Source organism: Lissotriton vulgaris, chromosome 3_1, assembly GCF_964263255.1.
Source record: "Lissotriton vulgaris chromosome 3_1, aLisVul1.2, whole genome shotgun sequence".
NCBI lineage: Eukaryota > Metazoa > Chordata > Amphibia > Caudata > Salamandridae > Lissotriton > Lissotriton vulgaris.
The window spans coordinates 1,069,790,277-1,069,862,365 of NC_141689.1; positions in this window are offsets into that span (position 1 = coordinate 1,069,790,277).

Genomic DNA, 72,089 nt, shown 5'->3' on the forward strand with positions numbered 1-72,089 from the left:
TCGGGTGATTAGTGCGCTATACAAATCAACATAGCATAACATAACATGACATGACATAACATTGTATAGCCCAATTTATGGACAACTTCCCACATGCTACACTGTATCCTTTTCTCAATGCCATGCGCACTATCTTGAAAACCTTGGTAATGTCTTCTGAACCATTCTGGGTCATGCACCAAGGGCAGACAGGCAGCTTGTGATTCTGGACAGAGGGCACTTCATCAAGGCTCTGTATAATGGCACCTTAGAGACTAGAAGTCGAGTCGAGAGTCGAGTGCACATGCCAGTGCATGCCATGGGGCACGTGCTCCAAATCTGCTCCACCCTTCTCTACCATGCAACCCTGAGCCCCCTCCCCCTAGTTTCCCAGGTTTCTTATTGTCCCTGCTCAAAATAACCCCAGCAACTGTCTGAGCCATAGAAATAGCTGGGCAATGTGAGGGGCAAGCACAGTGGAGTGGTTTTATAGTGAGTTAATTGAGACATAGTCAGGCATAAACCCTGAGGAAAGCCCAGACCATATAACAACACACTAGGGGCTAGATGTAGGAAGCCCTTTACCGATCGGAATCGGCCGAAAATACCGATTTTCGGCTGTTTCCGACCGGTAAAGGGCTATGGAGATGTAGGGGCACCAAAAATGGACATATTCGGTAATTTTACCGAATCAGTATTTTTACCGAATCGGTAAAATTACAGAATCGGTAAATTTACCGATTCGGTAAATTTACCATTCGGTAAAAATACCGAATATGTCATTTGAGATGCAGGTAGCATGTCTAACAGTGCTACAGGGCCTTAAGAACTCGGTATTTACCATGCAATACAATTGCATGGTAAATTACGAATTCATGTGTACATGCACATCTGTGCATGTACACCTGTGCCATGTGGCACACAGACATGCCCTAAGGGCATGTCTGTGTGCCACATGGCGCAAAAGCCAGTTACAGGGGTGCAACAGGGTGTCAAAGTGACACCCTGTCCCCCTTAGCAATTCGGTATTTTTACCGATTCGGTAAATACCGAATCGGTATTTGCTATTGAATCCTATGGGCTTCAAGGCCCATAGGATTCAATAGCAAATACAGATTCAGTATTTACCGAATCGGTAAATACCGAATCTTACCGATTCAGTAAAAAATACCGAATTTTTCCCTATATGTCATTTACCGATTTTTGAATACCGAATCGGTAAAATTCGATATTTAAAAATCGGTAAATGACATTTACCTACATCTGGCCCCAGGAATCCAGTGCATGGTCTATGCACACTTTATTTGTGTCCAGGAGGGGTGGGAATCATGCTGTAGGAACAAAATATCTTGGTTATAAGGAAGAAGCTCCTGTATAGTGTACTTACAAATGGTGGCAGAGAGTGTACTTAAGGTTAATGTAAGAACAGTTTGCTCACACTTTATGACTAAGTGCGTTGTACTCAGGGACCGTAAGCGCAATGCTAGATCACTCACAACAAATGGAAGTGCAGTATTTTCACAAATAATATTAGAACACTGTACTTACAGATTGCACTGTACTTATAGATAATGTCATTGCTCTATACTAGGAGATAATGCCAGGTGGACTCACAAATAATGTAACTTTGGATACTATCTTGTCTTGTTTAGTCACATAATTGCTGCTATACTTGTGGTCTACCTTATCCTGAAACCGGTATGACACCACTTCATTCATTAATCAGCAGACTCTGCTGTTTCTTTAACATTTACAGTGTGCAATTCGTACATCAGTAATGTTACATTTCATTGCTATAATTTAATGTGTATGCAAACATTCTACTTCTTTGATGACATTTGCTGTTTAACATCTGTAAAAAAAGAAGCAAGTTCCTAGCATTGTAAATTCTAATGCTACAAACATATATTGACCTTTTTTCATCAGATCAGCACACCTTGTGGCAAAACAAAAATGCATTGAAAAAAGTTATATGGATCTGCCTGCCAGGAGCATTGAAAAAAGATTAATACAATCATCTGAGCAGCTCTGGTGAAATATGACAGCGTTAGTACAGTTTAGGTGAGAGAGAGAGAGAGAGAGAGCGAGAGAGAGAGAGAGAGAGAGAGTGAGAGAGTAAGAGAGCTTTGTATACATGGCACACACTTCCACTGCACTCCACTCCATGCCACACAATTCCACTCTACTCCAAGCCATACAATGCCACACAATTCACTTCCATGCCCCTCAATGCCACACAATGCCACAAAACGACACCCCATTCCACTCCACTCCACACAATTCTACTCCATTTCATTTTATTCCACTCCAATCCACTCCACCCAGTGCCACACAACTTCACTCCACACAATCCCACTGCACTCCACTCGACACTGTGCCGCACATTTTCACGCCATGCCACTCCACACCACACGTCAGTCCATGCCCCTGAGTACCACTCCACACTGTGCCACTGCACTGCACACAATGCCACTCCCCTCCATTGCATGCCACACAATGCCACTCCAATATACTCCACTTAATGCCATTCCATTCTACTGCATACAATGCCACTCCACTCAACTCCACAAAATTCTACTCCACTCCACACAGTGCCACACAATTCCACTCCATACCACATAACGCCACTCTACTTCACGCATTGCCACATAATTTCAATCCACACCACACAATGCCACACAATTCCACTTCATGCCACACAATGCAGCTCCTCTCCACATCACACAATGCTACTCCACTCCGAGCTTCACAATGCCACAGCACTCCACACAAATGCACTCCACACAATTCCACTCCTCTTCACTCCATGCCACACAATGCCACTCCAATATACTCCACTTAATGCCATTCCATTCTACTGCATACAATGCCACTCCACTCAACTCCACACAATTCTACTCCACTCCACACAGTGCCACACAATTCCACTCCATACCACATAACGCCACTCTACTTCACGCATTGCCACATAATTTCAATCCACACCACACAATGCCACACAATTCCACTTCATGCCACACAATGCAGCTCCTCTCCACATCACACAATGCTACTCCACTCCGAGCTTCACAATGCCACAGCTCTCCACACAAATGCACTCCACACAATTCCACTCCTCTTCACTCCATGCCATACAATGTCACTCCAGTCCACAACATACACAGTGCCACCCAATTCCACTCCACTCCATGCTACACAATTCCACTCCACACAGTGCCATATAATTCCACTCCACAGCACTCCAAGCTGCTTTTTGACAAACAGTGCCACACAATTGAACTCCACTGCATGCAACTCCATGCCACACAATGCCACTCCACACAGTGCTGCACAATTTCCCTCCATGCCACACACTGCCACACAATTCTATTGCACTCCATTCCACACAGTGCTGCACAGTTCCACTCCATGTCACACAATGCCACTCCACTCTGCATAATGACACACAATTCTACTCCACTCCATACAAATCCACTCCACTCTTCTCCACACAGTTCCACTCCATGCCCCACAATGCCAGTCCACTCTAGATAATGCCACCCAATTTCACTCCACACCACACAATGAAACTTCACTCCATGCCATAAAATGCCACTCGACTCAACTCCACGCCACTCAATGCCACTCCACTCCACACAAATCCACTCCCCTCCACACAATGCAACAACATTCCACTCCATTCCACACAATGTGACAAAATCCACTCCACACAACACAATGTCATGCAAATACACTGACACACTTACACTCCCCACAATTAGACTCTACACTACACAATTCCACTCCACTTCACCCCATTCGGCTTCACACAATCCCACTCCCTCCACACAGTGCCACTCCACTCCACGACACACAATTCTACTTCACTCCACTCATTTCTACTCCATGTGACACAATGCCTCTCCACTCCAAGCCACATAATGCTATTCCACTCCACACAATGCCTCACAAATTCACTCCACACCCCAAAGTGCCATGCAATTCCACTCCACACAATTTCACTACACTTCACACCACTCAATTCTACACAATTCTACTCCACTCCATACAATGCCACACAACTCCACTCAGTGACACAAAATTTCACTCCACTCCACAGATTGTTACTCAACTTCATGTTACACCATTTTGCTCTCGACAATGTCACTCCACTCATTTCATAAACTTTTATTCGATTATAAAATTTGCATAATCATAAAAAGTACAACATTATTTAAAAACCATCAATGTTAAGCTAGGGTTCACATGAAACGTTTTACAAAACAGTGTCCTGTCGTATTTCCATTACTTTTTTTAAAAAAGTCACTGTCATTTTGGCTTCATGAGGGTTTAACGGCGACTGGAGGTAGGCAAGCGCTGGATATGTGTTTCTAAGACCGCTAGAGCGTAAGAGGGGGAGAATCCATTTTTTCCTAGCCGCACTGTAATATTTGCAGAACAATGTGACATGGACCGTTGTTTGCTTGGAGGCCCCATCGCATGGACAACAAATCAAATTCCGTGACCAGTTATTCTGTTCTGGGAATGAGACCAGGCGAAAGAAGAGGTCAAACCGGAATCTTGTCAGTAAAAACTTTTCATAGTTCGATAGAAAGAACGTAAGGTAAGGCTGTATCAATTTCCCTATTTGCAATTGGGAGATTTTTTCATTTTGCGTTTTCACTATCTCCGCCTGGTTGCGGAGTTCTCTCAAGTGGCCTAGGCATAGATCTTTCAGCCGTTTTTTGGGTATGTCTTCAATTGAGGGTGGATCAAAAAAGTATTGTTCACAATTAAGGTCTTTAAAAAATTTGAAGACATAGTTAAGCCAGGGAATTTTTCTCCAATGTGCTAGGCTCAGGCAATCTGTGATGAGGGAGCGTGTTACGTGACTTTCGGGATTGCACCAAATACGATGCCATAGAATGAGAGGCTGGCAGCGTATGGTGTCTGTCACGAATTCCATCCCTAGCTCTCGATGTGATGCTAAGATCGGGGAGCTTTGGGGAAGGGCCAGGACATACTTAATGAAGGCGTTCTCGGTTGCCTGTATTTGTTTGATGTTTCCGTGACCCCAGATGCCTGCTCCGTAACTCGCCACACTATGGCATTTTGCGTAATATAGTGTTAGTAGTTCCGACGGGGCTGGTTTTCCTAGTTTCCTGGAGAAAGCGCAAAGCGCTGATGTTGCTCGGCGAAAGTTTAAATTTCTGGCTTCGATGGCTTTTCGCCAGGTCATTGAGTCGTCCACAAGTATACCCAGATACAGGTAAGCTGACGTTTTTTCCAACTTGGTGTTGTTTATATGTATGGATTTTGATTTTCCAGATTTGGGGCCTAAGGACATTGTGAATGTTTTCTTTGTGTTTACTTTTAATCCTAGGGAGTCCATGAACGTTACATATTTATTCAGTTGCCGTTGGAGTTGGTTGGCTGTTCGGGCCAGGATGACCGAGTCATCGGCGTAGAGTAGAATGGGTATAGGCCGCCGATCAATTTGCGGGAGGTCCTGGCTTCCTGCCAACATTGCTTTTTCAATCCCGTTGGTGTATAGATTGAATAGGAAGGGAGCCAATACGCACCCTTGCCTTACTCCTCGCGTGATTTTAAAAGGACGTGACAGGTCGCCGCCGATGCCATAGCGCACTCGGCCTTCTGCGTTGGTGTATAGGCCCCTGAGAAAAGCCAGTATCGCCGGTTCTACTCCAAGGTTCGACATGATTTCCCACAGCTTTGCGTGCTGAACGCAGTCGAAAGCTGCGCTCAAATCAATGTAGACCAGGTGAATTATCCCATCTTTTGCGTGGACATATTTGTCGGTCAAGAGGGTCAAATTTAGGGCTTGCTCCACTGTACCGAGCCCCTTCTGGAAGCCATATTGCAGGTCTGTAAAGATGTTGTTTTCCTGGGCCCAAGATTGTAATCGGTCCAGGAGTAGTCGACCTGCAATTTTTCCCGTGGCATCCAGAAGGGAGATCGGCCGGTAGCACGCTGGGTCGTTTCGGTCCCCTTTCTTGAATATTGGCAAGAGTGTAGATGATGACCATGATGGAAGGAGACCGATCTCAGCAACTGCGGCCATTACCCGAGTTATTATTAACGACCAATAGTCACTGTTGTGTAGGAATATGTCCATGGGCACCCCGTCTGGGCCGGGAGCCTTGCCAGTTTTTGATGCTGCAATTGCTTTTCTAACCTCAGTTACTGTGAAGCGTAGATTAATGGGTAAGTTGATAGGGCGAAGATGGTTCTCAGCTTCGGCCTCGTGTTCTGGTCGAGACGTGGCAGGTAGTGGGTCAAAAATTTTCGAAAAATGGCGAACCCATTCGCACTCTGTTACTGCTACGTCGAGTGGATTCGGATCGGTATCTTTGTCAAAAAAGGGTGATCTAATGGTCTGCCAAAAAGTTATGCTGTCCTTTTTTAGTGCGCTCTCATGTAATTGGCACCAAAGATCTCTCTTTATCTGGGACCTGCGGTTTTTCCTGGCTTCGTTGTACGCTTTCCTCCGAGATGAGATTAGTTGGACGTCTCTTGGCTCCTGCCGGAGGGCTTCTTTTAGCAGCGAGAGGGCCTTTCTGCAGTCTGAGTTAAACCATCTTTTAGTTTGGGATATTGGTTTGTTTGGCCTTTGTTTAACTAACTCATCTCTTATTGTCCCTTGAATGTTATGGAAGGAAGTAATAATTAATTCAGGCGAAGCCTCTGCGGAGAGACAGTCCCTTAACCAGGGGTACGTTTTTTCAAATATTCTTTGCGAGGTCACCTCAGGATCAACTTTGGCCCATTTGATTGTGAACCCATTTCTTTTCCTCAGTGATATTGCTTGTTGGTCAAGAGGACTGATTTTTGTTATAAAAGGACCTGGTTTCTCCAAAATAATCTCCATACTTAGGGGATAGTGATCGCTGATCGGGCAGGACCCTACTTTGTAGTTAATTAGCGAGTTCTTACTGGTGATGGAGGCTAAGATAAAGTCAATAGTGGATGTGCTACCTCGCCCATGGAAAGTGGGTCGGAATTCCTGGGCTGGGTGCACTAGCTCATTTACAAAGTCAAGGTCCAGGCTGAATACCATTTCATTTAGCTTGTTTCCACTTTGGGTATGAGCGAAATGGGGAATCGGGTTGCCAGTTTCGGATTGTAGGCCACAGGTCCCGTTTTTGTGATTTGGACATAAATGATGGTTAAAGTCACCACCCCAGATATATTTTATTGACTCGCTCAAATTCGAGTTTTGGAGTGTTGATATGTGGGCTGCCATTTCGTCCAGGTTTGTACAACAATCCTGTGTGCCTATGTTGTTGTAATAATTTATGAGTATGTGAACGTTCTTTGATGCGGTGTTATGGTGCGTGATCTGAATGACTTGAAAGGTTGGTGTTTCTTTCGTGGTTTTTACCTTAACTGCTAGGGTGTTGGAAATATAAATCAAGAGGCCGCCTTTTGGTCTCCCCATTGTGCTTGGCGTTGCTTGGGTAAAGAAGGTTTTGTATCCCGCTAGATGGAGGGGGGATAGGAGCCAAGTCTCTTGTAAGCACAAGATTTGGTGGCTTCGTGCGATTTCCAACCATTGAGGGCATGTTATTTTTCCGGTCAAGCCTGCAACGTTCCAGAAAACTATGCCTATGGTCGTGGCCTTGTTGACTGTCGAGGTTACATGTGCTGTTTTGCTGTTGTTCGAGATTTCAGTGGTTGGGGTTTGTACTGTAAGTGATCCATTGTTCGCGGCCAGATTCATTGGAGCCGGAAGGATAGGCAGATTGTTATATTGGATCATTCGGGTCTCTGATGCTTCAGACTGTTTGAAAGAAGTTATCTGGTGTGTGTCGGGAACTAACGATTGTAAGACGTCGGCTGGATGTGAGGAGGCAACTTTGGGTTGTTTAAGGTTAATGGTGGATGGTCAATCGACCATGTCGAGGCACTCGTAGCGGTTTTGGGTCGGAAAACCCTGCCACCCCTCATATGTTGGGTAAGATCTGTCCTGCCAGTATGGAATTTGGCTATCGACATACCTTTCTCTTGGCCCCCCCCTCTCAAGGTATTCAAGTGGGAAATCCCTCCGGGTCCATGGTGTTTGGCGCCATGGGTCCTGGTTCCGTTGGCCTTTGTGGTGATGATGCCATTCCCATGGTGGGGGGTTGTGTTGATGTTTCATTGGGGGATAAAAGAAGGAGAGGTGACGAGTGTCTATTCCCCCTTTTTTCTCAAGTTGTGGCCAGGCACATATATAGTCAACCGTTGCGGGATCTTTGCAAGTTACTATAATGCAGTCACCGCGTGTTGTTTTCCTGGTTTTGCCTATCCAGGCTACCCTACGTGCTGACGTAATTCCTCCTGATAGATGGGATTCAAGAGGTCTGTTTATGCTAAGCCACTGCATGGCCTTGTTTTTAAGTGACCAAGCAGTTTCTGGGGTGTCATCTACTAACTCGGGTACTCCTGTTAGCACTATTGTATATGGAGTAGCTTCGGGGGGCAAGTGGGCAGGGCGTCTCACTGCTGGGTATTTTTTCTGGGCTGTTTCCGTTACGTTCTTGAGTGTTTTTTGAGGGGGTGGGGAGTTCATGGGCTGGGAATCAGGATTCTCCTGGGGGACCCTACTAGGGTCTGAGGCTTGTGCTGGACATGGGGTTCGTACCGTGGCCTTCCCTTTATTATCTGCCTGCTGCACTTTTTGTGTTATCTTCTGTTGCGGTGGTTTGTCTTGCTGGGGGTGAAATGTATGTTCTGTTGATTTGGGTATAAGAGACAGTAAGTTGGGGTTCTTTTGTATTATAGCTGTTGCATTTGTAGGATTTGCTGGTTTCTGAGTATGTTTTTGGGTTTGCTTTTTTGGTGGGTGTATGGTGTTTCGCTGGCCCTTTACGTCTATCCTGGTGTTTGTATCTAAAAGAGTAGCTGATATTATTGTTAGTTGGGCCTCGAGGTTTCTTATGCTCAACTGGATGGGTTTAAGGTATTGGTAAAGTAAGTCTTTTGTTGTAGTTAGCACTTGTGACGTAATTCTGCAGGTCTTGCATTGCTCGGCTGCGTTGCTGTTGCTGGATATTGGCTTGTGCGGGAGGGTGCAGTCGGGAATGTGCAATATGCTGTTAGAGCATGAAGAATTTGGATTGGTCGTTGGTGCACTTTGTGTTTCACCTCTGGGTGTAGGTCGGGTTTCCAATGTTTCCTTTTCTTTCTCGCCATATTGGGATAGAGTATTGGAAATTTGGGTGCCTTCTTGCGTGTGACAACCAACTAGCTCTGGGGTTGCTTCCAAGTCATCTGATGACAATGAGGGGTCCAAATCAGAGTGCGTAACTGACAAATCTACCACTGATGGTACGGTGTTAAGTTCAGTGGTTGGAAGGAGCACTAGAAGTGAACTGTTTTGGGAGGTTGGATTAATTGGGGATGCAGCGTTCGCTATGGCGCCGAGAGATGAGCGCTTAGCTTTTGCGCTCATGAGGTCCATAGAGACTCTCTTTTCCATCAAGGCTATGCTTTGGTCTATTGTTTCATGTACCCGCGATATGAATAGGTCAATGGGGCCTGTTACCTGAGCTACCTCCTGCGCGTGTTTGGATTTCGATTTGGGTTTGGAGGTGCTTCTGGTTTTTGGCGGCATGTTGTTTATTGCCGGTTCGTTGATGTAAGAGGGATGGCCCGGTCCGGTCTCTATCGGGCACTAACGGGCAACAACGGGCCCGCCCTTGGCCCGGGCTTCGCCCCGGGCTCCGACCCGCGCGCGTCCCGCGATGCGCGTTGGTAATGCGGTTAAGTGGTTGTTAGGTGAGAGGGGGCGTGGCACTGGGAGGGGGCGCGGCTCGCACGGGAAGAGGCAACAGCTGATGTATCTGGTAGCTGAGCCTCGCAGTCCCGGAGCCGCGCCTCGCGCCTCCTCTGCGGCCACGCAGATGTTATTCCTCCTCACCTCCTCCTCTCAGGCTGGAAACGGGTTAGTCAACAAGCTACTCCTGTAGCGTCAGGGAATGCGATGCAGATGGCAGGAAACCTCACTGCGAGTGGCGCCCGCGTAGCGGGAGCCGCGAGAGGTTGTAGGCAATTTGGTGGGGGCGGGCACTGGGAGGGGGCGCGGCTCGCACGGGAAGAGGCAACAGCTGATGTAGCTGGTAGCTGAGCCTCGCAGTCCCGGAGCCGCGCCTCGCGCCTCCTCTGCGGCCACGCAGATGTTATTCCTCCTCACCTCCTCCTCTCAGGCTGGAAACGGGTTAGTCAACAAGCTACTCCTGTAGCGTCAGGGAATGCGATGCAGATGGCAGGAAACCTCACTTCGAGTGGCGCCCGCGTAGCGGGAGCCGCGAGAGGTTGTAGGCAATTTGGTGGGGGCGGGCACTGGGAGGGGGCGCGGCTCGCACGGGAAGAGGCAACAGCTGATGTATCTGGTAGCTGAGCCTCGCAGTCCCGGAGCCGCGCCTCGCGCCTCCTCTGCGGCCACGCAGATGTTATTCCTCCTCACCTCCTCCTCTCAGGCTGGAAACGGGTTAGTCAACAAGCTACTCCTGTAGCGTCAGGGAATGCGATGCAGATGGCAGGAAACCTCACTGCGAGTGGCGCCCGCGTAGCGGGAGCCGCGAGAGGTTGTAGGCAATTTGGTGGGGGCGGGCACTGGGAGGGGGCGCGGCTCGCACGGGAAGAGGCAACAGCTGATGTAGCTGGTAGCTGAGCCTCGCAGTCCCGGAGCCGCGCCTCGCGCCTCCTCTGCGGCCACGCAGATGTTATTCCTCCTCACCTCCTCCTCTCAGGCTGGAAACGGGTTAGTCAACAAGCTACTCCTGTAGCGTCAGGGAATGCGATGCAGATGGCAGGAAACCTCACTGCAAGTGGCGCCCGCGTAGCGGGAGCCGCGAGAGGTTGTAGGCAATTTGGTGGGGGCGGGCACTGGGAGGGGGCGCGGCTCGCACGGGAAGAGGCAACAGCTGATGTAGCTGGTAGCTGAGCCTCGCAGTCCCGGAGCCGCGCCTCGCGCCTCCTCTGCGGCCACGCAGATGTTATTCCTCCTCACCTCCTCCTCTCAGGCTGGAAACGGGTTAGTCAACAAGCTACTCCTGTAGCGTCAGGGAATGCGATGCAGATGGCAGGAAACCTCCACTCAACACACTCCACTGCACTGCATACAATGGCACTCCACTCCACACAGTTCCACTCCACTCTACCCCACACAATGTCACTCCACTGCATGCAATGCCACCACTGCATGCAGTGCCACTCTACTCAGTGGCCCCCCACCCCACTCAATGCAACTCCACTACACTCAATGACAAACCACTCCATGCCACACAATCCCACATGACTCCACACCACACAGTGCCACTCTATTCTACACAATGCTACTCCTTTCCACACAATGCCACTCTACTCAATTCCACTCCATGCCACTCCACTCTAATCAATGACACACAATTCCTCTCCATGTCATACAATGCAAATCCACTCCACACAATGCAACTACACTCAATGACACAAAATTTCACTCCACACAATGCCGCCCCCTTCCAACAATGCCACTCCACTCCACTCCCGTTCTCTTCACTCCACTCCACTCAATTCAACTCCACTCCACACAATGCCACACAATTCCACTCCACACCACACAATGAAACTCCACTCAATTTCACTCCTTGCCACTCAACCTCACAAAATACCACTCCACTTCACGCCATTCATTGACTCACACTTTCACTCCCCATCACACAATGCCTCTGCACTCCATACAGTGCCACTCCACTCCAGACAATGGCACTCCACTCAATACCACTCCACTTTACTCCACACAATTCACTCAAAGCCACACAGTGCCACTCAATGTCACACAATGCCACTCCAGTCTATAGCACACAATGCTACTACACTCCAAAGCCTCACAATGCCACTCTTTTCTGCAGTGCCACTCCACTCCACTCCCCTCCATTCAATCAATGCCACTCCAATCCACTCCACTGCACACAGTTCCACACAAATCCACACCACACAATTGCACTCCACACAGTGCCACAGTTCTACTCCACTCCACACCACACAATTTCACTACACTCAAGTTCACTCTATGTCATTCAAATCCACTGAAGTCCACACAGTTCCAAACCAATCCATACAGTGCCACAAAATGTCATTCCACGAAAATATAATGCCACTCCACTTTGCGCCACACAATGCCACTCCATACAATGCCACTTCACAGACCACACCAGGATATTGCGACATGGATTTGCAAATTTTTTGGTACAAACAAAAAATGAAATTTTACGGCATTATTGCGGGACTTTATTTTACTTAATCATTCATTTTCAGCGTTAAATCATGGAAACTGTTTTAGCAGATGTTGCAAAGTCATCCTGTGCCCTGGGCACCCACATTTTGTGTGCTGACAGGCACTGATAGTAACTGACTTTGACTGTCCCTGGGCTCTGCCTAAACAGGCCCAGTACCAGTAGTATGCTGAAAACACACTTAGAAAACAGTGAAAACACCTACATACACCAGGGTACACTATGGTTTAGAGAACCCCTATGATTGGCATGACCTCCTCTATAAGGCCCTAGTACATATTAGGACAAGGGGATCAAAACTACCTTTAAGTGCCTAGTATATAATAGGGCATGGAAGTTTAGAGACAGTGTGCACTGTTGAGGCCTGAGGTCAGTTTAAAAGCAGCCCTGTGTTGCAGGACTGCTTTTAACATGTACATGTTGCCCAAACCTGAATTTGGTGTTTGGGGCACTTACAAATTAATAAACAACAATATCTTGACATATTAGGTACCCCAGGGTCCCTCCTATGTGTTCCAGTAATTGTGATGAGTTACTTATAAGGAGGGCCCTTATTTAATAGGTTTTATATGCCTTGGATTTAGTGAAATTTACATTTCACTTCCCCCATTATTGCAAAGTGCTTCCCAAAATCGACTTTTGTGCTAGGAGCACTGAGGAGTGAGGATCTGCAATATTTTTACATATTCAAAACCCCTAAAGGCTCCCCTAGGTGTTCCAGGGTTTGGGGGTCCTGTAGATATAGGCAGGGTCCTTTTAAAGATGTTTTATAAGCCACGGCGTTGGAGAAATTTGTCCAGTTCATTTTCCCCACTGCAGATCCCCAGCCACATAGGTTAACATGGCAAGAAGTTATTAATTATTAATTCCCACCAGGAAAAGCCCAAAAATATAATTCATGGACTCACTAGAATGGTATTGATTAATCCAACAATATGCTATTGTTGAATTTATTCTAAAATGTACAGACAAGAAGTTATAAGACTTTCTTGTCTGTAAGGCAAAATACAGTCTTCCAGTGATCTGCCCTGATTGGTCAGCATTAAGTAGATCAGCCAGGCTGCTTTGATGAGGTGATAAGTAGCCCCTGGGGTGAAAGAGCCATTTTAGGATGAGACAGTTCTGCTGCATAGGAATCCCAGAGCAAGGGGGAGGGGTCGTAAACAATGATATTCAAATGAAGGAGGAGACAGGCAGAAGAAACCAGTATTATTTACGCACCTATCCTCTGAACCCAGCCAGATGGTAGTCTTAAGTAAGGAATATGCAGATGCCAGGGTGAAGGAGTCTATAAAGATGAGCCACCCTGGAGGTTGGTTTAGCCAGCTCTTGCCTCTCTGCTGAGACTTCAGCCATATTGAATTTTGGAGAAATAGTCCTTTCTGGGAGAGACCATTGCGCCACACTTTGGAGGAAATGGTCATGCTATGGGGTGTTGTCCTGAACCTCATTGGACAGGAGTGCCCTCCTGTATGACCATCCTGGGTGACCCGAGGGAACACTGTATAAGCATCTGAGAGGGGCAGTGTCTCTCATATCTGCTGCTTGAAACTAAAGGAAGAAGATGGGTCAATGCTGGAAGTTTGAATTGCACCAACCAAGCCCTGCACTCTGACTGACTGTGAATGCTACACAACCTGGAACTACAACCCTGTGAATCAAACTTGCTTCATAAAGACTAAAGAGTGGACTCTCTGCAAGCTACAGGTTAACATAACTCACCTGGACCATCACCACCAAGAATCACCAGTCTGGAGTACTACCAGTGGATTTGTAAGGGTTTTGTCCAAGGGGAGTGTGGGAATTAAAGTCACAACATTTCAAGGACCATCTTGGAGGATCCATACCCTTGGAGTAAGTTTTGGGCATTTTGGGACCCTCAAAGGAACTTCAGAAAGAAGTTCGAGAAGTTTGGAGCAACTTTGCGAAAAAGTTCTATAAGTGGACGGACTAGACCTGGCCAGGCAAGCCAGCGACCCTCAACTGCGGGCCAGCCTGCCCTTCAGGTTTGTCCTGCTAAAAAGTTCTGGCGGTTCAACTTCCAGAGCTTGACAGGGAGCTGGTCAAAATCCAGGCTGCCGAACCCTCACCAAATCTGGCCTGGTGAAGAGCAGCAAGGGACCCCGGGATAAAAATCTCCATAAAAGTTTCTATGTCTGAACGTAGAAAAGGTGACCGGGGGCAACCATGAGAGTCAAGCTGCCTAACTTCAATCGCGAGCTGGACTGGATCACTGGTTTGTCCCGCTGTAAAACTCCGGAGGTCTGACTTCCATAAGTTTGGCCTGGAACTGTTTGCAAGGCAAACCAGCAAACCCTCACCGAATCCAGACTGGCTGAGAGCTTCAAGAAACCCTGGGAAGAAAAGCTCCTGAAAAGTTTCTAAGTCAGAAGGTAACAACTTTGACCGAGACTTACGACGAGGGGTAACTGCACAGGGCTCCATTGTAATCAGCCTGAAACTTTGTCTTTGTCATGGTCTAGCACAACCAGACGTCCCAATAGGCGCTATAGGTGTATTTGTGCTATACAGTGCAAATTCTTTAAAAATGCATATCTCCAGTTCCCTACATTAGATTTTTTTCGTTTTGGTGTCATTTTAAAGATAAAAATATTTCCTGTTTCTATAAATTGGTGTTGGACTTTTAGTGTGTGTTGTGTCTTAATCATTTACTGAGTTTATATTTTTAAATGCTTTACATATCTGTCTTTGAAGTTAAGTCTGCCTGTTCACAGCCAAGCTACCAAGGGTAAGGCATGGGAACACTTTTCTAAGTCCTATTCTGAGCCCTATGTTGTGTTATGGCATTATTGTCAGTAGTAGATGCATATATACCACTACTAATAATCCACTTTCCAACAGCAGAGCATTACACTTTGAAATAGGCATGTTTAACCCCTTCGCTGCTGGCCCGTTTCCGCCGCTGTGCGGTAAACAAACGAACAGGGCGGGGCCGTGACGAACCCCAGCCGTCATCAGCACACGAGCACCGTGGAGCGTGACGGCTGGGGTTCGTCACCAGCATACAAGGGGTTAAAGTGTCTGAGAGTGTTTGTTTGCTATATTCTCCTTTGTGGTAACATTCTGGACCATAGGTTATGCCAAGCACAATAGCACAGGGTTGCTAGTCATCCTGTTTTCTATGGCACTGTGCTGACTTGGAGCAGATGGAAGGGACTCTTGACTTGGGAATGAGGGGCCTAGCAACGCCTGGTGCATGCAGAGCACGTCCACAGACTCGTCGAGGGGCAGCTGGAATAGGGCATGGGCTGTTGATGGTGGCAGTTGGAGGTAGGTGGAACTGTCATTGGAAGGGAAGGGACCCTTGACTTGTAATTGTAATTGCATTTATATAGTGCTTACTACCCCTGACAAGACGCCAAATCACTTTTCGGCGAGTAGCATGCTATTCCAAAACCCACAAAGGATGGGTGGTGAATTAGTATAGGGAAATATGAAATTAATTTGAGCTGTGGACATGTGAGTCTGTTAGTTGGATTGAAATGGATAGTGGAGGGATAGAAGAGGAATGGGTCTAAAAAGTGTTTATTTTGAGATCATGGCAGTAGGAGGAGATTTGGAATGAGTAAAGGAGAGATAGGGGGAAGAGTCTCTAAAAGTAGATTAGGGAGAAAGATGAGGTATCAGATGAGTCTAGAATGGATATATGAGGGAAGGTTATAGAAAGGCTTACTTTTATGGCATTAATACGTGTATAGCAGTACTTGAAAATTAGATCAGCACAACACAGTACCCGGAGAGCTTGAAAAACATCAGTTTTCATTTGATGAAAGACACTGGCAAGTTTGTAACAACTTTTGCATGTATAACTCATCTTGCAAATGTGTGATCCTTAATGGATCAAATTCTACCTCTCCAAACTCCTTCAATAAGGGCAAATTCTCAGCAAATAAACATCATACCCCTAAATATTATGTGACATTCTGTAAAGAAGTGCATGATTCGCAGTTCTCATTTAAAAAAGGGATGCCCACAAACAAATACAATAGAACATGCAAAAAAGATTAGCAGCTACCTTTGGAAAAACTCTAATAACCCTATTGAGCAAGAATAAAATTACCATCTGGGCAAATGTTTCCTTTCTAACAATTGCAAAAACAACAGTTGATGGACAGAATGCAGAACAATGTCATACATTCACCCCAGTACAGAGATCTGGGCCTAAATCCATCGTTTTTTTGCTCACCACACCACACCAGTTCAGACATGGCTATATGCAAATCAGCCTTGACCCTGTGCCTCATGGGAATAGTCCAGCCTGAACTGCCAAGCCATGTCTTCCCTGCACCGGAATCAAGCATCCTAGGACCGGTTTCTGACTGTCAGCCGTCTTCAGCCAGGATAACTTGACTCCAGTGGTGTGGAGAGCACGGGACTCACGTCTGAGCATACCCGTCCTACTCGGGGTGACAAATGCAAAAACAACAGTTGATGGACAGAATGCAGAACAATGTCATACATTCACCCCAGTACAGAGATCTGGGCCTAGATCCATTGTTTCTTTGCTCACCACACCACCCCAGTTCAGACATGGCCATATGCAAATCCGTCTTGACCCTGTGCCTCATGGGAACAGTCCGGCCCGAACTGCCAAGCCATGTCTTCCCTGGACCGGAATCAAGCATCCTGGGACCGGTTTCTGGCTATCAACCGTCTTCAGCCAGGAAAGCTTGACTCCAGTGGCGTGGAGAGCACGGTACTCACGTCTGAGCATACCCGTCCAACTCGGGGTGAAAATTGCAAAAACAACAATTGATGGACGGAATGTTGCACAATGGCAGAACATTCACCCCCAGTCACAGATCTCGGTTTAATCCATCGTTATTTTGCTCACCAGACCACCCCAGTTCAGACATGGCCATATGCAAATCATTCTTGACCCTGTGCCTCATGGAAACAGTCCAGCCCGAACTGCCAAGCCATGTCTTTCCTGGACCGGAACCAAGCATCCTAGGACCGGTTTCTGGTTATCAGCCGTCATCATTCCGTCCATCAATTGTTGTTTTTGCATTGGTCACCCCGAGTGGGATGGGTATGCTCAGACGTGAGTCCCGTGCTCTCCAGGCCACTGGAATCGAGCTATCCTGGCTGATAGCCAGAAACCGGTCCTAGGATGCTTGGTTCTGGTCCAGGAAAGACATGGCTTGACAGTTCGGGCTGGACTGTTCCCATGAGGCACAGAGTCAAGACTGATTTGCATATGGCCATGTCTGAACTGGGGTGGTCTGGTGAGCAAAATAACGATGGATTAAACCCAGATCTGTGATTGGGGGTGAATGTTCTGCAATTGTGCAACATTCCGTCCATCAATTGTTGTTTTTGTATTTGTCTCACGAGTGGGACGGGTATGCTCAGACGTGAGTCCCATGCTCTCCAGGCCACTGGAATCAAGCTATCCTGGCTGATGACGGCTGATAGCCAGAAACCGGTCCTACGATGCTTGGTTCCGGTCCAGGAAAGACATGGCTTGGCTGTTCCGGCTGGACTGTTCCCCTGAGGCACAGGGTCAAGACTGATTTGCATATGGCCATGTCTGAACTGGGGTGGTCTGGTGAGCAAAATAACAATGGATTAAACCCAGATCTGTGACTGGGGGTGAATGTTCTGCCATTGTGCAACATTCCGTCCATCAATTGTTGTTTTTGCATTGGTCACTCCAAGTGGGACGGGTATGCTCAGACGTGAGTCCCGTGCTCTCCAGGCCACTGGAATCAAGCTATCCTGGCTGATGACGGCTGATAGCCAGAAACCGGTCCTAGGATGCTTGGTTCCGGTCCAGGAAAGACATGGCTTGGCAGTTCAGGCTGGACTGTTCCCATGGGGCACAGGGTCAAGACTGATTTGCATATGGCCATGTCTGAACTGGTTTGGTCTGGTGAGCAAAATATGAAATGCGATACTTACCTGTAACTGCAGTTATCCAGTATTGGCGTCTTTCATAGATTCACATGCCTGAATCGTTCCCCGTCGTCTGGATGGGAGTCCCCGGTACATAAATAAAGTAATGTCCTATAGACATATAGAGAAATAGGCCTACAGGCCTTACATTAGTAACATATCCATGTCCTTTTGTAAAAAGGACCAAATTCTAGAAGAGAACCAATCAGCTGTCACCTCCCCCTAGAACCTTCCTGGAAGGAGCCTAAATCCCTCAGATTTTCGTACGCACAAATCTAAGTAGTCGTGCCACTGAGAGAATGAGGTGAGTCCTTCCAGGGGAGGCGGGAGGGTTGCACCAATACTGGATAACTGCAGTTACCGGTAAGTAACGCATTTCTTATCCAGTATTATGGGTGTCTTTCATAGATTCACATGCCTGAATCAGAGTAGCAAGCAATGCAGAGAGCACATTTCCTGAGGTACATTATATACAAGTCATTAGATAATAATATATCAAGCGACTAGCCAGAGCAAATATTTGCAAATAATAAGTACCAACAAATGACACAGTAGAGAAATGTGCGTACATGAAAAGGATGGAGGGATGATAGAAGGCTCACCTCTAGTGAAATAGATGGCGAAGTACTGCTTGTCCCACAACTGCGTCCTTCATAAGTTCTGTGTCCAGGCAGTAATGCCTAGTGAAGGTATGTGGCGACTTCCATGTTGCCGCTCTGCAAATGTCAATGACAGGCACACCTGAAAACAGTGCCATGGATGTGGGCATCGCCCTAGTAGAATTGGCTCGTACTCTGGAATGCAGCGGATGTCCTGCTTGTTCATGACAGAAAGAGATAGCCGCCGAGATCCAGCGGGAAATGCTCTGTTTAGTGAGTGGAAGACCTTTCCTGGGCGTGCTGTAAGCTACAAATAGCTGATTTGACTTTCTGAAAGCTTTTGTCTTGTCTATATAAAATTTTAAGCACCTTTTGAGATCCAATGAATGCAACGACCTTTCCTCTGTCGTAATGGGATTCAGGAAGAAAGAGCGTAAAACCACAGGCTCATTAAGATGGAAATCCGATGGGACTTTTGGAATAAACTTCGGATTTGTCCGCAAGATCACTCTGTCTTGTTTAAATTGTAGGAAAGGATCTTGAATCGAGAATGCCTGCAGCTCACTCACCCTCCTTGCGGAGATGAGCGCAAGAAGGAGAGCTGTCTTCCAAGATAAGTATTTCAGGTCAGCCTTGTGCACTGGCTCAAAGGGATGCTTCATGAGTTGATTGAGGACTATATTAAGGTGCCAGGTAGGTGGCAACATTTTCACCGGAGGGAAAGTCCTGTGCAATCCTTTTTAAAATTGTTTGATTAGTCTATGAGACCAGAGAGAAGGACCCGCTGAAGATCTCTTGAAACAGGATATTGCAGTCAAGTGGACCCTGATGGAGGAGTGAGCAAGGCCCGACTTTGCCAAGTGTAAAAGATAAGGGAAAACCTGCTCTGGAGAGGAAGAGAAAGGGTGTATTCCTTGATCTCTACACCATATACAAAACCTCTTCCATTTCAGAGAGTATGTTTTATTGGTGCTATACGCTCGTGCCCGAGCTAGGATGGCTCTACAGTCAGCTGAAATATAAACATTTTGAAGCTCTCGGAACTCACGAGCCAGGGGGCTACCCTGAGAGATGGTAGATTTGGATGTTGGACTTGCCGGTTGCTCATTGTGAGTAGAGACGGACACTGCTTCAACCGGATCGGTGGCTCCAGAAATAGGCGGTGGAGTTCCGTGAACCAATGCTGTTGTGGCCAAGTTGGGGCTGTTAAAATGAGAGTACAAGGTTCCGCTTTCATTTTTCTGAGGACTCTGGGAAGCATCGGGAATGGCGGAAAGGCGTAGACAAAGACGTTGCGCCATGCGATCGAAAATGCATTCCCTAGAGACCCTGACAGGGGATGCCAACTTGCGAAGTATGGGCATTTGGTGTTGTCTCTTGTTGCGAATAGGTCGATTTGTGGAGTGCCCTATTTTGAGAAGATGTGGTCAAGTATCTTCTGATCCAGTTCCCACACGTGAGATGCTACTTTCTGTCTGCTCAAGGAGTCGGCGAGTACATTGTCCATGCCTGGGACATACTCCGCCCGAAGGGATATCTTGTTTGAGATTAGCCAATTCCAGATTCTCTGTGACTAGTGAGAGAGTGTCAGCGAGCGTGTCCCTCCCTGTTTGTTGAGGTAGTGCATCGTCGTGGTGTTGTCTGTCCGGATGAGCACAAGGGAATGTTTGATTCTTGGCATGAAAGCTTGTAGGGCCAGGAAGACCACCCGTAGTTCGAGCAGATTGATATGTAGTTTCTTCTCCATAGGAGACCACTTCCATCTTAGCTGTAGCTCTTGCAGAAAAGCTCCCCAGCCTTCCAAGGAGGTGTCTGTTGTGATAACATGAGGAGCAGCCGGGAGCAGGAATGACAAGCCTTGAGACAGGTTTCGAGATGACATCCACCATTGCAGGGCTCTGACCATCTGAGGATTCACTTTTATGTGGTCGTCGAATGACCCTGTGCATTGGACCCACTACTTCCAGAGCGCCTCCTGTAGAGGTCTCATTCGTAGTCGACAGTGAGGAAGCAGGAGGATACACAATGACATCATCCCCAGGAGGGATTTGAAGAGGCGGACTGTCAAGACTTTCTTCGAAGCTACTATAGCAGCTAGTGCCAGGAGCTTGTTCATTCTCTCTCTGGATGGGAAAGCTTTTGCTGACCGTGTGTCCAGGGTTGCACCTAGGAAACTGATGTATTGAGAAGGTTGTAGGACCGATTTTCCTGATTGAGGGTGAGACCCAAGCAATCGAAAAGCCTTAAACAGGCGTTGGAAGACCTGGACGCGTCTTCTAAGGATGGAGCCTTGACCAGCCAGTCGTCCAGATACGGAAAGACTTGGTGATGGCACTGTCTGAGATATGCTGCCACCGGGGAAAGACATTTCGTGAATATGCGCGGTGCAGACCTGAGCCCAAAGGGCAGGATGCGAAACTGAAAGTGTCTGCCCGCTACTGCAAATCGCAAGTACTTTTTGTGATTCCTGTGAATTGGGATATGGAAGTAAGCGTCCTGTAGGTCTAGGGATGCCATAAAATCCTGCTCTTCCAGTAGTTGCAAGACCTCCTGGATCGTGACCATGCGAAACGACTGCTTCTTTAGGAATTTGTTGAGGGCCCTGAGGTCTAAGATTGGTCTCCACTTCTTTTCTTTTTTCTGGATCAAAAATAAGCAGGAATAAAACCCTTTTCCTTTCTGAGATGGAGGTACTCTCTCTATTGCTCCTTTCTGCAGCATAATCGAGATCTCCTGTAGAAGCAGCCGTAGGTTTTTGTGATGCATTGGGCGGGGCGGAGTTTGTGGAGGGATTTGTATGAATTCCATAGAGTGGCCGAATTGTACTAATTGAAGGACCCAACGGTCCGTAGTAATCTTTCTCCAATTTTGTAAAAAGTGGGAAATCTTTTCTCCAATTCTTAATGATTGAAATGAAGTCTGGACTGGCTGAATAAACATGTCATTGTCTGCGCCCGTTGTTTTTTCGTTGTCCTTTACCTCGAAAGGACGACTTCCCATAAGAGGATTGCTGGCTTTGTTGTTGTTGGCGCTGTTGGTATTGCGGTCTAATCTGGCCTGAAGAGTAGGAAGATTTGTATTGATAATTTCCTCTGTAGGAAGACTGTCCTCTTCCTCTATTTCCACGAAAGAACTGGTTCTTATACTGAAGAGTGCCTAAAGCTCTCGCAGTGTCTGTGTCCTTTTTTATAGTTTGTAATGCTTCGTCAATTTTTGTGCCAAATAGTAACTGGCCATCATATGGAATGTCCAAGATCTTTGTTTGCACCTCAGGATGGAAAGAGGTTGCCTTTAGCCATCCTTGGCGCCGCAAGACTGTTGCTCCAGCCAACTGACGGAACCCTGTTATAGCGATATCCATCGCGCAGTCTATAATTTCTGACGCCGATGCTTCACCATCTAGCAGAATCTTCTTCACTTCCTCTTTGGAGGAATCTGGCAATTCCGACAGGTATGGGGACATGTCTGGCCACAACTGTCTATTGTAGCGTCCCAAGAGCGCTAGAGCATTCGCGGCCTTTACTGTCATTGCTGAAATTGAGGAAATCCTTTTGCCAATGTTGTCCAATCTTCTTCCCTCCTTATCAGGAGGAGCCGACAACGGGGCTGAAGGATTCCTGGAGTTCTTCTGGGCCGCCTGTGTCACTACGGAGACCGGCTTAGGATGCCCTGTCAAGCACGCCGGTGCCGTATCTGGTGCCCTATACTTTTTATTCAGCCGAGGGATCACTGGTGACACAGAGGAGGGGTTCTGCATGACTTTTACCCCTTCTGACCAGATGTAGTCGATAATCGGTATTGACTTTACTGCCTTCTTGAGAGGTTCGTTGAAGTCGTACAAGAAGCAGTCCTGTTCTTGAGAGACCATTGAGATCTTAAAACGTTGAGCAGCCCTTTCCACCACATTATGAAACCCCGCAATGTCGCCCGGTGGTGAATCTGCGGTTGCGGGCACTGGAGATGCCGGAGAGGGGATTACATAGTCATCCCAATCATCATGCAAGGACTGATTGTCTTGCAGTTCACCCTCTTCCTGTTGGTCTTCTTCTTCTCTTTCTCCCTCTTCTTCCTCATCCGAAGATGGAGGATGGGGTAAAACCAACCTTTCCGTCTGAATATTCAAGGGTGGAGGCCGTGGTCTTGGCGACGGAGTGACCGTGGTAGTTGGAGGAGCTGGAGATTCTAGAAATCTCTGCTTATAATCCTGGATAAGGTATCGTAAATCCGTCACCAGAGATGCTGGAAGACAAACCATAGGAGTAGGATGTGGATGATATACCTGCTCCTGAACTTCCTCCTCATCTGAACTCTTGCATTTTACAAGCAGTTTTGAAGGGCTTGTCGCCTGGAACATGTCCTCCTCGTCAGAATCCTCGTCTTGGAGCAGACATGCCTGCGGAATTGATTGTACCCGGCTTGGTGATGTTAACTCAGGCGTCAGCGTCTTTCTTGTGATTTTTAGATGCACACATGTAGCTTGTAGATTAGAATCTATCATCGTCGACGAGCCCGTCGACGGTGTGATCGTCGACGGTGGAGTGTCGACAGTTGTAATAGCCGGTGATGATATCGTCGACGGGGCTGTCATCGACGGTAAAGTTATTCCGGAACCCTCGACAACGTCTTCGTCGACGGTTCCTTTGTCGATGGTGTTCTCGTCGACAAGCCCTTCGTCGACGAGGCTTTCGTCGACGGTTGCGACGTCGAAGGTATTGGTTTCGTCATCGAGGTCGTCGACGATGCTGTTGTCGACGATGCTAGCGTCGACGGGGTCTTCGACGTCGACGAGGTTCTCTTGATGGCTATTGTCGATGACAAAGCCTTACCCACTGTCAACGATGGGTTCGTCGTCGACGACGATGACAATGACGACGATGTCATCGACGTAGATACTGTCGTCGTCGATGTAGGCACATAAGAAGCTGTAGACACTGTCTTCGACGATGAAGAAGTCGTCGACAATATCGTTGTCGACGATGTCGAAACTGGCTTCTTGAAGGTGTGAAATTCCTTCTCAGAAGTTGGTTTAGCCAGAACCTGTGAAGACTTCTTAGGTGACTTCTTTTGAGGAGGAGCCGTAGGGCTAGGAGAGGCCACCCTTGGTCTCTTCAGAGATAATTTTGATGAGACTGAAGAACCTATACTCTCCTCAGAGGAATCCAGGTTATGTCTGTACTTCAGCCTCTCGAGCCAAATGAAAAGGCGTCCCTCACGGTCCTTAAGGGTTTTAGTCAAAAAGGTACGACATACCTTGAAGTCATTTGCAGAATGATCTGGATACAGGCAATACAGGCAGTCCTTATGCTGGTCATCAATGTGCAGCCTTTTCTTTCCACAAGAACCACAGGATCTAAAAAGAACCTTTTTAGGTGTGTCAGCCATAGTACACCTCAGTCACTGAAGAGATATGAAGAAATGTCCCAAAACACTGTAAAAACAGCTGTGAAGAAACAAAACTGAGCAGAGCTCAGAGGAGACTCCCTTAGCACAACGTGCGGTAGAAAATCTGAGGGACTAAGGCTCCTTCCAGGAAGGTTCTAGAGGGAGGTGACAGCTGATTGGTTCTCTTATAGAGTTTGGTCCTTTTTACAAAAGGACATGGATATGTTACTAATGTAAGGCCTGTAGGCCTATTTCTCTATATGTCTATAGGACATTACTTTATTTATGTACCGGGGACTCCCATCCCGACGACGGGGAATGATTCAGGCATGTGAATCTATGAAAGACACCCATAATACGGGATAACGATGGATTAAACCAGATCTGTGACTGGGGGTGAATGTTCTGCCTTTGTGCAACATTCCGTCCATAAATTGTTGTTTTTCCTTTCTAGCAACGACTTACAAACTGCTAATTTATTGCAGACAAACCAACCCATCAACAGATTAAATAGAACAATGGCAAGCAAAAGTATGTAACCACTGTAATCAAACTCGCATTGTGGCAGAATTACAATTACTGAGCTAGTCTGTACACGATTCAAGAGGCCATGCACTCGCGGAAATTTGAAATGCAAATACTGCCCTGGGAAACGCAATTGCGTCTTTGCTAAGATAACTCCTAAAATTCCAAAATAGAAAGATGGATTTCCATGATAAGAGGCAAGAGATAAACCCCTTTTACCGAAAAATTGATATTTTGACTAAAGTCTTGCTTGCTCCTTTCTAAAATATTGGAACACAATTCTCCCTCTTCTGCCTCCAAATCTCACCCCTAAATGTGTACACATAGATCCCACAGTTCCACAGCTTCATCTCTAGTCAACCTGTAGGGGCAAATAGTTTTATTTTGAATAAAAAAAACATTTTCAAACACTGTGAAAGTGATGTAGGAACCTAGAGATCAAATCGTCAGTAATAAGAGCAGTTAATCAGGAAGAGTAGGTGCTGGACTTGCAAACACAGTTGAGAAAAAGGCGTGAGGCACTTGTTGCTTTTAAGTGAAATCACTGTCATAACAAAAACAAAATATAATCTGTGCCCGGTGCACTCATTTTAAATGTTATTTTATATTATTTTATTTGCGATGTATGAATGCCGAAGGTGGCACAGTTTCACGGAGTAACGCAGCTCTCAGCTAAAATGACTCCTAACGTTACTCATGTGTATTTTGGTGCTTGCTTGATGTCTGCCCGTGCCAATCAATTTAAACTGAGTCGTAATATCGCCCTCGGAAGGATGAAAGAGTGAGTTGTCACAGCCCGCAGTAAAATCTGATCACATACAGACCTGTTTCCCCTGAACTGGCTTGACCTGTGACTTGCTCACCCCTACTATACACATTGAAATGTGTTTGTGGAGCCTTTAAAGACACGTTTTGTGTGCAGAAGAGAAGCTTTCTTGGATACCAGTGGCTCGGATTGTTGATGTGATGCATTTGTTTTAGCTGTGCTACCTGTGTGGTATTTTTAACAGCTAACATGGTATGTCAGGAGAGAGATGGACGCCCCTAAATGTAGAATATTTACATATTACTAGAGCACAAGGACCTCATTGAAACCAGAACGAGAGGAGTTACAAACGAGTCACACTTTGCACAGAAAGGAGAGCTGCCTGCAAAGAGTGTGCAAGCTTCTGCAGTCAATCTTTGGGTCTGACTCCGCCTTTCATCTTTTCAATTGTGCGCGTTGAATACAGCGCCATGTAGCTGAAAGACTGATGTAAGTGCTATACTGTTAGTTAGTTGCACATTGTTAGTTGTTATTGCTGTAATGCAGCAATACAAAAGCGTGTGCTGTGAGCCCAGGGCCTCCACTCAATAGGTTGGTGTTTAGTCCTACCCAGTTTGGGATGGCAAAATGAGTTAACGCTGTCAGCCCCGGTGTCAGGAGCCCCCTTTATCAATGCCCCCACTCACAGGTGAAAGTCTTGTCTGAGCCATGAGCTGTCATGAGACTCCTGACATCTCTAATCCATAAGGCTTGTTCAGTTACTCACCACCTATAAATTAGTTAGTACGACTGTACGGCACCATGTTCTGATGTGTGTGCGTACAGCCAATCAGATGTCACCATTTTGTTTGCTGTCCGTCGAAACCTTTTTTGCAGCAAAAAACCTAAATATCTCCATCATTGCGCTCCTCAGTTGAGTTAACGATTATTGTGCGAATCGCGAAATTGTGAAACACTGAAGGGTCTGACTTCACCCCACTGCACAATGCCACGCCACTCCATGCCACTCCACTGCATACAATGCCAGTCCATTCCACACAATGCTACTCCACTGCACACAATGTGACTCTACTTATTGCTACTCCACCCCATTCAGTTCCACTCCACTCAATACCACTGCACTCCACACAATGCCACTCCACTTCACTCCACACAGAGTACTGCACAATTTGACGGTACACACTGTCACACAATTCCATTCCACTCCACTCCACATAATTCCAATCCACCACACAATTCCACACAATGCCATAAAATGCCACTCCATTTTACTCAATGAAACACAATTCTACTCCATGCCACAGACTTCCGCTCCACGCAATGCAACACTATTTGACCCCAGTCCACTCTACTTCGCTCTACTCTACTCCACAAAATGCCACTTATTCACTCCACACCACACAATGCCATGCAATTCCACTCCACTCCCCACAATGTCATACAATTCCACTTCACACAATTCCCTTCCACACCAGTCCACTCCACACAGCACAGTGCCACAAAATTCACCTCCAATCCATTCCACTCTAGACAATTCCACTCCACTCCACACAATGCCATGCAATTCCACTCCACTCCAAGCCACATAATGCCACACAATTCCACTCCACGGCACACAATAAAACTCCTCTCCACGCCACATAATGCAGCTCTACTCCACACAATGCTACTCCACACAATACCACACAAATCCAGTGTACAACACTGTGCCATGCAATTTCACTCCACTCAATGCCACACAATTCCACTCTTCACAATTCCACTCCACACACTGCCACACAATTTTACTCCACGTCACACAATGTTATTTAACTCCATGCTAGACAGTGCCACACCATTCTATTTTAAACAATGCCACTCCACTTGACACCATGCTGCTCCACTGCACTGCACACAGGTTCACTTCACCCCACACAATGCCATTCTACACAATTCCACTCCACTGCACACAATGCCATTCCACTCAGTGCCATCAGTGTCTTAAACTGCTATTAAAGTCACTGAAAGTCTCACTTTTTTTTGTTGCCTCATTTAACACTGGCTAGGAGCAGCGCAAACCTGCTGATATCTGTCTAGATCAATAAACTACAAATGTCACATCCTGGATTTTGTCTTTTTGGCATCACTAACTACCCAATGCAAGGGGCTGTGGCCTGGAGCAAATGGTGGCACTTGGCAGAGATGGAGAAGACATGTCTTCAGCTCCCCAAACTGGGGCTCCCAAATCAGTGAAGAGAAGTGCTGTGCCTTGCGAGAAACCTGGTGTCTGAAGAGGTAAAGATTCAGAAAAGGGGGTGGTGATGGACAGAGTATCTGAATTAAACAGAACACTCGTACCCAGTCAACAGATCAGGGCTTGATCCATCACCGTTTTTTAGCTCACTGCACCATCCCAGCTCAGAACCTGGCTACATGCAAATTAGTCTGTCCCTGGCCCAGTGCATCATGGGAACAGGGCAGACCAAACTACCAAGCCAATTCTTATGCTGGAAAGGAAACAAGCTTCCGGGGACCGGTTTCTGGCATTACAGCCGTCTTCGGCCCGGCTTGCTTGAATTCTGATGGTGCAGTGAGCAAGGGACTCACATCTGAGTAACCCTTACACGCTTATGGTGGACAAAACGATTCAGAAAAGGGGGGGGTGATGGACAGAGTATCTGAATTAAACAGAACACTCGTACCCAGTCAACAGATCAGGGCTTGATCCATCACCGTTTTTTAGCTCACTGCACCATCAGGATTCAAGCAAGCCGGGCCGAAGACGGCTTTAATGCCAGAAACCGGTCCCCGGAAGCTTGTTTCCTTTCCAGTAAAAGAATTGGCTTGGTAGTTTGGTCTGCCCTGTTGTAAGTCAAACAAAGTACATGGTGCATCGTCACGCATCAATATCAAGCCACACTGCTTTAAAGTGATTAGCTCACTAATCAATAGCCAAGCCAGTGGTCTCATCAGTAATCATCTTCATCCATTTGTTTCGCTCTTCCATTCAAAATTCAGATGGAGGCAAAATGTTTTGAAAACCTTTTAATGCTCCCAGAGTGGTGCCCATCCAGGCTTCTTCCAACAGCTCAGTAAAACATATTTCAAATTGAGTAAACAGATGTAATAACCACCCAATGCATTTCGGGCAACATGCCCTTCGTCTGGGGTAACTGGAATATAAAAACGGCCCATCAGACACCATATATACGTTATTGAACCTTTCAAAGTTCATTGCATATGCTCTGCATGCAGGAATCCGACACTTGTTGTGCCGAAAGTATGCGTGCCTCCTGCCAAGTTATAACATTAACTGTGCTGTGAATATGTGCCTCAACACTGTCAAATAAATAAAAAGTGAATGAAAAACATGCATGAAAAAAAAGTGGATAAAAAAAACTTGAAGAAACGAGCAACTGAGGCCCGTGCTGGGAACAAACACTGTGTGTGCAAAAACATGCATCAAACAGCCATCTCAGTGCTATTACAAGCATATGCTCTACTTTTCCTCTACTTCAACCCTGCAACCTTCAGTGAAGCCACTTGTGAGTGAAAAGAGTCGTCCTTCTTAGTGCACAATATCAAACAAATGAGGGAATGTCTTTAGTGAGCACCACGCGTGCAACCTTTTGAAACCTGCCGTACATATCTCGAACAACGTAAAAACCATGTGGCCCAAATAAATGCCCTTGGACAAACTTAAAGGGATATCGTACTAAAAATGAATCACGCTATCTATACATACAGAACAAACAATGTCTCAAAATACTAATCACAAAATAGGTTGAATTAAAACAATTCGATAATATCAGCATTATGTTTTGCAAATAGAAATAAAGCGCATATGATATAAGAAACATGGTGAGTATTAGGCTTAATAAAATCAGGTTATCTCAAATGGCCTCCGTGATTGTAATATTTGTTTTTAAACTCGTGGGTTGCGGTCATCCAAAAGGGATAGCCATATGTAAAAACCATAAACAAAGATAGGTAGTCCGCACTCCTTCCCTTCTATTTTCAACAAATCTAGAACAATTTTATATCATACTCAAGGCAAATCTTTGTGTTCGTGCTTGAAATGTTTTCTGTCCCATCAGCACTTTCTAAAAGTGGCATTTTCAGAATTGTGACTTAAACACTGATTTTACCATTAAAGAGGGCTTTTAATTACAATTCGTTAGACACCAAACTTGATCTGTCCACCTGCTCCCAAATTAAATTTACCACTTATTAAATGTAAAAAGGGAACTACATTTTAGTCTAAGGTAGAGGTAGGCCTTGCGGTAATGAAAAAAAAATGTAATCGCTCGTTTTTCACTACCAGGACGAGACAAACATAAACGTACATGTCCAACTTTTAAAATACACTGCACCCTGCATTATGGGCTATATAGGGCCCACCGTAGGGGTGACTGTTAAACCTGGTATCTTTTGTCATGGTTTCTCCTGACTTTTTGCCTTATGAACTCCTGTTTTTGACTGTGTGCTGGACTTCGTTTCTGCTGGCTTTAGGACTCTTTTTTACATTGCTGACCAGATCTAAAGAGCAGATGCTATATGTTTAAAATATAATTGGCATTTGGTTTCTCCATGATTGGCACCACATCTGCTGATGCCTGTAAATAAAATGCTACTAGTGGGCCTGTAGCACTGATTGTGCCACCCACATGAGTAGCCTTCAAACATGTGTCAGGCCTTCCACTGCAGAGCATTTGTTTGCAGTTTTAAACTGCCATTTCGATCTGATAAGTTAACCTACTTGTCAAGCCTAACCATTCCTTTTTATTACACAGAGGTCACCCCTAGAGCAGGCTCTGGACAGCCCATGGGCAGGATGTAGTGTACTTAAAAGGCAGGAGATATACTTCTAATTGTTACATGTCTTGGTAGATAATATAATTTTAAATTCGCATTTCACTACTGCAAGGCCTACCTCTCCCATAAGTTAGCATTAGAGCTGGCTTGTACCATTTTCAAATGTAACTTCCAATTGGGTAAAGATAGGAAGAGTAAATTTGGTGTCTCTGGACTCACAATTTAAAAATACATCTTCTAGAGAAATTGGTTTTTAAATTGCAGGCCTCAATATGCCACATTTAGAAAGTGACATTGTTATTTGTTTTACATTGCAGCTACCGCTAATGAAGGACAATTAACAGGCCGAAATGCATTGAGTAATTTTAAACTTGACTGCCATGGTGCGCTTATTTCCCAGGTCTTGTCGAAAAGGACCGGATAGGCATTTCTGAAAAATGTAAACAATATGCGAGATGTAAAGTCCTAAATTGAACGAACAAACATGAGTAAATGATGGATTATAGCATGGACAAAGTTTTTGAATAAAATTGAATACGGAATCAACTAAAGTTCTACAGAAATCTTTTTTGTTGTGCGTGGCCCATGTGGAATGTTACGTATGCTTCACCAGCTTGGTTCATTTAGAAAGTTGGCATTTTCTTACTTTAACCATTCTGTGCCTACCACCTGTCCCTGGAATATACGTCTGGGTTGGGTGACAGCTGGACGTTATGCCTTCCCTCCAGGCAGTCTCACACAAAGGGAGCTGAGATGTGTCACTCACATCTTAATGGCCCATTCCCAGGCTGATGGGTCTTCCTGAGCTAAAGTAAGAGGCAAGAGTTGACACTTGCACCTGAATAGGGCTGTGCAGTCTCCAGAAAAAGGTTTACATAACCACCTGTAGTGAGTCTGGAACAGGGAAGGAAAGGACAGGGTCTTGTGCACTACACAGACCTTTCTTTGAAGTCTCCCTTTAAAGGCTAAAATGGGTATAAGTACTGGGCTTCTAACACCATATACTCAGACTGGGCAGAGTTCGCAGAGTTCCGCTATGTGTAACTCCACGAAGTGACCAAAAAACTCTGCCTTGCTACGTGGAGGTTCGCAAGCAGCGGAGTATGTTAGGCTGTGCCATCTGCACTGAAATTTAGCGCCGGGTGTTTGGCCTGCGCTGAAAAATCAGAGCGAATGGCACCATACGGAGCGGAAGAAGGCACTGCTTCTTTCTGCTGCTCTAGTAGATGTTCTACTTAAGCGGCAGCTTCCTCAACGCGAACAGAAGGTTTCTCAACACGAGCGGTCTCGACCATCCGCGACCGCCCTCGTTGAGAGATCCTGCTAGAATTTTTGGTCTAGCATTGGATTTCCCTTGCTTGTGCATGCCAACTTAAAGTTGGCGAGCAAGAGAAAAACTTTTAGAAATCCTCGTGCTTTGCAGATTGCAGAGCGCGGAAAACTCTGCAAACTCCTTTAATAGAGCAGTGTTCACTGCCAAGGCCTACTCATAGCCCTTCTGGAACTGGAACTGAGGACATTCTACCAGGAAGAATAGCTGCTGTGCTGCTAGGGGGACTACCACTTTGCTACTTGCTTTGCTGTGTTGGCCTGCTGTCTGATGCTTCTTTCCTGGGAGTGAAAGAACTGGACTTGACTATCTACATCCTGCATCTCTAAAGGTTATCCAAGGGCTTGTTTGGCTTTCCTCTTGTGTCTGATTCCTCAGGGGTATCAAATAATTCCACTGCAACTTGCTACCAGCACTTGGGATCATCTGCTGTGAGTCCTGCTCTGCCAAGTGGTGCCAAATCCAGTCCTGGGCCCTTTAAAGTGAGTGTTTGCTCCTGCAACCCAAGAAACCAACGCATCAATACTGACGCGTCGATGAGGACTGTTGCATTCCCATGTGATATCGATGTATCACTGCTGCCTGCACCAATGCCAAGGCCAACCTTGCCGACTGCGAGACGCAACAATCTCAACTTACAACGCAGCCCAGACTTTACCAATGCAGCACCTCTGTCTCACCGCTGTCTTCAAGTCTCAGGCGCTACATCGCCGACAGCTGCGGCACACCATCCCCGACTCCTATGCATTCCTGGCCCTGGTGGCTTTGCTCCAAGGTATCACCTACAGCCCAGAGTTTCAACATTGATGCATCGGCCTGACACCCAGTGCTTTTGACATTGGTGCATCAATGGCATTGCCCGACGTAGGAAACAACTCATCACCATCGACAGCAACACATCCCCTCCTTTGCTCAATGCATCGTCCCGATCTTTGATGCATCCAAGGTTCTGTCAGGGGGTCTGAGTGACTTGTATCCGTCCCGCGCTCCATCGCAGTTGGACTGAACTTTTGGATTTGCCCCGGTCAAGCGCGACCAGATAGCCCCAGTTAGAGATATTTGATTTCTAAGCTCTGCATTTTTATTTAAGCTTGCAGAATTCATAACTTACGTTGTGCATGTTGGATCTTTATCGTTTTGGTCTTTTTTCACTCAGATAAATACTGGCTATTTTGTTAAACTGGTGTTGAGTACTTTTGTAGTGTTTTTACTGTGTTACTATGGGTGTGTGTTCACGAATACTTTACACATTGCCTCTTTAGTTTAGCCTGCTATGTGCAACGCTACCATAGGGTGAGCACAGGTAAACTTTTAGTTTATTTTACACTTACCCTGACTAGGATTGTGGTTCCTGCTTGGAATGGGTGCATACCTCTGCCAACCAGAAACCCAATTTCTAACAGTGACTTATCTGTATTAAAAGGATAGATTTAGGCCTAGCAAAAGGTTCATCCTGCCAGGTCGAACTGGCAGTTTAAAACGGTACACACTGGCTACAATTGCTGGCCTCAGACATGATTTACAAGCCTAATTACGTGGGTGGCACAATCAGTGTTGCAGGCCCACTAGTAGCTTTTAATGGACAAGCCCTGTGTACAAGAGGGTTCCACTCTATTTGGGACTTTCAAGTAAATTAAATGGGTCGATTGGGTACAAGCCAATTCTACCAGGTTTAGGGGAGAACACAATAAGCACTTTAGCACCAGTTAGCATTTGTAAAATGCACAGAGTCCTATGGCCAAGTAAAATTAGATCAGCAAAAACAGGAGGGGTAAAGGCAAAAAATGTGAGAGAAGACCACCCTAAGGCTGACAGCTCTAACAACTGGATAGCGACTCTCCATCTGGAGCTTTGCAAATAGTGGAGGCCCCCAACAGCATGCCTCAGTTATTTGCTTAGTTTAAGGGTAACAGTACCTGACTGCCTACCTTCTTGCTAAGTTTGGGGACGTTTTGGAGATCCCGAACACTTCAATAAGTGCTGCTTAACTCTATCCACGACACAGGAAGCAAGCGAGGAATTTCTGAGGAAGTACCCCTGTATGATGTAAAGCTGTTCGGAAGAGGAGAGAATAGCCCAGCAACCTGCTGTCTCCTAAAGCTGTGTATAAGGATTCCAGAACCGCCTCTACCCTGCATCTTCAAGAGAACACACACAGGTAAAACCAGCAGACATGAACCCTTGTAGAAAGTGTGACTGCAGGGTCCTCCCACCAATTTAACCCTATAGGGCATTAAGAAATATGTAATGAATATATAATGATGAGGGAAGTTCCCTATGGATGGTTTGTATAGGCATGCACAGTGTTTCACAGGTGCGAAAATCATGAAAGACAGGGCCACACAAATAGTCTACTGTCTTTGAAAAAGTCATTAGGGATCTTAGAAAACAGTCCTGAAGATAGCCAGACAACCTTTTTAGCCAACTCCTATTGGCTTAAACATGCCAATCCCAGATGACAGAGTACATTGTACACCCTTTGGCTATCTGCCATTGTTTTTAACTTTGCCCAAAACACCCTGAATAAAGAAGTGTACAACAAGTATAGTGGTAATCTACGGGCAATTTGTATCTGAGATCCTGTTGCACCCACTGATACAAGAGTTCTGCTAATCAGTGTTGAGCCCACCCAAACACACAAGGTTTTATTGGGTGAGGACCCGAGGATGAAACATGCCCCCAGTAGTACTGGTCAGTGAGAGTCCTTTTATAAAACCAATTAGGTTCCCCCCTCCTTCCCTATTGAAAAGAGGATCTGAGGAGGAACAGTAATAAGAGTTGTATACGTTTATTATATTGCTTGCTATGCTGGAAGCTGAGGCAACTATTAACCCTTTAAGTGCTGCCGTCGGCCAACGGTCGTCGCTAGCACTACCTTGCCAGTGCTGCGCATGACCGTTGGCCGACGGGCCAGCACCCGTTAACCAAACGTTCAGCACTGGGCGCTGAACGTTCGACGCTGCGAAGGTGTTAAATTGTGCTTCTGACTCCACATCTTACCTTGATATGGCATCCAATCATCCCAGACACAGCCATTGATCTGTAGAATCAGCAGGAAGATGTGATGCTGTTGTGTGTATCCTGACTGGAGATGTGAAACAAAAACACAAAAGAGGAAGACCCATTCCTATCCAACCAACGGCTCTACAAACTGTCTGCGATGACACAACCGGAGGAAGAGGGAGCATGAAGAGACCAGGGGTTGCCTTTCTAAAAGTTCAAGTTCAAAATTACTTTATTAGGATAAGACTGTATCCATAAAAGCACAATCACATTACAACAAATTAAAAATGCACAACTTCATGTTCAGAATAAAAAATGTCAATAACATTGGTCACAGGTGCAAAATATGTTAAATACGCATACAGCAAGTTTCTAACAGGAGCCCACACATTTCAAAGTAACCATTTAAAAAACAAAAACGTATTCTTCATAAGTTACACATCGTTTTGCGAGCCCGTACAGCAGTTCACAAAAAAGTGCCAACACGAAAAACGAATTCATCATCTTCCAGTTTAAGTATGTTCCCATAGGCATCTTCTAAATGAAAAGCCAACGTTTTTTTTTAAACCGTATTAAGAGCCATTTGCGAATTTTATATAAAACTTACAAAAGAATAAAAAATGTAAAATTGTTTGACCACTCTGACCGTCGTACAGACATGGCAAAGAGTCTAGGTTTGCAATGCACCCAAGGGGAAAACAGAGCAGGAATTTTACAGTACCAGCCCTTAAACAGAAACATATAGGTATCATAAGATAACTAGCCGGCAAGTACGAGGTGTGCTCGATGGTCATAAAGTTTGCAACGGTTGGCGTCTTAGACTCCCTCTCCAGTCTTGCCTTGCTATAAAGTGTTTATAATGCCATCCTAAGGGCTTTTTTATGTACAGTCTCACTTTCGTTTGCACTTAAAAAGAGCTGGCCATAATTAACACTACTTTGACTCTGGCTCACAGCGGCAAGCCATGGAATATCCATCCCCTTCTCACAATTGAGGCAGTCTCTTATTATCTCTCTTGTGAGGGACGCTGCTGGAGTTTTCCATATAGCTAGCCAAAATAAAGCGGGCGAGCCCTTGTAAAATCCTCAATGCAGCGTAGTTTCAATTCACTATGGCAAACTTACTGAGAAGTGGAAATCTGTTTTCCTCGCAATGGATACTATAGCTTTTTGCGGTACCGCAAACCTCTGCACCATAAGTAGCTGTAGATACACTGGGATTGAAAAGAAAATGCTAAAATGGCCCCTGTCCTCTTTGGCCGGGAAAGGCTAAGAATTTGATTGGTGGCCTTTGAGAACTTGTTCTTACGAAACACCACATGTTCAGACCAGGTGCCGTTCCCAGCAAAGACTAACCCAAGATATGGAAAAGGGCTAGTACATTGTAACATTTGGTGACCCACAGATATGGAATTTAGGGAATGATTTCTTGGCCCACAAGACATTATGAATTATTTTTTTTAATTGGTGCACAAGTCTAGACTGCTCATAAAATCAACAAACCCCCACACTAGGGTGTGTAGGGCATTGGGTGTGCGGCCCATTAAGACTGCGTTATCAGAGTATAATAACAAGGGGAGTATGTTGCCATTAACTCTAGGAACATCATTAGTGAGTGCAGTCAATGATTTATGCAAATTATTAATATAACATAAATAATAAAAAGGAGAGGCACAGGACGCATCCCTGCCCTCTACAAACTTTGTCATTGGAAACCTCGCCTCCACTGTTGATCCTAAACTGGGGCTTCAGAGCTTTATGTAAATAGGCCAAATAATGCCCTAACGCATCGTCTAAACCATATTCTAAAAGAATGGACCATAAACATGACCGGTTAACAAAATCAAAAGCAGAGGTCAGGTCCATAAAGGCCAGGTATATTGGGGGTCGTTGTGCTATGGTATATTTCTCAATTATTAAATTAAGATTGAAGCATTGTTCATTTGTACCTATTTTGCTCCTAAACCCCAGTTGACATGATTCTAAAATGCGGTTTTCCTTGGTCCATATTTTGATCTTATTATACAAAACTCTGCCTAAGATTTTCAGGGTGTTGTCTATCAAGGAAATTAGTCTATAGCAGCTGGGTTGGGAGCGATCGTCCTTTTTTAAAATAGGGACAATAATACTTGTTGACCGTGAGCTTGGTAGCGGACCATTGGTTAGATTATTAAAAACATTTAACAAAAGTGGCACCTTTACACTTCTAAGGAAGGTCGTCCCCATCATTCAGCTACGGGGGCCTGGTTCATTCCAAAGAGAATGCTGTGAAATGTTCCATGACATTCCATCAATCAAGAACGAACCTGAACCGGCTCACCTCTCATCTCTATTTTATCAGTTGCTCACACACACAATTATCCAAGATGGATTCTTTCAATTAAGGTGAGGCACAACACACATACTCCACGCTAACCCTACCTCATAGTTCCAACGAAAACATGCACTCTCCATGTAAATTCTGTACAGATGGAGCGAAGCACCTCCTTGAGGGATCTGGGCTGACATTTTAGTGAGAGGCCAGTATGCATTACTCACTTGAAGGCAACGGGAAACAGCCACTACAACAAAGCCTTTTCCACGAATGCACTAACCACGCATGCTTTACAACGCATGCATGGTTACCACTATAACCTTTACCACGCATTCCATTACTACGAAAAACGTAGTAAAGGAATGTGAGTTAAAGGTCGAAAAAAAGGGGGGGTTTGGGGGGGGTCTCCCCCCAAAAAACAAACAAACGAGAGGGATAAATAAAAAAAAATAAAAAATAAAACTTACCTTAAACACGCTCTTCTGTGCCTCTGTCCTTCATGGAAAGAGCCTCCCTAACAGACGTGATTACGTACGTGCGTCTACGTACTCCATCAAAAATAGAGAAAGGACCACTTAAAGAGTTAGAAGAAGGAAAATACCGTCGAAAGAAAATGTAAGTACATTTTTTAATTAAAATAATTTATTAGGTTAGGCATAATTAAAAAAACATGTATAGATTTAAACTACATAATCAATCATGCAGTCGGTTTAACATGAAAATGCCAATATCATGCATAGATAAACAACGAAAAACGTTGTTAAACTATGCGTGGTAAAGGCATTTTCGTGGTAAACCATATGCGTGGTAATGGCATTCCGTTGTAACGCATGCGTGGAAAAGGCATGCGTTGCAACGGAATGCGTTGTAACATCATATAACCGAAGGCAACAGGCAAAATGAGCCTGGTCCTTCCATTATAATGATGGCCTCCAGTTTTATGGTATTTTTTTTTTAACATTTCCATCTGTATTCATCAATATTTTTTTTTTGCCCATCTTCTTGCTTTTTATCCAAATTTCTTTTCCATTTTCCATTACAAAGTCATAAAATGGTAAATTTCCACATTTATTTAACTGACAAACATGCACTTTTGCTTTGATGCCTGTCGTTTTTTTAGCAAATTAGGCAGCGAAATATAACAAAGAACTACACCCACAGGTAACTATTAGCATTATACTACGATTAAATATTAACATATGCATGCATTTAAGGAAATCTCATCCTGCTTTTTAACTCCCCTTTCTGTCTATCTGCTCAGCTGTTGGCCTGGTATGCATGATAGACAGCATGGACAGTCACTCACAAGAAGCCCACATTTCTGTATTTGTCTTTTTAAAAATATATATATATACACAGACAGGAAACACATTGTTTTCTGCCTGTTTTTATCTGTAAAAAACACAAAACATGGAAAACTGGTAGCTATGATTATAATGAAATGATATATCACTGCCAGTGTCTCTGAGCCGTGTAAGAGGACGGTAGTCACTCTCAAACGGAACAGTGCACTTTGTTCGCCCTTCCTGAACTCAGAGGCACACTCTGTGGTCTCAAACCATTACAAGGGAGCCCTTGGTGAGCATGTTTGATTGATGCATTCACAGGGATGAAAAACAACATCCCGCAGACAGATACCAAGCCTTTCTAAGCAATATAACAGAGTTGGGGGCGATCACTCTCTACAACCATTTCCGCCCTAACAGCTATCCTGGGGGTCAAGTCCAAATGGATATCTTTGACGCTCAATTTTGGGTTCAACAGTAAGGTGGCCCCAGGGCCCCAGAGGCAAAGGGCCCCACTTAATGCAGTTTAAACACACGCATTGACATCACCCCGAAGACAATATTTGTAGTGTCAGGCTGGGTGGGTCAATCATATTGTTTTAATGTTGCATTCACGCAGAAAACAATGAAGGCCAATTTGGGGATGTGCTTTAAATGTGTATATTTAGGCAAAGAAATGCGACAGCGGGTTGCCGGGTAAACACAGGAATAGGGTTGTTATCTTCGACCATCTGGAGCCGCTGAGCCTCTGACACTCACTGGCCGGCGCTTGCGCATGCACTCTATTTGTCCTTTTTTCCAGGATTATGATACCTACTTTTCATGAGGAAGGAAGAAAGAAAGAAAGAAAAAAGAAAGAAAGAAAGAAAGAAAGAAAGAAAGAAAGAAAGAAAGAAAGAAAGAAAGAAAGAAAGAAAGAAAGAAAAAGAAAGAAAGAAAGAAAGAAAGAGAAAGAAAGAAAGAAAGAAAGAAAGAAAGAAAGAAAAAGAAAGAAAGAGAAAGAAAGAAAGAAAGAAAGAAAGAAAGAAAGAAAGAAAGAAAGAAAGAAAATCTTTACAAAGGTATTTTGAAAAGGCACAGGAGACAAGTTTATGATAAGCTACATCGTGTTGTGTCACACGTCGGGTCGGCTGATGCCCCTTCTCTCGCAGAGGGGTGAGAAAAGGCAGCAGGCAGATGTGGTGGCTATGAGAGGTCTTCATTCCTTCAACGAGAAGTTCAGATAGATTGCTGTACTCACTTGAACCATTACACAAACCCGGAGCAAGCATTTGATTATAAGGAAAGTACCAGGACACAGGTAAAAACATTAAAGCAAATTTGGAAGAGTCAGGAGATAGCTACGAGGTCTGGTCATTCAGCTTCAATGTGCAGGAACTGGAACCACAAGTGGACCGGAAACACCGATAAGTGAAAATCGATTATGTCTTCTTCTCACACCAACCACATGGAAGAGAGACCAAAAATATAAATTAAACAGAAATAGGCATCATCGTGTAGATAGTCGGGGGGGGGGGGGGGGGGGGGGTCAGAGAGTTGTTTGCACTGTTTGCGTAAAATAACTTGAACTGAACAAAAAAGTGGATTAACAAAACAATAGTGTGAATGAAAATTAACCAGATTAAACTGAAGCAAAAAAATCCAACCAAGGTGACGCTACAATATAGACAGAAAATGAATGGGTACGAGCAAAAGAGAACTTCACACACAAGAAAAATGTGAGCAAAGTACACATAAAAAGGGTTTTGAAAAGTAAAGAAAATGCAAAAATAAAATCCTAGTCTCACGAATAAAAAAGGGGACTTTGTTGAACTCTACACAATTGAAAAGAGAACAAAAAATAAATATAACTATCACAGCTAAATTCTATCATAATATTGATAACCAAAAATCAAATATATCAGGGACCTAACCACAGTAAAGGAAAAGCTCTCTGCCCACCAACCCTGAATAGCAGCCGACATCAGATCAGTCGGCCTAAAATGCATCGCAAGAAATCCAGTACAAAAAATGGACAGTACGCGTACAAAAATAAACCGACTTTCCGCGCCTCCTGCGCAAACATGAATGTTTATGTGTATGTATTAATGCAGCACAGCTTCGGTTTTGCTTGGCCAATGGCCCCACGCCCTTGTTATAGCGCAGTCTGCCATCAGGGTTCCTCCAGCCGCACAGACCTCCCTGGGGGTGGGAGGGGGCGCCGTCCACCTCGAGTCCAGCACACTGGCCGGTGTCGCGAGAGCAGGGCCTGCCCCTGACACCGGGTCGGAGACGGGCCAATGTTCTTCCCGAACCCCCCCCCCCCCCTCCCCCTGTGACCGGTTTAACATTTTATCCGAGCCGCTCCGTCGGGTGCACTCATGCGTAAGCGGCATTATGAATAAACTCGGAAACACAGTTTCTGTGGGTACGTGTATACATATATGCCCTAGTAGAGTAAAACATTTTATTTCGTTTAACGTGACAGCCTGGAGGCATCTAGTCATGAAGCAGGACTCTATGATATTTCATATTTCTCGGATCTTCGCCTAACTCTTCCTGCTAGTCCAGGGTGTGTTTTACGAAGCTTGCGGACCCCAACCGGTGCCAGGCCTCTGGGGACACCAGGGTTTCAGTTAAGAAGGTAAATGCACCTTTATATTTGCAAAAAAATACTTTGCATGATGATTTTTTTCTAGAAATAGTTAATAGCTTGTTTAAAAGTCAAAAGGCCTGTCCGGGAAATTATTTATAAACAGAAAAACAAAAGACCTACATGCACAGCATTTTATTAACATATTTTCAAAATGTTTACAATTCGAAGAACTTTAACGTTTATTTAATGGAAAAAATATTATTAACTGACAAATTAAAAAAGCAAACATAAGAAGGAACTTAATTGTTAACCAATGAGTTACAAAATAGTACATAAATGCGAGAATTGCATCATAAAGGTAACTGAAAACGAAGCAGGAGTCATCTTTACTCCGCTGATTTTACAAGAGGGACTGAAGAGATGGGCTGGAGCCGCGGGTCCTTCTGCCCGTAGCCCCTGGTGAGTCTGGGTCTGGCTAGTGCTGGGCTCGGCTGCTCTCGGCAGGACGCTTTACTGCACTCTGCGTGCGGACGGAAGACAAGGGTGCACCGAAACGGAGTTGAATGCAAGGCACACGTTGATACATTGGTTTCCTTCTGCAAGAAATAAAAAGTTTACTTCAGGAGAAGTTGTCTGGGCCTTTGTGGGGACCTACCAAAGCCCCACACCCGTTGATCAACCAGTCCAAGAAACAAAGGGTGCTCACCTGCCTGCAAAGAAAAGAAAAGAAGGAGATAAAAATAGAAATATCCAGTCCACAGAAGAGAACACCTGGCCAGATGTCGTCTTTACCTGAGGAGAAACGTTGTGACGCACGCAGCTCGATGAGAACAAATGTACTTCATGGGAGACTGCACAGGGGTGCAAGAGCCGAAACACCAGCCAACCTACCCTGTACACGGAGATAAACTCAATATTAACGGTACAACGGCGTGGGCGAAAACCTGGAAGAAAAATGACTGGAATTAAAGCCCAGCTAAAACGGTAATTATGAAGGAAGACTTCCAGGAAGTCGATGCTGGTCCAGGATATGATGTCACGTGGATGCATATTCCAGGGCACGCAGGGTTTGCAGGAAATGACGAGGCGGATCGACTTGCAAGAGAAGGAGCCTGAAAAAAACAGAGGACACGTACCTTTCCACATTAGCAATGTAACGTAATGTAAGCCCAGCCACCTGCTTTGAAAGATGGCTTAAGTAACATTGTAAATCATAATGTAAAATAAGCTGAGTAAAGATGATTCTTGCTTCGTTTTTAGTTACCCTTATGGTGGAATTGTCGTATTTACGTCATATTTTCTAACTCAGTGGATAACAATTAAGAACCTTCGTATGCATGCTTTTTAAATTTGTCAGTAAATAATATTTTTACAATAAGTAAAAATTAAAACTCTTCGAATTCTAAACATTTTTTAAAATGCACAATACATTAATATAATGTTGCGGATGTAAGTCTTTTGTGTTCTGTATATCAATAATTTCCCAGACAGGCCTTTTAAGTTTTTATGCAGCTATTGAGTATTTCTAAAAAAAAAATTGAGAAGTATTTTAATGGGAGGTAAATTACAATGTGTATGAAGTAGCGTTTAAAGCTGACAGTTATTGAAAAGCGCTATGTCACACTGCTGCAGCGCTTTGACACGCAGCCCACACGCCGGCGCCCTAATTCAAAACAACACGTACAGCCAGTACGACTGCCCACAGAGCTGCAAACGCTGTGTATCACGTTTAAAATTACACTTTGTGAACAGGCGACACAAAAAAACACACATACACAGAACAACATGCCACGGTAAATTGTGCTAATGTGTCTTAAAATTGTCAAATGAAACTGCCCTCCCAGGAAACAATATCCCGACTTTGAATGAAGATTTTCTAAGGACACATTCTACCCAAGGTGCCTCGTGTGAATGAATCCGAAAGTAAAATGTCGCACTTTCACCACACTCACACACGCAGCCGATATTGTGAGAAAAGGAAAAGGACGCGTCAAATAAGTTAAACCACGAAACTCTCGGGTTTGCTAAAAATGTTTCTAGCACTTCTAATATTTAATCAAACAGTCGAACCAAGAAACGAACCAACTTTCAATATTACTTCAATATTAAAATAATGTCGTCTGTTGTGTGCCATTGACTTGACTGTGACCTGAAGGTGTCGGTGTTTAAGAAGTGCCGTGTCCTGTTTTATAAAACACGTATCGAAATCTTCAGCGGGTCTGGAGCCCTGGCCTCCAGGTGGCGCACCCCGGCAGAGTCCGGTGCCGGCAGTGCAGCCTCCGGGCCTCTTCCGCTCGCCAGTGGCTCCCCGGCTCCCGGCGCCTGCTGCTGCTGCTGCCCGCTCCCAGGTCCGACCAGCGACGGCTCGTGGAGGGAGTTACGGTGGGGCAGGAGGGCGGGGAGGGGGAGGGGCAGGGTGGAGGTTGCTAAAAACCGGCATATGGATAATTGCAGGTAAGTAAACAATTTAATTAATAAAACGAATTTCGTAGTGCACCTTGCATCGCAAAATGCAATGCAGTGCGAGCTACGAAATTCGTTTTATTAATTAAATTGTTTACTTACCTGCAATTATCCATATGCCGGTTTTTAGCAACCTCCGCCCTGCCCCTTCCCCTCCCCGCCCTCCTGCCCCACCGTAACTCCCTCCACGAGCCGTCGCTGATTAAATTGTTTACTTACCTGCAATTATCCATATGCAGCGACGGCTCGTGGAGGGAGTTACGGTGGGGCAGGAGGGCGGGGAGGGGGAGGGGCAGGGCGGAGGTTGCTAAAAACCGGCATATGGATAATTGCAGGTAAGTAAACAATTTAATTAATAAAACGAATTTCGTAGCTCGCACTGCATTGCATTTTGCGATGCAAGGCGCACTACGAAATTCGTTTTATTAATTAAATTGTTTACTTACCTGCAATTATCCATATGCCGGTTTTTAGCAACCTCCACCCTGCCCCTCCCCCTCCCCGCCCTCCTGCCCCACCGTAACTCCCTCCACGAGCCGTCGCTGTCCATATGCCGGTTTTTAGCAACCTCCGCCCTGCCCCTCCCCCTCCCCGCCCTCCTGCCCCACCGTAACTCCCTCCATGAGCCGTCGCTGAATTTAATTAATAAAACGAATTTCGTAGCTCGCACTGCATTGCATTTTGCGATGCAAGGCGCACTACGAAATTCGTTTTATTAATTAAATTGTTTACTTACCTGCAATTATCCATATGCCGGTTTTTAGCAACCTCCACCCTGCCCCTCCCCCTCCCCGCCCTCCTGCCCCACCGTAACTCCCTCCACGAGCCGTCGCTGCAGTGTAGAATACTCAGACCAACTCCAGACCACTCACCAGAGTACGGCGCTGTCAGATAATGCAAGTGTAGTGTGCTGACGGAAGGTGGATGGATGGGGCACACACGGTAACGGAGGTGTACACACGAATACGGACAGTGCAGCACACTCAATCAATCACGGTATTTGTAAAGCGTGCTACTCACCCAGGAGGGTCTCAAGGCGCTGGGGGAGGGGGGTATATTACTGCTCGAACAGCCAGGTCTTGAGCTGCTTCCTGAAGGAGAGATGGTCTTGGGTTCGCCGAAGGTGGGTGGGGAGGGAGTTCCAAGTCTTGGCTGCCAGGTAGGAGAAGGATCTTCCTCCGGCGGTGGCTCTGCGGATGCGTGGTACGGTGGCGAGGGCGTGGCTGGTCGATCGTAGTTGGCGGGTGGGCGTGTAGAAGGTCATGCGGTCGTTGAGGTACTTGGGGCCCAGGTCGTGGAGAGCCTTGTGTGCGTGGGTGAGGAGTCTGAACGTGATTCTCTTGCTGACGGGGAGCCAGTGTAGGTCTCTCAGTTGTCCGGTGATGTGGCTGTGTCGGGGATGTTCAGGATGAGTCGTGCGGAGGCGTTCTGGATGCGTTGGAGTCTTTTTTGAAGTTTGGCTGTGGTTCCGGCGTAGAGGGTGTTCCCGTAGTCCAGACGGCTGGTGACGAGTGCCTGGGTGACGGTCTTCCTGGTTTCAGTGGGGATCCATCTGAAGATCTTGCGGAGCATGCGCAGGGTGTTGAAGCATGAAGATGAGACGGCGTTGACTTGTCTGGTCATCGACAGGGAGGAGTCCAGGATGAAGCCCAGGTTGCATGCGTGTTCCGTTGGTTTGGGAGCGGTGCCCAGGGTCGGGGGCCACCAGGAGTTGTCCCAGGCGGAGGGTGATGATCCCAGGATGAGGACTTCCGTCTTGTCTGAGTTCAGTTTAAGGCGGCTGTTTCTCATGCAGTCTGTGACGTATTTCATCTCTTCATGTAGGTTGGCTGTGGCGGTGGTGGGGTCGTTGGTGAGGGAGAGGATCAGCTGGGTGTCGTCGGCGTAGGAGATGATGTTGAGGTTGTGTTGGCGTGCGATGGCTGCGAGGGGGCTCATGTAGATGTTGAAGAGGGTTGGACTGAGTGAAGATCCTAGTGGTACGCCGCAGATGACTTCGGTGGCCTTGGATCTGAACGGAGGGAGGCGGACTCTCTGGGTTCTTCCGGCGAGGAACGAGATGATCCACTCCAGTGCTTTCTCTCGGATTCCGATGTTGCTGAGGTGCTTCACTAGGGTGCGGTGGCAGACCGTGTCGAATGCCGCAGAGAGGTCCAGGAGGATGAGGGCCGCTGTTTCCCCGTTGTCGACCAGGGTTCTGATGTCGTCGGTGGCTGCGATGAGGGTGGTCTTGGTGCTGTGGTTGGCCTGGAACCCGGACTGCGAGGGGTCGAGGGATCTGTTCGTCTCGAGGAAGGCGGCAAGCTGTCTGTTGACGGTCTTCTCGATGACTTTGGCCGGAAAAGGAAGGAGCGAGATGGGACGGTAGTTCTTGAGGTCGGTGGGGTCCGCCGTTGGTTTCTTCAGGAGGGCGGTCAGCTCGGCGTGCTTCCAGCTCTCCGGGAAGGTGGCGGTGTGGAAGGAGGAGTTGATGATGTCTCGGAGATGGGGTGCGATGATGGCGTCGGCTTTGTTGAAGACGTGGTGTGGGCATGGGTCGGTTGGTGATCCGGAGTGGATGGAGTTAATCGTGGGGGTGGTGTCTTCGATGCTGATCGGGGTCCAGTTGCAGAGGGTGGTGGTGGCGGGCGTTGGTTCGGTGGTAGGGTGCGTGGTCTGTGCGTCGAAGCTGTTGTGTATGTCGGCGATCTTGCGGTGGAAGAACGAGGCGAGTGACCTCTGAGCTAGTTGGTAACAAACCCAATTAAGTTTAACATAGTCAGTGGAGACCTGGAAGACCGCACTTCTACGTCTATACTACTGTTTATGTTATTCCAATGCGCAGGGCCTATAGGGAAAATTGGAACTACACTACAAGTACCGTCTTCTTGGTGGCGCGGATCAGCTGATGGTGTTTGCGGGTGGCGTGCTTGAGGGCGGTCCTGTTGTCTGTGGTCTGGTCGAGCCGCCAGGCTTTCTCGAGGGTGCAGCAGTTCTTCTTGGATTCCTTGAGTTCGTCGGTGAACCAGGGGATTTTCTTGCTGCCGGGTCTGCTGGGAGGGTTCTTTAGTGGTGCGAGGTCATCGGCGCAGGCGGTCAGCCACTTGGTGAGGTTGCTGGCTGCTTCGTTGGGGTCCGTTGTGCTGGTGGGAGTGTTCTGGCTGAGGGAGGCGGTGAGCTGCTCGGCGGTGATCTTGCTCCAGCTCCGGCGGGGAACCTGTTGTGGGTGGTGGTGGGTCGTAGTTCTTCTGAAGCTGAAGTGGACGCAGCTGTGGTCGGTCCAGTGGAGTCCGGTGGCGTGGCTGAAGGAGATGTGCTTGCTGGATGAGAAGACGGGGTCAAGCGTGTGGCCGGCGTAGTGGGTGGGGGTGTTCATCAGTTGCTTGAGTCCGAGGTTGGCGAGGTTGTCCAGCAGGGCGGTGGTGTTTCTGTCGTTGTTGCTCTCCAGGTGGAAGTTGAGATCCCCTAAAAGGATGCAGTCGGCGGAGGGAAGGGCGTGCGGGCTGATGAAGTCTGCGATGTCTTTGCTGAATTGTGTGCGTGGTCCCGGTGGTCGGTAGATGAGGGTGCCTCGGAGGGTGGTCTTGGGGTCCGTGTGTATCTGGAAGTGCAGGTGTTCGGCGGCGGTGAAGGTTTCGTCGGAGTTAGTCGAGATGCGGATGGTGTTCTTGTGTACAATGGCGATGCCTCCTCCCGTCTGGTTGATGCGGTCCTTCCGGGTGATCCTGTATCCGTCCGGGATGGCTATGGTGATGTCGGGCGCTGAGGAGGCGTTCATCCAGGTTTCCGTGAGGAAGGCGACGTCCGGTGCTGTCGCGTCGAGCAGGTCCCAGAGTTCCACGGCGTGCCTGTGGGCGGAGCGGGTGTTGAGCAGGATGCACTTCAGGTGGTTGCTGCTGGTGCTCGACTTGGCGCGGTGGTGCAGGTCCGGTAGCAGGTGAATCGGCAGGCTTGGCAGGTGAAGGGTCCGTGGGTGCGTCTCAGGGTTGCTCGGTAGCAGGCAGGGTTCCGGCCAGTGCTTAATTTGTAAAATTTGAAGTGCAGGTGCTCAAATCTTTGTCGGAGGCCACACCTACTTTTCTCTGGCCCCACCCACTTCCTCCATTGGCCCCACCCAGTTCCGCAATTAGCTCCGCCCACATCCTCAACTGGCACTGCGAAAAGACAGATGAATTTCAGCAAGGGAGCCTTCCTCGTAGTAAGGTTTTGATAGGAGGTTCACCTGCCCTGTGAAAATTTTGAAAAAGATTCAATCAAAAGTGCATTTAAAGCACAAGTTTGGAATAAATTAGCTGAGATCACTAATGCATTGAAAAGGGATAATTCCAATGCTCTATGTGCTTATTTGGGGAAAGGACAATACTGGGATAGGCGGGTATGAATGCGTCGTATCTTATAGAAATAGCGCAATCCTGCCATTTTCTTTTGCCGTAGGGAAGTGCAGCAGGAAGGTCTGCTGCGCTTCCCTACGGTAAAACCTCATGAATGAGGCCATGGGGGCTTTTATTTACATGCCTCTTGCGGCGCATGTGCATCAGTTTTTTCCCTATATTAAAAGTGACGCACCACCGAGCGGAGCTAAGGACCTTTAAATAAGCTGGTGTCTTGTCTAGAAAGCTTGAATAAGTGGGAGGGAAAAGGGCGACTGCCCATATTTTGTGTGGCTTTTCCACTTTCAAAGTTGTTTGCCCATAGAATGTAAAACATGATAAAAAAAACACAAAAGTGCTTTTAAGTGGGCCCGGTTGGCAAGAAACACGCCTGACAGTGGATTTATTTGCCTTGATTTCTCCTAGTGCATTTGTCTATCAGCACAAATGTGTAAACAAAAAACAAATCACAGGTGGAACATGTAGAGTGCATAGGAGAGTGTTTTTTCGTGAGTTGGCCCGTATGCTGTAAGGGTTTTGCCAGAAATACAGCACCTCGATTTATGACATTAATAATGCAAAAACACATAAAGTGAGATTTCCTTTTGTATTTTTTTTTTTTAGGACTTTCTATAGCGCCGTTTAGGACGGTTCAACCAGGCGTCCGGACGCTGTCTGGGGCCATGAGCAGATTTTTTTCACAAAGCTAACGTGTGACAGATGAGTTATTTTCCATGCCTCATCCTGCCTCTTCAGTTCTTCATCCAATGTGGTTTGAGTGTTAAATGAATATGCTCGAACGAAGTATGTCTAGTCATCCTATTGGTACTACCGTTGAGCGCCTCGAAGCCTACACCCAGTGCACCACCCCAAGCGCTTACCTTCAGTTTGTCCTGCTGCGGTCCCAGCCCAGATAACTAGGAGGCTCCCGAGCAAGGCTAGTCCGTAGCGCCACATCTTTTGCTGGTATATACGTTATTGAAACAAGGTGCAAGTGAAGTAACCGTGAGTCTGGACAGCAGAATCGGGAAGGGCATGCGCTGCAGCTGCTCGTTCGTCGCTGCTGCCCCGGGCTCCTTAACGTGGAAGCTCCTCGAGGCGTGTCCGCGCGCCGCTCCCCACTTGACATTACTATTAGGAGTTTGTCATAGTCGAGGCCACTGGAATTATGACGTATGGACGGACAAAATTATGTGACAGCTTTGACTAAATTATTGTAGCATATAAGGGCAAATTATGAAGCGTAAGGCGGCACACTTTGTGATGGTATTTCTTTAAAATGTTGTCATTTTTACACAGGTTAACACTGCCTGGGGTAAGGTCTCTCCTCATTAGTATCAGTTTAAAACCCAAATATAGAACTAAGCAACAGACAGGGCACCAAGTCCGCCTTTGCAAAGGGATTGCCTCTGCCCGGCTACACCTGTCGTAACATTTTTGAGTAACTTTTGATGCGTTTTAGCTAGAAATACAATTCGTTTTTTGTTAAAACCTGCAGATTATGCAGCAGATGATAGATTATGTAGCAAATCCATAACTATGAGTAAATACTGCAGTGGCAAAATAGCATCATTCTAGTGATCCTGGTCAGAGCTCGATTACAAAACCTCTCAACCCAAAATTCCCCTGTCAGAAACAAAACAGGCTTTAATGGAACAAAAGAAGAGTGCATCATATAACCTGTGTTCCGTCACTCATACCTTTACAATCTAGCATGTGTAAGGCATGAGGTGGGTTTCATGCTTCCTGTGGTGTGTCACATACACTGGGGTAAGTGTGTGCTTTTTGTCAGCCGTTGGACTTAAACCAAGTTCAGTGCTTAATGCTGTGCACTGTGTAATATTCCACCAGCCTTCCAGCCACCATGTTTGGAGTGGACTAGTCAGAGAGCGGCTGCTGGGTGGGTAGGCTAGGGCAGCAGCAGGACCTAAAACTTTTGCTAGTCTTCTAAGTTAACCCACAGGAGCGGCGCAGCGCAGGCCAGACCAGTACAGTATATGTCAGTGCGGCGCCAGCACCAGCACGACGATACCGGTGCGCTACGCTACGGCCGCCGGTGGGCCTTCAGTGAATCTGAATTTTAATTGCAGCATTTGCATCGGATTCGGCTCGGTGGGACATCCTATTCTAATCAGTATGGAATGGAGCTGTTCCTTCTCCCCCCCCCCCCCCCCCCCCCCCCCGGCTTCCCCACCACAAGCCGCTGATTTTACAACCGGACCCGGCCTCACTCAAGTCACATCACATGACAGTGAGTGCTGAAGGTCATGCGGGGGCATGTTTTATACACACATTGCCCAGGGGGCTTTAAGTGGGATGGGTCCCAGCACCGGTAGTTCTAACAACAGGTGCGTGCTGAGGCTAGTACACAAGAACAATGACCCCCCCCCCCCCCCCCCGCTGAACCCGGTCCTGCGGGAATCAATATAAAGAGTAATAATACATGATTGCATGATCCAATTTCACATACACTATCTGTTGCCAGCGACAACGCCGCCACACCGCACCTGAGAGAAAGAGAGAAAGAAAGTGAAACTAACCACCATTACCATCGGGATCGACTGCGCGCACCATGCCTCCAGCCATGTTTGCCTTTGGACAAGTACGTCCGAGAGCGGCTGGGCGGGTAGGCTAGGGCAGCAGCAGCAGGGCCTAAAACTTTACTAGTCTTCTTAAGTTAACCTGCAGCAGGGAAGGTGGGCCAGACCAGACAGTACAGTTCTAGTCAGTGCGGCGCAAGCCACCAGCACGACTATACCGGTCCGCTACGGCCGGTGGGCCTTTAGTGAATCAGAATTTTAATTGCAGCATTTGCATCAGACATGATCCTATTCTAATCAGTATGGATGGAGCTGCATCTCCCCCGGACCCCCCCCCCCCCACGCCATCGGAGCTGCCGCCGGTGATCTTGATCTTACAACCGCGGACCGCCAACCGGCCTCACTCAAGTGAGTCACACATGGCACTAGTTAGTACAAAATACAGCGTTGTTTTTTTTTTTGCACGATTCAGAAGTACTTTGGAATGGCAAGTTGAAGAAGTTAGTACGCAGTGCAGACAGTTGGCTTGGCCGCTTAGCCTAGCTCACCTCACTCAGCAGTAGTTTACTGATTACTAACTAACTCACTGTTGTTTTATTGCAATCTCTTACCTATTTACTCTTGGTGGGCGGATGGCTCAGTAAATACTTTAGATTAGGCGGCCCGGCCGGCCTGCTGCACGGCTGCTGCTGTTTGCTTTGTTAGTTTGCTACCGACCCAATACCAGAACCTGTCTTGGTTAGCCGTGGGCTGCAGCGGGTTATGCTGGGGAGTGGCGGCGGTGACGTGCACGTGGTCATGTAACAAAATCTGAGCGCGCTGCGCGTACAGCGGCCCCTATCCCCCTATCAGAACACTCAGAACCTAAATCCAGCACACCCCTGGCTCCCCAGAAAATCAGTGTGTGTGTGCCAGAGTGACAGACAGTACTGCTGCCAGTGTACTGGTCCCGCGGCCCGTGCTCGCCCACCAGCCTTCAAGCAATGCGCAAGGCGCACGCACACTCACTGTTGTGTTGTGCAGTCTGAATTAAGAATTTAAGTGTGTGTATTTTGTAACATCCAACCAAGAAGAAGGGCTGCGGCCGCCATGATGATCCCAAGCGTGCGCACGCGCATCACCAATGATGTATTGTATTCTCTCTCGGTTGGGTCACGGCTCCGTGCGCGGTGCGCGGCAGGCAGCTAATTAAGAAGAGAAGAGTCAAGTGTGGGTGTTTTAGTCATGATCTTACATACAGCCATCCGCAATAGTGCCACAGTCTTAACCCTCCGCTCCTCCTGTGACCTGCATGATGATTGACACGCTGAGTACACAGCGGTAAATACAATTTCAAGAAACATCAATGACGCACGGGCAAGATGCGTAGACCCGGCCCTGTCAATTAAGTGCCGGTGCTAAGCACCGGAAAGCACCGGCACAAATTAAGCACTGGTTCCGGCTGGTATTGAGTGCGTAGAGAGTGGCGGCGTCGTAGGTCTGCCGGGCATTCTTGCATCGGCGGCTGGGGCCAGGGGTTCTGGCGCTGGGTGCGGTGCAGGCGCGGATGGGCGCAGACGGGCATGCCTTTGGCGCGCCTTCAGCGCACAATCGGCGCGCCGGCTGCGTGTGGACGCTGCGCGCACGCGCGGACTCTGCCATAAATGGAGAGTGGGGGGCGGAGAGAGGGAGGACCAGCTGGGAGGCGGGAGCGGGGCGGCGAATGGGGATCGGGGCAGAGGAGGGGGCGGGCCGCAGGGGAGCAGCGGCGGGGTTCTGGAAGGCGGGAACGAGCGCGGAGGAGGCGGCGAGGGGGAAGACCTGAGGGCGGGGTCCCTGGAGGCAATCAGCGGCGGCAGCAGGCAGGAGCAGCGGTGGAGGCCAGCACACGGGGGCCGTGCGGTAGGTGGGGCGACCTGGAAGGGTCACTGATACTGTCCATAGAGTATGTTCATAGATCATTTTTTTGCAGAGTTTTATAGCGCGAACTTGACCTGAATCGGGTATCAGAGCGCTTTAAATAGCACCAGTTATGTTACGTGAAGATACACATTCATTTTTGTTAGGCACGGGAGATAACTTGATTTGCCCAGAATCAGCGTCACTGCCGAGACTGGAACCCAGTTCCCCAGATTCGAGGTCGACGGCCCTAGCCCTTAGGCCAACTCTTCTCCCCTAATCATTGCAGCGTTGTGTACTCACGCTTGCTGTCAGTGCTGTGTACTCACGCACAGACACTGCCAATGCAGAAGGAAGGTGATACCTCGAGACAATAGGACGTATATATATGTACATTCGTTTATATGCACCGAGCACTTTTTTAACACCTTGCAAGGACATCAGGTGAACGTGATTTTTGGCCCTTCGACTTATTTATTGATATGCTATCAAGAGGATGGGGAGAGGACGTGGCGTAACTGCCAGAGGTGCAGACTTTGGAATTAGGGAACCAAGTTTGAATCTCGGTGTTGGCTTAACATCCTGTGATTCTGGGCAAACCAGTGCTTTAAATGGGCCGGTACTCACAGGTACTGAGTACCGGCACTTCTTCGTTTTATCTCTCTGAGTACCGGCACTTCTCTTACTGCCAAGCAGAGTACTGGTACTCATTAAACGCTGGTGCTGGCGACCTGTCTCTGACGGCCAAGGCACTTCTGTGAACCTGAGCCGAGCCCCTGCTGGACTATTCAGCTTGGGCTCATCTGCATACCATCGGGATGTTCACCATCATGCTGTGTTGCAAACAAAGAAATTGAGGCAACCCGGTGACAGCGCTATTAAGAAAGCTGTGCAAGGTAACCAGGTTCAAATGGCTTTAATCACACCTCATTCTTTTGTGTAAGTGTCTGCTTATGATTGTCTGCTTGCCTGTGATTGATTTGTGTGAGATAAATACGAAAGAAAGGGGGAGAGAGTATAGACACATCTTGGATGGTATTTTAAAGGAAATGTGTTGAATGGTTGTGTGTGCAGGTCTGCTTTTTTCTGTGTCCCTCGAGAATATGTAGTATTGTGCCAAGCAACAGCAATTAACAATATAGATGAAGCAAATATTAAAAAACAAGGAAACGTTAAAATATCACCCACCGCGTTTGGCTACGTTGTGTAAGGCGTAAACAAACCTTTTTTGTTTATTGAAAGACATTTCTCGTGTTTTGGTATGTGCTGGCAAGTAGTATAGAAGTCAAGAAGTCCCGCCCCCAAGCCCCGCCCACTCGCCACATTTAAATGAGTACCTGCACTATTTTTCTTCCATTTAAAGCACTGGGGCAAACCACTTAATCCAACAGTCACAGTTCGAGTGCTGTACTCACAGTTAATGCTAGTGCGGGCCACTCACACACACTGAAAGTGCAGTGCACTCACACAGAGTACTAATGCAATGTACTCGTAAAAAAGCTAATGCCGCATATTCACGGGTAATGCCTCTAGGATAAACCCAGCCCAGTGTGCATACAGATAATGCTAGTGCAGTGCACTCACACACAATGGAAGTGCAGTGCACTCACACAGGGTACTAATGCAGTCTCCTCACAATAAAAGGTAATGCTGCATATTCACGGGTAATGCCTCTAGGATAAACCCAGCCCAGCGTGCATACAGATAATGCTAGTGCAGTGTACTCACACACAATGGAAGTGCAGTGCACTCACACAGGGTACTAATGCAGTCTCCTCACAATTAAAGGTAATGCCGCATATTCACGGGTAATGCCTCTAGGATAAACCCAGCCCAGTGTGCATACAGATAATGCTAGTGCAGTGTACTCACACACAATGGAAGTGCAGTGCACTCACTCAGGGTACTAACGCAGTGCACTACTCATAAATAAAGGTAATGCCGCATATTCACGGGTAATGCCTCTAGGATAAACCCAGTCTGGTGTACTCACAGATAATACTCGTGCCCTGTTTTCAGACACGATGCTAGTGCTGTATGTTCACAGATAGCGCTTCTATGCTAGAGGCGCTGGCTGCGGCGAGTGATCCGTGAGGAGAATGTTTGCTCATACTTTTTTTGTCAAATGGGTATAATGGAGGCAATAAGAAACATTTTTAATGCCAATGAATTCAAAAAGTAACACTCGACTTCAATGAAAGCTCGCCACCAAGCCATAAATAGAGTTTGTGTGGGATACGGGCGCACACATGCACTGCCCGAAAACTGCACAAACGCTATGCGGATAGTGAGCAGCACGGCACCAGCACAGCGCGCGGGGTAGACAAACAAGCAGGGGAAAGTGCGCAGTAACTCAACCCAGGCCGCGCGCAAGAAGCAAACTACTGCTGACGTCAGCTCCTCGGCGAGAGAGGCCATCGGACCGGAGGGGACTGAGGGGCCGCATCACCCTGTGAGCCGTGAGCTCTCAGTGGGTGAGCGCGTGCCCCACCGCCGGATACGGGCTGGAAACGCAGACGTAACAAGACAACAGCAGGGCGGATTTCCCCCTCTTATAAACACCCGGAAAGGGGCAACCCTCCCGTTCGAGGGAGCTGTATAATTTCACTTTAGACTTTAATAATTCAAAGGCCTGTGGCCATAGGTAGGAGGAAAACCCTATATAAAGGCACCACAAAGTCAACCTTTCAAGTTTTACCAAAGTGAAATACATCGCAAGGCTCTGGACGCGACACTATCCTCTGTCCCTGTCTCGCGGCCCCCTCCATGCGTCTCTCTCACTCGCTCTCTCTTCGGGCCTTCCTAGTTTGATAGACATATAGAAACTCTTTACACGGCCCTCAAATACACGTGTTGAAAGATTCAAAGGACATCCCTCCGAGGCCCTATCAGGCCGCGACGGAAATATTTATTATGTAACTTTCAGCTAAGAGCGCACAGGGGCCAGGTCAGGCCCCCTTCACGTCGCTGGCGTCTCCTGCCTTTGGGTATCCGCTCTCTCTGTGCAGCAAGCGCCGGAAACAGCACCAGAAAATGCGGTGTTATTGCGGATAGTTCCTTTTTATGCGCTTCAGCGCGGAAGGCACTTCCCTTTGTGCCAGTATACGTCCGGGCTGTGCTTGGAGTCAGGTCTTTCTTGCACCCGTTTCCGCAAGCTTCTTATTCACAGACGGGAACTGCTCTGTTCAACTCCTGGCACAGGTTTCTTCGACACCGCGATAAGAATGGTTGGCGGGACAGTCGAGCCACGGCCACACCATCATTTTGCAGAGGTTTACTGTTTCCAAGTTCAATAAAAAAAATGATTCTTAATATTTTAAAACAATATTTCCAGTCCAAACAACCCCCCGCCCCCCCCCCTTCCTTCATGCCACAAATGGAAATATCTATAAATGACGTTTAGGAGGAAAAAGCGCGCTAAAAAGCGGAACAATACACCACGTTTTTATCGCATTTTCCCCAACTTCTACTCTAGTCCTGCGCATTTTAAATCCGTTTCTGCACTGGTGCGAAAACTACTGCCGATGGGACAACAGAAGGCTCCTTTGGGTGGGTCGACTGGCGATGGGGCAACAAAAGGCTCCTTTGGGTGGGTCGACTTGCGATGGGGCAACAAAAGGCTCCTTTGGGTGGGTCGACTGGCGATGGGGCAACAGAAGGCTCCTTTGGGTGGGTCGACTGGCGATGGGGCAACAGAAGGCTCCTTTGGGTGGGTCGACTGGCGATGGGGCAACAGAAGGCTCCTTTGGGTGGGTCGACTGGCGATGGGGCAACAAAAGGCTCCTTTGGGTGGGTCGACTGGCGATGGGGCAACAAAAGGCTCCTTAGGGTGGGTCGACTGGCGATGGGGCAACAGAAGGCTCCTTTGGGTGGGTCGACTGGCGATGGGGCAACAGAAGGCTCCTTTGGGTGGGTCGACTGGCGATGGGACAACAGAAGGCTCCTTTGGGTGGGTCGACTGGCGATGGGGCAACAGAAGGCTCCTTTGGGTGGGTCGACTGGCGATGGGGCAACAGAAGACTCCTTTGGGTGGGTCGACTGGCGATGGGGCAACAAAAGGCTCCTTTGGGTGGGTCGACTGGCGATGGGGCAACAGAAGGCTCCTTTGGGTGGGTCGACTGGCGATGGGGCAACAGAAGGCTCCTTTGGGTGGGTCGACTGGCGATGGGGCAACAGAAGGCTCCTTTGGGTGGGTCGACTGGCGATGGGGCAACAAAAGGCTCCTTTGGGTGGGTCGACTGGCGATGGGGCAACAAAAGGCTACTTTGGGTGGGTCGACTGGCGATGGGGAAACAAAAGGCTCCTTTGGGTGGGCCGACTGGTCGATGGGGCAACAAAAGGCTACTTTGGGTGGGTCGACTGGCGATGGGGCAACAAAAGGCTCCTTTGGGTGGGTCGACTGGCGATGGGGCAACAAAAGGCTACTTTGGGTGGGTTTGACTGGCGATGGGGAAACAAAAGGCTCCTTTGGGTGGGTCGACTGGGGATGGGGAAACAAAAGGCTCCTTTGGGTGGGTCGACTGGCGATGGGGCAACTAAAGGCTCCTTTGGGTGTGTCGACTGGCGATGGGGCAACAAAAGGCTCCTTTGGGTGGGTCGACTGGCGATGGGGCAACAAAAGGCTCCTTTGCGTGGGTCGACTGGCGATGGGGCAACAAAAGGCTCCTTTGGGTGGGTCGACTGGCTATGGGACAACAAAAGTCTCCTTTGCGTGGGTCGACTGGCGATGGGGCAACAAAAGGCTCCTTTGGGTGGGTCGACTGGCGATGGGGCAACAAAAGGCTCCTTTGGGTGGGTCGACTGGCGATGGGGAAACAAAAGGCTCCTTTGGGTGGGTCGACTGGCGATGGGGCAACAAAAGGCTCCTTTGGGTGGGTCGACTGGCGATGGGGCAACAAAAGGCTCATTTGGGTGGCTCGACTGGCGATGGGGCAACAAAAGGCTCCTTTTGGTGGGTCGACTGGGGATGGGGCAACTAAAGGCTCCGTTGGGTGGGTCGACTGGTGATGGGGCAACAAAAGGCGCTTTCGGGTGGGTCATATGGAGAGAAGGTAAGAGCGATATCAAATGAACCTGACAGGAAAGCCATCTAATCTTGACAAGGGTTGAGTGAGTCAGTGGAGTGTTACATACAGCACTGTCTGCGAGGCCCCGACATCTACATTCTAAACTGCCGACCACTCTCGTCCTTTCGCCAGTCACTTTATCTGCACCTGTTCGCCCCTTCCACCCCATACACCTTCCTTCCACATAGATTTCAAAGAGGTGCCTAGTTGAGGGAGTTGTTGCCCTCCCTGCCTTCCTCCTGCACTTCTTTGTAGTCAGTAAGTGAATGAATACCACTTCAAACACTGAAATACTTGGATTTGAACAACTCACACTTAATTACAAAGAAAACGGCATAATCATCCTCACAATCGTTATCGTTAAATAAAAGTAAAAGTACACACACACACACACACACGCATACACATATACACACACACACTACAAATACCAATATAACAACTATCGACAAAGGCTGAAGTGATACTCGAAACAGACACACCTGTTGTGGTAAACCAACAAAGACGGCAATGCAGGCCGTAGGCAGTGGACACCCCTGGGGCCTTATTTATGAAGGTCTTGCGCCGCCGGTGCGTTACTTTTAAAATGGGAAAAAGTGGCGTACCAGTGGCGCAAGGCCTTCATAAATGATGAGGCCCAGGTGCGCGCCATGGAGCACCATTGTGTTAAGATGCCGCAGTATGCATTTGCGCTGCACTAGAGTCAGGCGAGCCACTGAAAGCTCGAGTCTCGCTCGAGCCTGAAGCCTGCCTCTGGCTCAGCTCGAAGTCCTGTTGGCACCTCGAGCCCGTAACGAGCCGAGCTTTCACGCGGCTTCTGCCTGTTTCTTTTCCCACGCTCTGCGCGTGGCGTTAAGACCAACCCTGTGGACTTTGGAACTGGGAACAAGGTCCCAATCTCGGCGTCGCTCAACATCTTGAGTTTCTGAGGAAGTCCCTTCATTGCCCCAGCCCTACAAACAATGAATGGAGGCCCTGTGCCCGTGCGATGTAACGGATGCTTATGGGAAGCGTTCCGATACCTTCCGGTCTAGTCGGCGCTATATACAAACTGCCAAAGGCGCACAAAGCGATACAAACAAAGCCACGACATAAGGAATGCTGCTCTTTAATAGTCTGGAAAATGTACAGGGGCTATATGACAATGGCCTTGTGTTTAATTGACTAATGGTTCCTGTTTTCTATCACTTTTGATAAAGTTCTCACTGTAGTATTAGATATAAGGTCATATATTCATGCCTAAGCTTCTACTTGCTTTAAAAAATCCTTTTGTACATTTTTTAAGGGACTCTACCATATTTTAAGTGATGTTTGGTCTATGACGCCCCTTCTGCCGTGGGAGAAGGTATTCCCTTTTTCTAAAGGGGGTAAGCCGTGCCAGAGCCGGGCCAATGGTCTGACTCGGATCTTAGAGCATGTGCACGAGCCGAGCCCTGAATATATTTGCGTTGTAAATGAGTTACATTGCAAACCTATTCAGGGCTCGGCTCGTGCACGGGCTCTAAGATCCGAGCCGGAACCTTGGCTCGGGGTTCCCCGTTCATTTGTTGGCCTGTCCACCTCCACACTACACTGACTTCTAGTCTTCAGATTATTGTATAAGCAAAGGCCACGCGTGTTTTAAAACAAATGGCGCGCCTGTCATCGGAAAGGATGCGGCCCACCCTAAACAAACATAATAAATCAAAAATAAATGTGGGCACAGGCCAGCCTTGGCTGCTGGACTGTGTTCGACGTGCCCCCAGGGCAATGGAGAGGGAATCCTTCGGAAAGCAGTTGGGGTAGGGCTGGGGCAGAGTCCGGCGCTCCCTGACAAGGCACTAATAATGTCCGTGCCCTGGTGACTGGAAGTGTGTAACACTGAATGCACTAGCCTGGGTCATAAGACACATTAGTAATCTGCTCTCCCTTTTAGAAAGAAGGGACACCTTTCCCCACAGCAGAAGGGGGCTCACAACCGGAGGTCACGTGCAGGGAAACAGTTCACTGATTCATTTCATCACCCCAACACCCCCCCCCCCCCCTTCCCCTCCCCACACACACACGCACGCACGCACTTCTGCCTTGCCTCAGGAGCACATTTCCGATTTCGATTAAATTGATACATATGTCTCCTCTGCTGTACGCCAGCACGGCCCAGCGGGGGCGCCCGAGGCTCTTGGGAGCGCCGCCCGCAGCAGAGGTCAGACAGCAGCCCCCTTTCTCTCCCTGAGGGAACCTGAAGCTGAGAGACTCCGCCGCTCTTAACCCTTTCCCCGACCATGCCAGATCTCGAGCAGGGATGGGGATTTGTAGGGCGGGTTTAATCCCCACCAATGCACAGCCCCCTCTATTCAGGGACGTACGCATCCCTGGCGGGTGGTCATGCTTAATTTGTAAAGATATAAGTGCCAGGGCCCTCGTCAGGAGGCCACGCCAGCGTGCACCACCGATTGCTACTCCCAATGACAGTACATACACAATTACTAGCCATCTCACCGCTACAAGCGACAATTCATGCTGTTCGAGGCCCCACAATGGCTTGGGAGGCAGGTATTCGATGTTTCAATGTGTATTTGAGCAATAAACAATTCTTGTTGTGCTCATCTCTATATTGCACGCACAATGCCACCATGTGGCAGCTGTCATAAGTGCGGGGTTGACAATTAAGTGGTGGTGCTGAGCACCGGCAACTACCAGCTCAAATTAAGCAGTGCGACGGTGCTCTCGCTTCCCCAGCGGCACACTTGCCAGAAAACAAGGGCATTTGAGTTAAGGTCAGACGTCCGTGTGAGTTGGCCTACCTCAAAGGCAGGGAGGGGTCAGCACAGTAATGGTCTGGGGAACAGGTCACCCAGGGATAGGGACACTTTGCCAGGAGCCCACCCACTCACACATGTGGGGTACCATTTCTATCTGGAGCAGATTGGTAAAAGTTGTATGATAGGGTTTTGCAATTGGCCTCGCATTCCAGTGTATTTTTTAGCTGTCCTTAAGAGTGTAAATAGGAGAAATGTGTCATATTTTGAGACAAAGGGCACGATTGAGAGCTTGGCTGATGGGCACGCTGCCATACACAAACAATATCCCGTCTGCTTTATTACAAGTGCAATTATTTTCTGAAGCACTGCTAATAAGGTGGATGAGATATTGGTCACCTTTGTGGCAGAGTACTCGTCCGCTGGCCAAACTCTAAAACAGGCCCTTAGTATGAGGTTCACAGGGCATTCTGAGTAGGACACAAGACACACATTGCTGAATTACCAATGAGCCTCTAATCTTCAAATATTCGTGGGGTTGACCCTGTACTCTATGTGCCAGTGGACCCCGGCCCATATACTAAAGCAATTCTTGTGGGATTTCGAAAATTAATGGCTCACTTTTACTAGGGTGGGTGGCCCTGTAGCCCGCAAGTGTAGTGGCGACTCTCACTTTCACTCAGTCTGCTTGAGGACAAGCCTCCCAGCTTGGAGATCCTCACCAGGCAGAGGATATGGATTTGTCAAAAGTGCTCCTGGCAACATGGCTGGAGCACTACTGTCAAAACTATAACGCAGAATGGCCACCATGTCATGGCAGACAGTTGGCATGTTATTTTTGTATTTCAGAAGCAATCCCCTAAAGACGAAGGCTGTCTTGGAAATACCAAAACGCTTCAAAGTAACGATTCGTGAGTACTGCATGTCCAAGAGTTTTGGTGTACTGAGGGACATACAAAACAGGATACGCAAATTGGATCAAGATCTGAGAGGGATGGAGAGACGAATGGGGCAGGGAGAGGTGGGGCAGGTGCTAAAAGATTTTCGTGCAACCTTAACTGAATATGAGGATGCAGCGCATAGGGAGGCGAAATTCCGGGGACGGTATTGGACGGCACGTAGATACGGGGAGGGTGAGAGACCAGGAGAGCGCTGGCTGCAATGACGCAGGGCCCTCGTTTCTGCACGCATGTCTTGGAAGTACAGGAGCCAGGTAACCTGCCACATCGAGATTCACAGAGCATATTAGGGGCATACACTGCGCACTACACTGCATTATACACATCCCAAAGGCATGGGGTCATTGACCTGGAGGAATTCATGGGGGAAGTGTCGCTTGGTTGGCTTGGGGATACCTAGTGGGAATTTTTAAGCATTACATTTGAGCTCGACGAAATTAGGGAGGCTATCAAGCAGCTTCAGAATGGGAAAGACGGCCTTCCGGCTGAATTTTATAAGGCCTATATTGATATGGTAATGGTGCTTGTAAAGCGCTAACAATCATCCTGAGTTAGGATATCACGGCGCTGTAATGGCAGTAATGAATGTCAGTGATAGGCAGATAATAGAGTCCATGGTTTTAATCAGGCTTGGGGAAGAGAAATGTTTTTAATTGCTTCCTGAAGGACAGGTAGCAATCTGTCAATCTAAGATTCACAGGCAGCTCATTCCAACTGGGCGCTGCCAGGTGAGAGAAGGCCCTTCCACCCATCCTTGTTGTTTTCACACGGGTAGTTCTAGCTCTTGCTGTTGTTTGGGAACGCAAATTCCTGGATGGTGCATAGAATTTAAATTTGTTTTTTAAAATGCATGGGCCTGTGTTGTGCAATGCTCTGTGTGTTATGCACAATAATTTAGAAGAAGCTCTTTGCCTCATTGGCAACCAGTGGAGCTCTTTTAGGCAACTCTTGGCTCAATCGAATTTTTTTTGTTGCAGATTGCTTTTGCTGCAGCATTCTGTACAACCTGTAGTTTAGAAAAAAGATAATCAGCCATCCCCACAAACAGAGAGTTACCATCGTCCAGCCTACTCATCAGTAGGGACTGGACTAGGATCTTTTTACACTCTGTAGGGATCCATGGAAAGACTCTTCTGAGCATTTTCAATACTGCAAAGCCTTTACCACAGATTGTTGAAACATGGTTTTTCATGCTCAGAGTATTGTCCAATGTCACGCCTAGATTTTTTGCCAATATCGTCGGGCTAGCTGTGTATGTCTGCCGAACAATAATATTTCGGACTTGTCTGCATTTAATTTAAGACAGTGGCTATGCATCCAGTTGGCTAATTCGGTAAGGCAGTTTAGTAGCCTGTCCTTTGGGTCATTTTCCTCATCCAATGTGATCATCAGCTGGGTGTCGTTTGCATAAGAACAGATAACGACACCCCATTTTCTTCCTACTAAAGCCAACGAGGAGACAAACACATTGAACAATGTTGGGCTCAAAGAGGCCCCTTGCGGGACCCCATATTTGATGTTCCGGGGAGGGGATGAGAAATCACCTATCCGTACTGTTTGTGTTCTATCTTGCATAAAGGATCGCAGCCACCCTAATGCATTTTCCCGGATACCTTTCGCAGCAAGAATTTCCAATAACCGATTGTGTGGTACGGTATCAAATGCCGCCGAGAGGTCTAATAGTATCAGGGCGACTGTCTTTCCCTGATCTACCTGGGTTCTAATGTTATCTGTCATTGCCAGAAGAGTTGTCTCTGTGCAATTGTTGGTCCGGAACCCTGTTTGAGAGATATCTAGTAAATCGTTGGTTTCCAGGAAATTGGATAGTTGCCTATTAACTAATTTTTCTAATACTTTTGACAAGTAGGGTAACTGTGAAATAGGCCTATAGTTTGCCGGATTGTTAATATCAGAGCCTGCTTTTTTTAATAACGGAGTAACTATGGCAGTTTTTCCAAATTTTGGGAAATTCTGCAGAGGTTAGAGAAAAATGTAGTGCTTTTGTTACAACCGGACAAATTATTGGAGTTAGTTGAGAGAAAATATGATATGGGCATGGGTCCAATAACGAACCTGATTTTACTTCTAGCATAACTTTGCTTACCTCCTCTTCTGAAAATGGGCCGAACCTGAGGCAACTAGCCTGAGTTATAGATGAGGCATAGATTTCTGATTGTTCTGGTTCGGTATTGGAAAAAGAGGCATAAATTGTATCTATTTTCTCGCAGAAGTAATCATTAATTTTGTTGCAACCTTCTTGAGAGGGAGTAAGATCCAAAGAAAGGCTCACAGGGCTACATAGTTCTTTAACTATTTTGAATAGCTCTTTCGATGAGTTTTTGTTTTCTGTTATTCTACGTGAGAAATATTATTTCTTCGCTTTCCTCACAGCTTTGTTATAGAGTATAAGTTCTCTTTTATATGTAGCTCTAGTTCCTTGAGTTTTATTGAGCCTCCATTTATGTTCACAAGCTATGCACTTTCTTTTTAATGATTTTATCTCTGGTCCGTACCATTTCTCTGTTAATGTTTGCCTGCGTTTTTGTTTAGAGTGTAGAGTTGAGCAGTGTTCTAGTGCACTCCTAATGTTTTTCTGGAGTAACTCTATTTCGTCATTGGTATTAATGACTCCTGAGTTTACATGTATAAAATGTTGCTGAAATTTTTCTACAGAGAAATTTTTCCAGCTCCGCATTTCAACCGCTGCCACAGTTGATGATTTGGAGTGTTTGGTTATTAGTTTAAGAGAAAACACAATCATGGAGTGGTCTGTCCATATCAATGGGTTTATCTCATTGATGTCAATGGTTCCTATATTAGAAAACATCAGATCTAATATATGTCCTGCCGTGTGTGTTAGCTGATCAATTCTTTGAGTCAGCTGTAGAATTTCCATGTTCTCTACTAGCTGTTTAGTTAGGGGATTATTACTATTGTCATAGTGTATATTAAAATCCCCTACGATCAGGATGTTTTTATTTTTAAGACAAAACGGCATGATTTGTGCGAGAAGCTGGGCACTAAAATCTAAAGTGCTGCCTGGAGGATTATAAATTATCACTCCACCAAATAAAATATTGGTGTTTATGGACACCGAAAATGCCATTGCCTCATGGCTGTTGGCCCGTGCAATCACCTCTTGTCTACAGGTGAGAAAGTCCTTAAATACCAGGGCTACCCCTCCACCCCTTTTTTTCACTCTAAGTTAAGTATTTTATATTCAGCTGGAAGGGCTATTGCGACATCAGGAGTGCTATGGTTGTCAAGCAATGTCTCAGTTATAAAAGCCAAATCCGGTTGAAGATCGGACAGTATGTCCCATATTTCAGTCCCATGTTTGGGTAGGGATCTGGCATTAAGATAAATACATTTATGGGCAAGATTGGGGGTATTTACCGGAGTGGGATCATACCAGGGATCGCTCTCCCATCTGCAATTAAGACAGCCGAAAGGGCCCATGGTATTATGTGGTCCCAATCGTGCACATGTAGCAGACTTGCTTACCCTTGTACAGTTAAGATTCCTAAGTTCACTACTAGAGTAGGATATGATATTGAACGTCTCTCTTGGGATATCGCTAGAAAATCGGACAGGGGATGTGGCCCCTGGTCCAGGCCTGTCGCGGACGGGCGCAGACGGGCTTAACTTAGGCGCAACTTCGGCGCGCTACCGGCGCGCCCGCTGCGCTAGTCTGCTGCGCTAGTCTGCTGCGCTTCCTATGTGAGGGAACCATTTAATGCCTCCAAGGGCGGGAGGGGCCAAGCACTGCACCGCTCGCCTGCTCCTCACCCAAGATGGTGGCCGCAATGTGTCACGAGCCCAGGCAGCGCCTAATCGGCTGCGGTGGGGCTGGGGGGCAGAGACCGACTGCGAGGTCGAAATGAGGCAGGTCAGTGCTGGGGGAAATTAATTGCAGCAAGAAACGTTTTTAAGATTGCACAAAATAAATATTCGAACAAGAAGGTAAAGTGCAAGTAATTTTTAAAAAGATAGTTCTAGGCTAAGCGCACACACCAGTCCTGGCTTCCGCCTCAGGACTCAAACACAGACACACTGTCAATTGTGGCTGGCGTAACTGAAGGTCATTTATGCCTCCAAGGGCGGGAGGGGCCGAGCACTGCACCGATTGCCTGCTCCTCACCCAAGATGGTGGCCGCAATGTGTCACGAGCCCAAGCAGTGCCTAATCGGCTGCGGTGGGGCTGGGGGGCAGAGATCGACTACGAGGTCGAAATGAGGCAGGTCAGTGCTGGGGGAAATGAATTGCAGCAATAAACGTTTTTAAGATTGCACAAAATAAAAATTCGAACAAGAAGGTAAAGTGCAAGTAATTTTTAAAATAATAGTTCTAGGCTAAGCGCACACACCAGTCCCGGCTTCCGCCTCAGTACTCACACACAGACACACTGTCACTATCATGGCACCGGTCTTGAAGGAGGTGTATGAGGAATCATTAGAGATGGGCATACTCCCCTCCTCGATGAGAAAAGCAACAGTCACATCACTGCTAAAGCCTGGAAAACCACAGAGTCCTGTGATTCATATAGGCTGTTGTCATTGATGAACTGTGACACGAAAATTTTGGCGAAGGTCTTAGCCAATCGGCTCTCCCTATTACTAGACAAGCTAGTACTGCCTGACCAATCGGGCTTTGTGCCTGGTAGGGCCACCTCCCACAATCTTAGGACCCTATTTTCATTAATCCAGAATGTAGCACCTGACTTCCCGCTCGCCGCACTTTTCTTGGACGCCACTTAGACGTTTGAATCAGTAGAGTGGGATTATTTATTTGGAGTGCTGCGGAGGATGGGTTTCCCCAAGATGTACATGTCTTGGCTTGAACCAGAGGCTTAGCTAGAGCTTGTGGCGCCCGGGGCTATACCTCAGATTGCCGCCCCTGGGGGGTGGGGTGTGAGGGGTGCTGGAGAAAAAGACTGAGCGACATGTAGTATCGCCGCTAATAGTTACCTCGATCATGCAAGTTACATGCACATACATGACACGCTTGTTTGATTGATTGACACCCGATTTCCACACATCGTTTGTGCGCTATATTCGTTTTATCCCTTAAAAGTAAATTAATAGGTAAAAAAATGAGCGACAACATGACACTGCAGCATTGTTATCAATCAGAAGCTAAGGAGGGGGGGAGTGGCTATCAAACAAACATGGCATACACAATTTAGGGAGGCTCTCCCTCTGCGCTCATAGGGGCAGATTTATGTTAACTGGCGCATCCCCAGGGATGCGCCAGTTAATGTGCGCCACAGTGCGCCACAGCTCCGCCACCCATGGTGCAAAAACGGCACAGATGCGTGACGCATCTGTGCCGGAAAGGTGGCGCATTGCTGGAGTTGCGTCACAAGCGCGACGCAGCTCCAGCAAGGCTCGGGGGTGCCCCATCTTCACAATGCTGCGTCAAGACCTACACCTGCTTCAAGCAGGCGCAGGGTTTTGACGCAGCATTGGCCTGAAAGTGACTGAGTGAAATCTCATAGATTTCACTCAGCCACTTTCAGGAGGCGTTCCTGCGCAGGAACGCCCCCCCCCCCTGCGCTGGAACGCCTCCTTATGGCGCAGGGCTTTACAACGTGACGCATTTCCTAGATGCGTCACGTTGTAAATAGGGCGCATTGTTTGCGCCGCCGTTGCGTCAAATAAAGTGACGCAATTGCGGCGCAAAGAGGCGCAAGGGCATCATAAATCTGCCCCTTAATATTTGACCACATCTGCCCTGTAGAGACACAGAAAGAACTGAAAAGACGCATCATATAACTGCGAAGGATGAAGAAAACACAAACTGGCAAATTTTGAACCATAGTGCACTTAGGGAGGCTCGGAAACCACAGGCCCGCCTGATTGGAGCTGGACACGAGCTGATGAGCCTGGAGCTGTGCAGATGCTGTGAGGGGAATGTGAAGAATGGGACCCGAGGGGGGACTGGCAGCTCTTCAAGGAGACCACGTGGCCTGCTTGAATCCGGACCTGCTCTCAGCACTACGGAAGGTAACATATGGTAGGTAAGCTGCGGCCAAGCGGGGGACACACAACTTAGAGCTGTGCCCTCTGCAGAAGTCAATTAAGTACTGGGGGAAGTGGGCTGGCATAGGTAACTTTCAATTGGGTGACCCTGTGGGTCCTGGCCTGAACTGTATGGTGCAATAGTCCAGCAGTGTGATGTAGTGAGAGGTGCTGGAGAGTGACCTCATATGCATATTGGAATAATTAGGACACACCGCGCTGGGTCCTTCAAGGGCCTAACCAATCAAATTCTGCTTTGGACATGAACAGTGCAACAGAGGAATTGGGTTGGCAATGGCCATGACTGGCGGCCTACACCTCATCAGCCTACAGGGTGCTGCTTGACATTATCTAATCATGGGCCTCCACCTATACCCCATTACAACAGTAGTGCACTAGCACACATATACTACACCTCTACAGCTGCGACAACATTGGGCCAGGTCAGGTTGACACAATGTCAGGCGAGGAGAGGACCGTCAACGGAAGCAGCCGATCTATTCTGGAAAATAACTTTTATTATGAGATTGTGCAGACAGATTAGTGACGGCAGTGCAATTATGCAGAGTTCAACGGCTGTAACTCACATTGCAGGCTGAATGATGATGCGCCTAATTTGGAAGAAGAACTTAGTTGAGTGAGACTTACTGTCGGTCAGCGAACTCCCGGCCTGATAGATGGTGCGAGACAGCCGCGACGTCACCGGGTAGCACAGCCTCAGTCCAAAATTAGACTCAACATGACTCGGCCAGCAGTGGCATTCAATTTAGCCCCAGGTTGCACTGGACTGCAGTAGGGCGAGACGGCAGCTGCTGCCGTGGTCCAAATCATTAGGCCGCATGGGCCCCGTCCGGGCCTCATAGCACAACGCGTTGCAAGCTGCAGAGGATGCCCTCTCCTGGCCATGCTGGGTGCCAAATTTAAACTGTGCCGTGGCAGGTCCTGCCTATAGGTGCGTGTGTGTCCAGCTCAGCTGTCCTCCTCAGTACCAGCCTATTGGGCGAACGACGAGCATGACACTTGCGCCGCCCGCCATCACCCATGCCACCTGCACGGCGGGCGGCCATGTGAGTCACTCAGTTAGCATGTCGCCGCCATGAGTGAAATTATTCACTCTGGGTCACTCTGCTCCCCCTACCACCAGTTTGAGGGATTGGCAACGTAAACACGGCTGCACACACCAAAAGACAGTCAGCACATGTACGCCTATGAAGGGAAGGGACCGGGGCTCGTTGGCTGGAGGAAACCTGAGCTGAGAGCGCTCATTGGAGTCTTGTCCCGCTCTGACCTCGATGACCCGGTTGCACCCGCACCATATCACCACCACTAAGCTAGGTGGTGGTTTGCGGCGGCCTTTATAATTTATTTGGGGACTGGGGACACTGTCTGACACTACTGTACAGTGTCAGACAGTGAATGTCCCCAAATAAATTATAAAGGTCACTGCAACAGGCCACCAGTGGCCGCCACTGCCCCCCCCCCCCCCTAGCTACGCCAGTGGCTTGAACTACTGTATTGCCGCCCCACTGCTAAGGTTTAAATTAATGGTCAATTGTCTGAGCTCCTCGTGATCTCACGAGGAACTCGTCAAGGGTGCCCGCTGTCCCCGCTTCTTTTTGCCATTGCGGTGGAGCCTTTGGCTTGTAGACTGCGGCAGCTACACCAGGACAAGGCATTCCGTTGCTGCCTCCTCCCAATATTGGTATCGTTATATGCAGACGATATCACGCTTTATGTTAGAGTCCCACAGCACAATATCAATTCCATCTTACGTGACTTCATAAGGTTTGGTCGCCTATCTGGAATAGGCATCAACTGGAGGAAATCTCAGGTTTTTCCTCTTACATCGGTGGTAATGCAATTCCCCCTTGATTTCCCGATAGAATGATGCGAGTCAGAGCTACGATATCTTGGAATACAAGTGACCAGAGACAGAGAGGAAACCATAAGAGCAAATTATGGCACGGCTATCACACACCTCCATGCTAATGTCACATGTTGGATGTTGTTACCTCTCTCTCTTGCCGGAAGAGCCTCCCTTATTAATATGGTTGTACTTCCCCAGTTCCTCTACCTGTTCCTTAACATCTCCTATGCACCGGGACGCTTCTTTTTTAAAAAGCTACAATCTGAGCTGATGAGGCTGTTGTGGGGGGGGGGGGAGACAGGCGAGACTCAGCTGGGCGACGCTGACGAGGCCATATGAGCAAGGTGGTTTTGATGTTCCAGATTTTTAGATGTATTTTCTTAGTGCACAGTTGCATTATGCCTAATATTGGATGCACCCACCTCGTTATATGCCGCAGATAGCTACAGAAGATTGGCTTGCGGATCCAGTGCCATTGACTTGAGTGATACACGGCCTAGCAGCACGTGGGCGACGTCCACACCACTGTCTCCGGCGCGGTGGATGCGTGGCATCAGATAACCGCTCTTCTGGTTCTGCCTCTCCTCTACTCCCCGGGACTTCTGCTATCGTATCATCCTGACTTGTCGCTGTTACAAGAAAGGGGATTTCAGGGGCTCTGCAAACATGCAAATATAGTTAGTTGGGGAGATCTCTTCCATGATGGGACTTTCTGTTCAATGGAGCATCTTCTTCAAGGAGTGCAAACTACGCCCTTGGATATATTCCTCTATGTCCGTCTCCGGCAGGGAATGCCGTCTATCCTCCCTGACTTCCCACATGAGCCAATATGCCTGCTCCCACTCCACCAAATGTTGGGGTGCACAGATGGGAAACATCTTGTATCAGGTCTCTATAACAGCATCCGGGCGAACAGACCAGGACTCCAAAATAGGTCCCTTACACATTGGAATGAGGAATTACGGCGAGAAATTACTGACGACCAATGGCAATATTGCTGTATGCAAACAGCACAGATCTCGGCCAGCTGCAGGCTGTGAAATATTCATTATAAATTTCTACACAGGCTGTATTACACACCGGTGAAGTAATTCCGGTTCAAGTTGGCTGATACAGACAGATGTGATCGGTGCAAGCAGTCAGTAGCGGGATTCCTTCACCTAGCATGGGAGTGTCCAGCTATACACGATTACTGGAAACAGGTACTAACGGTGTTAGACAGCATGACTGGGGGCGCTCTGGAGAGGAATCGGCTAGTAACCTTGATGGGACATACGGCACAGATACCTTCCTCATACAGGAAATTTGTAGCTCTATCACTACTACTAGCTAAAAGGAGAGTAGCTTGACGATGGGGTAGGGCCGTGCCCCGAAAATTAAGGACTGGATGGCTGATCTGATTTATTGTCAGGAGCAAAACACTACTTATTCTGAGCTATTGCCTTTAGCCTCTAAGCCCAAAGATATCTGGGGGCCCCTTAAGGAATACCTTGTATCACACAGTGCAGCAGATCTCAGTGCTGAGTCTTCTGTTAACACGTGAAACTCCTCTCACCAAAGTCGAGTAGACCACGCGTTCTGGACTGTGCATACCAACGGAGCCTCCAACATTTCCAACATAACGAAGTGTTCTATGATGTGAATCCACTGATGTTTATGGTATACATTGCTGCTGCCTACTTTTTAAATGATATGATGTATTCTGTCATTTGAGGGGGTAAAATACTGTGGGGCCATACTGATTCACTGTGACACTATTGAGAGCAATATAGTGTGTTATGCAATTTTTACAAAACCTAAAATAAAGTTTACAAAACAAAAAAATACCAAAACGCAATGGCCCTGACGTTGAGGTCGTTTTCCTTCTGGACGTGAGGCCATGAATTATTTTTCTGTTTGAGTTCCCTGTCTCTTATTGTTAATGGTCCCAGGCAGGAACAATATGATGTGGATGGTCCGTCTTAAACTGGAAGAGCCTTGCAGTGTATTGACCCAAAGCTCTGTGCCAGATGGGCATATAAATAAAACACTTGTATGACAAAAACCTGCATGCATTTACCCCGCATGCCTTTACAAAGCAGTCACTACCCCGATTGTGACGCTATCATGCCTTACTTTACCACGTAAGCCATTACAACAACTTGCCTTAACCCCCTGGCTGCTGCCGTCGGCCAACGGTCGTCACGTGCGAACGTCCGTTGGCCGACGCTGCCCCACCCGATTTTCGAACGTTCAGCACTGGAGCTGAACATTCCACGCAGCCAAGTTGTTAAGGGCGAGCTGGACTTTGGAATAGTATAAACTCCTAGTCAAACTCCAGTCTATCCAACAGTAGGGAAGGTGTTGAATTAAAAATCCAACACCAGTCCAATAACACGCCCTCTACTGCAAGTCGTTGTAATGACTTGCGGGTTAAAGCAACGTGTGGTAACGTCGCAGTTGGGCTAGTGACTGCATTGTAAAGGCAGGTCGTTGTTCTGACTGCGGGGTAAAGGATGTTTTCAAAAATAACATATGCAATATATCTTATAAAGGGAACTATAAGGTATGTGTGCTTTCTCATCCTTTTCTGTTTCCAAGACATTACCTCCTTTTGTTATTGTTATTGTTATTGTTAATTGACATTTGTATAGCGCTGAATCGTCAACAGGTCTCTCAGCGCTAGGGAGGGAGAAGGTGGGCAGCTAGACAACACAGGGTTGATGCATGAGTTTAAGCAGTGCTAAGTGATTCTCTGAACAGGATAGTTTTGAGCTGTTTCCTGAAATGAAGCAGGAAGGGTTCCTAACGGAGATGTTCAGGAAGCTCGTTCCAGAGCTGGGGGGCCAAGACAGAGAAGGGTCTGCCTCCTTTTGATGTAAGCTTATACCGGGGGAAGGATAGACGACCAGCCTCCGAGGACCATAGTGTGCGGCCAGGCACATAAGCCTCCAGGCGTTCTTTAATATAAGTTGGGGCAAGGCCATAGACTGATTTATGGATGATGCAGAGGCCCTTGAATTTCGCTCTCTGCCTAATGGGGAGCCATTGTAGTTTGTGTAGCAACGGGTTGGCATGGGATCTTCTAGGGAGCCTGAAGACCAGTCTTGCTGCATCATTTAGGACCGCCTGAAGTCTGTTGGCTAGTTTCTGGGGGAGGCCCATGTATAAGGCATTGCCGTAATCTAGCATTGAAACGATGGTGGCTGAAACTATCATTTGTAGTGAGCTTGTGGTCAAAAGAGGGACGAGTTTCCGCATCTGTCTGATCAGACCAGTGCATGTACCGACCACCGAGGTGACATGATTGGCCATTGAGAGCTCTGAGTTGATTTTCAGACCGGTACAGGGGTAGGGATGGGGCCCAGCTCCTGGGGATAAAAGTGATCATTCCAGGGGGAGTTAATAGAAAGGTTGACCAAGATCTCTGTCTGTTACATCCACAACTCGCTCTTGCTAGTGTCTATTCAATATCTCTGGTAAATGTAATAAGATGGGGGTA